The sequence below is a fragment of the Thunnus thynnus genome, chromosome 13, assembly GCF_963924715.1.
Source record: "Thunnus thynnus chromosome 13, fThuThy2.1, whole genome shotgun sequence".
NCBI classification, from domain to species: domain Eukaryota; kingdom Metazoa; phylum Chordata; class Actinopteri; order Scombriformes; family Scombridae; genus Thunnus; species Thunnus thynnus.
This window is the reverse complement of record NC_089529.1, coordinates 27,870,780-27,942,868: the sequence shown is the minus strand read 5'-3', so window position 1 is coordinate 27,942,868 and position 72,089 is coordinate 27,870,780. Positions and strand designations below refer to the sequence as shown.

General features: G+C 39.0%; 1 protein-coding gene across 1 annotated transcript; it reads left to right on the top strand.

The window, feature by feature from the left end:
- Positions 1-40,890: 40,890 nt before the first annotated feature.
- On the top strand, positions 40,891-71,751 carry LOC137196303 (polypeptide N-acetylgalactosaminyltransferase 10-like). The gene is made up of 5 exons (XM_067609172.1): positions 40,891-41,151; positions 61,159-61,261; positions 65,920-66,058; positions 68,627-68,793; positions 71,576-71,751. The coding sequence occupies exons 1-5, from the start codon at positions 40,993-40,995 to the stop codon at positions 71,749-71,751; spliced, it is 744 nt and encodes a 247-aa protein (XP_067465273.1). The 5' UTR covers positions 40,891-40,992.
- The last annotated feature ends 338 nt before the right edge of the window (positions 71,752-72,089 follow it).

Sequence of the window (72,089 nt, the reverse complement as noted above, 5' to 3'; positions counted from 1 at the left end):
TAATGAAAGGCTGGCACCTGTCTCATCCCATCATAGGTTTCAATGTTATTGAGCACATCCTGACAAAGACTGAAAAGACTAAACGGTATCACACAGTGAGGAAAGCTTTCCCAAGCCTCAAAAGAAACAAAGTGAGAGCTTTCATACAGGCTGTTAGCGCAGAGCAAGAAGATGAGTATGCAGTAAAAACGAAGAAAGAGGAGGTTGCAGTTTCAAAACACAGCAGCATCCAAATCAACTGTCGTGTAGCTACACAGCCTTTCAAAGAGGACATGACCATGCTGTTTCAGCCAGACCTGAACCCACAATGGCCAGATGGTCTTGAGTTTTATGACACACTAGTCAGAGTCAGGAAAGGTGTATTCCCAGTCATCACAATTGATGTTTCTAACCCAACTGACCATGACATTGTTTTGCCAGGGCGCACATTAATTGGCACAGTACAAACCATTATGACAGTCCTGCCCGCCCAGGTATTTGAGAAAGTTGCAACACCAGCCACAGTGAGTCACACCAGCATGAAGCCCACAAGTAGTGCCAGTGAACAGTGGGATCCACCAGTGGATCTTAGTCACCTTAGTGAGGATCAGAGACAGGTAGTGAAACAGATGCTCAGAGAAGAGTGTCATTCCTTCTCAAAGTCAGACAGTGATATCGGCTGTATTGAAAAGTTGCATATGACCATTTCCCTCAAAGACACTGAACCTGTCAAACGCACATATATATCAGTGCCTAGCCCCCTGTACCAGGAAATGAAGGGTTACCTCCACGACCTAATAGCACAAGGCTGGGTCAGGAAGTCAAACTCCTCATACTCCTCACCCGTTGTGTGTGTGCGAAAAAAAGATGGCACCCTTCGGCTGTGCATAGATTACAGAGACCTGAACAGGAAGACCCATCCTGATCGTCAGCCTATCCCTCGGGTCCAAGACATCATGAACAGTTTAGGTGGTAAATCCTGGTTTTCTCTCTTAGACCAGGGGAAAGCTTACCACCAGGGGTTTATGTCGGAAGAAAGCAGACCACTGACAGCTTTTGTTACCCCATGGGGACTTTATGAGTGGATTCGCATCCCCTTCGGCCTCATGAACGCCCCAGCGGCCTTCCAACGTTGTATGGAGGAGTGTTTGGAAGGACTTCGGGATAACATCTGCATTCCTTATCTGGACGACACACTGGTTTTCAGTAAAACCTTTGACAACCATGTGAATGATGTACAAAAAGTGCTGCAACGCCTCAGAGAGCACGGCATCAAACTCAAGCCAAGCAAGTGTGATCTATTCAAGCCTGAGGTCCGCTACCTGGGCAGAATAGTATCTGCAGAGGGCAGTAAAGTTGATCCAGCCGACTTCGAAGCTGTTAGAGCACTAAAAGATATCAGACCTCAGACTGTGGGCCAACTCAGGAAAATGCTTGGTTTACTCACCTACTACAGGCAGTACATCAAAGACTTTTCACGAAAAGCCAGCTGTCTATATGAGCTCCTAAAAGCAGACACAGATGAAGTCTCTGTCAACAGCAGAGAAATAAAAACAAGACTAAAGAAAGTGAGTCATGTTGTGCCCTCAAATAAACTGATCAAGTGGACAGATCAGCACCAACAGGTACTTGAACATTTGATTGACTGCCTGCTCCATCCACCAGTGTTGGGTTTCCCTGATTTCACTCAGCCATTCATTGTACACACTGATGCATCACACCAAGGTTTGGGAGCGGTACTGTATCAACACCAAGATGGCAAGCTTAGAGTCATTGCTTATGGCTCTCGTTCGTTAACGGCAGCTGAAAAGAACTATCACCTCCATGCAGGCAAGCTAGAATTCCTGGCTTTAAAATGGGCAATCACTGACAAGTTCCGCGACTATCTGTACTATGCTCCAACTTTCACTGTGTACAGTGATAACAACCCGCTCACCTACATCCTGTCGACTGCAAAGTTGAACGCAACCACTTCCAGGTGGGTTGCAGAGTTGGCTGATTTCCACTTTACAATCAAGTACAGACCAGGGAAGGAGAACAGTGATGCTGATGCTTTGTCGAGAATGCCGCTGGATGTAGAGTCACTAATGAGAGAATATTGTGAGGAACTGCTACCTAACACCATCACTGCTGCCATCCAAGCTGTTGAGGTACAGAAAGAGTCCCCTGCAACTTGGTCACTCACGGCTGTATCCATGTCAGTTTCAGCTGAAAGTGAGCCAGCCACTGCATCTATCAGCCCCATACCAAAAGAACAGCTACGAGAAGCACAAGAGTCTGATCCAGTTATCTGTCCTGTGCTAGAGTGCAAACTGTCAGGTTCCAAGCCACCAGTTAAGGAGCTGAGAGAGCTCAGTCCAAAGACGAAATGCTTGTTCAGGGAATGGGACAAATTGACAATAGATGATGATGGCGTTCTGTACAGAACTACCACTGCCCGTGAGCAACTAGTCTTGCCAGAAAGATACAAAGGAAAGGTGTTGGAAGAGTTGCACAATAACATGGGTCACCAAGGCGCTGATCGCACAGTATCCCTAGTACGTGACCGTTTCTTCTGGCCATACATGCAATCAGACATCGAGCACTATGTGACTAAAGCCTGCTCTTGTCTAAAACAGAAAAAACCCTGCCATGACACAAGAGCTCCCTTGACAAATATTGTGACAACACAGCCATTTGAGTTGATATGCATTGACTTCCTCCATCTTGACCGATGCAAAGGCGGATATGAGTACATCCTTGTCCTTGTTGATCATTTCACGCGTTTTGCTCAAGCATACGCCACCACATCAAAGTCAGGGAAAACTGCTGCCAACCTAATCTTCAATGATTTCGCCCTGAAGTTTGGCTTCCCCTCTCGCATCCACCACGACCAAGGGGGAGAATTCGAGAATCAGTTGTTCAGTCAGTTACAGAAACTCAGCGGAGTGGCTGGGTCCAGGACAACGCCCTATCACCCGATGGGGAACGGTCAAGTGGAACGTATGAACAGGACATTGTTACAGATGCTCAAGACACTGACTGATGCACAGAAATCAAACTGGAAGGAGTCCTTGAACAAACTGGTGAATGCTTATAACTGTACACGTTGTGAAGTGACAGGCTACTCGCCATACTATCTTCTGTACGGGAGATCACCCAGGCTTCCAGTTGATATGCTCTTTGGACTGCACACAGAATCAGGCTCCAGTGACCAGCGAGACTATGTGGAGAAATGGAAACAAGGTATGGAGGAAGCCTACGCCATTGCTAACAGAAATGCTCAAAAGGCTGCTGAAAGGAGTAAAAGGTACTATGACACAAAAGTAAGGAGTTCAGCACTACAACCCGGTGAGCGCGTCCTGATCAAAAACTTGACACCCAGGGGAGGACCAGGCAAACTCCGGAACTATTGGGAGGACACAGTTCACACAGTAGTGAGACGAATGGGGTCTAACCTGCCAATTTATGAAGTGAGACCAGAAAGGGGTAAGGGATGCTCCAGAGTTCTGCACAGAAACTTGCTAATGCCCTGTGATCACTTACCTTTCGAGACATCACCAGAGTTTACAAAAAATGGAAAAGGGACACAGAAAAAGAAATACCAGCCTGCATCTCAAACTCAGGAATCTGATGAGGACAGCGGGGATGAGTATGAACTCCATCATGAGCCACTCCGAGCCCCCACAGTGCCTGCAGAAAGAAAGGAAACCTTGGGTGAATCGAGGATGGCGCTTGAACATAGGCACCCACCAGTGGAAGAGAGAATTGAAATGCCAGCTCCTGTTGCACCACAAGCACAGTCTCCTGGGGAAGATCAGCTGGAGGAGTCTAGCACACCTGCTGAAAACCTGCCTGGTGAGGAAATAGACTTACCTGTTGGAAATTTGCCTGATGAACACTCACCACATGCCTCTCCCTCGTCAAGTGCTGCTGAACCTGAGGAGCCATCCTACCAGCTGCCACAAAGAGAGAGACACCCACCGAGACGTATGACCTACGATCAGCTTGGCATCCCCTCTTGCTACAGTATCCAGCCAGCAACTCAGATGTTACCTGTCTACCATGCATCAGGACTGGTCCCATGGCTACCACCCCTTCAGCCATACTACTTCCAGCCCCCCTTCATGTATGGACTCCAGCAAACCATGAGCCTACAGACTTGACTAAGTTTGACGAACACCATGGACAATACATAGACTGTTCACACAGACCGTTGCCATGGACTATTCAAGGACTGTTTCAAAACTATTGTTATGGACAATTTGCAGACTGTGTATCATTGCCATGCAAAACTAATGGACTGTTGAAAAACTGCTGATAGACAGTTTATGCATTGGCCAGTCACCGAATATGGACTGTAGCCCTGTGATTATGGACTGTTGAGTCATCAGACTGTGACCTTTGTTTGTGTACCAACTCACAGGAGCCCTTCATTGCCAAGCTCATGAGAAAATTGTTTAATTAATTGGTTTAATGTCGGGACGACATTTATTTTGTAGGGGAGTATGTGATAAGTTAAAAGAATGATGCACTAAAAGGGCCATACAAGCTTAAAAAGGACAGTACACTTAAAATGCTGTGATAAGGTTAAAAAGATCATAGTCATGAGAAACAATTTATAAGATGTGTTTAAAATGGGTTAAAAAGAAGTAGGAATTCATTATGTCAAAAGAGGTTAAAATTTTAAAAGGTCTTTAATTAATTCATTGTTCATTTCATCCTTTATTGTCAGAGGTTCAGCTATAATGGTATTATCAGTGATCAGCAAAGTAGTCTTAATCTACCAGCGTGAGATCGATTGCTTTTGTCTCCACCCACGTATCCAGGGGAACTCGCGGTGTTTTCTTCATTCGAGTAAACGCTCTCACTGAAGAAACCACTCGTATCACTCTTGTGATTATTTCTCCCCGTTTCAGGTATGTTGTCGGCATTTGACACTATTAAGGTGGTTGTAATAAATTTTCTAATATGTTTGAGTGTCAAGTGAATGTATGTGTAACATTTCAAGTGAGTTAAAGTAAAGTTTGCCGAGTATGGTAAAGTGTCTGGCGAGCTAGCTCCCGCTTGTTAGCAGAGTTCAACCCGTAACTACGCCAATTGCTTCCGCCATTTTGTGAATCCAATTGTCTACATATGCAGATGTATTTTACACAGTTTTTCTATATTGTCTATTTAGTAACTTTTATAAGGTTATGAGAGGTTACTGAGTTACAGCAGTATATTATTTACCAGTAACAGTAGAGAGAATGGGAATTATGTCTCAAAGAAATACTGTATATTTGTGTAACTTGAATAGGGTATGTATGCTACTATAACCAGCCTGTTAAGCAGGGTATCCTATGTTTATTTGTAGATTGTGTATATGTTCAATAATTCTTTCGAGTAAACGCTCTCACTGAAGAAACCACTCGTATCACTCTTGTGATTATTTCTCCCCGTTTCAGGGGCGTAACATTTCAACCCTTGGTCCCCTTCTGTTGGTTGTGGTTTCTCTAATTTTCTCAGTGTTTTCTCCGGTTCATCATATTTTGTCCTCTTCAACTTTTTTAGAAAAGCTGTCTGTGAAATGAGTTTTCCTCTCATAATTGCTTTAACTGTGTCCCATACAATAGTTGGGTCCACTTGACCAGTCATATTATCTTTTATGCATTGTTTAATTTCTTCTTTATCTCCTTAACCGCTGTGTCCTTGTTTAGAACACTGATATTTAGTCTCCATAATGTACACTTCGGTCTGTCATTCAGATGTATAGTTAAATAGATTACATTGTGGTCTGATAAATCTGCTGTTCCTATGGAGCATTCCCTCATCCTGTGTCTATCTGTAACGTTCATCAAAAAGAAATCTATTCTGGAGTGAACACGGTGGGTAGCTGAGTAATGGGTGTAGTCTTTTTCAGATGCATGAAGGTTCCTCCAGACATCAAACATACACGTTTCTCGAATCAGAAGGTTTAGATCTCTTGATTTAAGACATTTTGATCTTTTTATACTTGTTGTGTCTATAGAGTGGTTTAGGACTGTTCCAGTCCCCTGCACAGACTAATACTCCTTCACCTTCAGAGGTTAATATGTGAAATAGAGACTTAATAAATTTTCTGTCACTCTCTGGAGGGGCATATATATTGGCAAATCAGCTGTGACCCCATTGGTGGGTCACGGGAAAAGCCTCTCACTCCGAGAGGGCCCAATATTAGGGGTGGATAATGAGTCAAAAACCAATGTCTCTACCATCGTATTAGTCCAACTTTTACTTTGTGGAAAAATGGCCGCCTCTCCCAGGTGTCTGATGCTCTGTGAGCTTAGAAAGAAAAGAACCACCCACATGAGAGTCTTGAATTCAAAGTTATCATACCGGGTAGTGCAATGTAAGCCCGTGTTCATGATTCCTCGGTGTGTCCTCTCTGGAACTCCCGAAGTTTATCCCTCACTCTCCGCGCCGCAGCCGTCCGATTCTCCTGACGCCCCGCTGCCTGCTGCCATCCCATCCGTTCCAGAAGCCGTGTCTCGGGGAGACTCTCTCCTTCAGTTGACTCCGGTTCTTCCATGGAGAGGCCGCGCTTCTTCAGTTCTCTCTGTGCCTCCTGTGCGGTGCTGTATATGCGGACTCCCGTTGGCCAGTGGATCCGCATGCTTGTATATGGTGTTTGGAAGCGGATACCTTTTTTTTAAAGGGCTTTTTTGATCGCATTGTATTCCTTGCGCTTTTTAATTATCTCTGATGCATAATCGTGGTCAAAGTAGATTAATCTTTCACCCACTTGTATTTTCTTCTTTCTCCAAGCTTCTCTCAGTACCAGCTCCTTAGTGGTAAACTCCAAAAAGTTGATGGCAATGGATCTCTGGGGCGCATCGGGTCAGGATCTGAGCGCCAAAGTCCGGTGAGCTTGCTGTATTTTCAGGTCCACGTCTTGAGATGCTGGCAACTGACTTTTGATGAATTTCTTTACATACTGTAGTACCGAGTCTCCCTCTTCCCCCTCTGCCACCCCGAAGATGCGTATGTTGTTTCTTCTTGATCGAGATTCTAAGTCCGTTAATTTTTGCTGCAGGGATCTTTGTTGTTTGAGGTACGTACAGAGCATCTCCGTTGCCTCCTCAGTCCACCCCTCCACCTGCTCCACCCGGGACTCTGCCTCATCAATGTGGTCTGACAGGTTCTGCACTGCCATTGCCAGGTTGTCGAGTTTCCCATTGACTTCTTGCCTCAGTCTGGAAATGTCCGGTTTCAGGCCATCATTGTGCCCCTTTTGCTACGCCATCAGCCTGGAAGTCCGAGATATTTTTATATTTATTGTAAAACAAAATGAAGCACACACCAGCACAATCTTTCAGTATGTCATCATGCTGATATTGGGTTGATAATAAGTGACCATGAAATTAAAATGTATATCGGAGACAGGCAACTCAGCAAGCTAGATTCAGACATTCTCGGTATAAAAGTTCAGTTTGTTGGCAGTGAAAGGCAGAATTAGCTCTGCAGGCAGAAAAATAATAACAACAACTCCAGAAAACTGGTAGCTGTGTACCTGCATATGAATAATTGGCTGATTGCATCTGTAAAAAGATTCGACACCCATCAGAAGAATAACACCATACTTGCAAACACAGCCCTGGAAGCATTTCATTGTGAAAAGTCAAGAGTTGAAATCATCAAAAACGGCATCAGAGCTAAAAATGGAACATGATTGACGCAAATGCGCATATAGTAAGACAAGATGTAACCTTCACAATGAAGTAAACAGGAATATAAATGATCAAAATGAAATGTTCACTGTTGTAGCTGAGCAAATGTTCTAACAGGCTCTATCTCCCTTTCTTCTTTTACAACCCTTCTCTTCGTCTCAGCTTTTTGTTTTTGTTTTCTAACTTCCCGTCTGCTCTCTTCAATTCTACCCCTTTCCTTCCTTCGCTCATTGTCATCCTTTCCATCTTCTTCTCTCTCCCTTTTCCTCCTCCTCCTCGTCTTCTTGTCATCTCTCTTCCTCACTCACGACTTTTGCTTTTTCTCATCAGTGCATCCCATGCAAATTGAACCTTTCACACTTTTATACAGTATTTCTTCAAATGACATAGAATGTTTTACTTTATTATTATTTTTTTGTATATATGCAAATGTACAGTATGTGTGCTGTTTACAGCCATCAGCAGGACAGGCCATTGCTTTATAAGCCGAAACACCCCAGAAAGACTCATTGAATAAGTACTAAGTAGGTAAGTAAAGATCTATGCATTTATATAGCACACAAAAGTTACAAAGTGCTTAAAAGCATCAAACAAGAATGATAATAGGATAGATTTATTGTATCCACAATGTCTGCTACAGTATATTTAGATATTTATTATATACAACTGAATACTATACACATTTCAGAGAAATCTGGCCATTTAATTATTGCAATATCCTTCTGTGGAAAAAAGTCTTGGATGAATCAGTCAACTCACTGACTGACCAGCTGATCCTGTCATGTGTTGAATGTGGGTAACCCTTTTAGTAGCAGAGTAGTATACATGACTTTCTATTGAGTGCAGGCAGCCCCTGCAGATATGTTTCATAACATATATAAATACTTTGAATAATCATTTGTGTTGAACATATTTTTTCCTAAAAAATATTCAATGGTCAAATTTATTTAAATGACATCTACTCCTTCAGCCTCTGACAAATCTGGAATCTAAAATATTTGTCATTTCAAAGGTTTAGCTGCTGGAGACAAGATGTCTTCTACTTAATTGCTAAATCCATTCTTAATGTATATGCACTGGAGGTTTCAAGTTTGGATTTGGACAACGTTTGGTTTCCAATCAAGTTGTGATGTCACAAATCATTTAAGGGGAACACAGACAAAGTTTCCCTCTTCAGCAAATAAATGTTTGTGCACATACATCATTCTGCACAGTGAAGCTCAAAAATCCAAGTAAAGTGACATTAATCAAAAGCAATTTCTGAGTGGAGGAGAAACTTTAAAGATAAAATGAAATTTGAATTGTCTGTTTTTGTGCAAGGAAATATGAACTATAATAACACTGCAAATCAGTTTTCTGAAGAGGGTGGGCTCTTGACATTTCAGAGATGGCGTTACTAAGAGACACATTGTCAATGTGGTGCATTACTGACTGGAGCACATCACAGCCCTGAAGCCTACAAACACTGAAGCAAGACTTTAATGCTCCCTTCAATTGGTTTAATACTTGAAACAACAAAAAAGCTGTGCCATCAGACTTCTACATTTTTAAAATCAACGTTGTCAACAGTATCTGACTTTTCCTAAATGTTTGGCTTTGAAAACAGTGTAAGAACTGAAACGGTCAACTAACTGAGTCAACAAGTTTCTGCTCAACTCTGGTAAAACTACTTTGACACATGATGATGAGGACTTTAAAGATCCCCTCCAGACATGTTTTAAGATGTGATTAAAATACTCTACTTCACATAATAATCTGTGTCTAATACAATACTGTTAAAACCCTGAAATGGCATTTCCTCCTTCTCTGTATCACTTAAGTAATAAGTTGAATATTGGACCACATTTGGCTCCAAAATAGTTGTGATGTCACAAATTATGCTTGTGACCTAAACTCAGATTTTGAGAGAGAAACTTTCCCCCTTCAGCAGATGAATATGAAACCAAACTCTGCACATACATCGTTCTGCACAAAGAAGCTCAAACACTCAACTGGAGGAACAGGGAGAAATAAAAGATTTTTTGACTGGAGTGGGACTTTAAGAATGTTTTTTCTTGTCAGGACTCTCTGTCATGCTACAGCCTTTGAAAACAACTCAGTTATTTCTATATTTTTCTATATAAGTGTACATAGACTTGAGGGTGACTGTGAATGTCACACTGTATTACCACCATAGAGATGGCTTGCTTTTCTTGCCTTATTCTACTTTTAAAATAAATATATTCTCACAGCAGGAAAGAGGAAGGGACACATCAAGGATGTTCCACAAACTGGCTCCGTCGCTTGTCGACCCTGCTGATTGTATTTTCCTGTCAGTGAACGTACATCCACACTGTGCTGAGCAGAGACGCTCATATTGGTGAACCCAAAGCCCCCTTCCTTCCCAATCTGTAACTCCAGCCCGTTGCTGTTGAGTATGATGCATGCTGGATGAGCTCCAGTGCCCTCTATTTCTCTTCTTTCCACCCCCAATCCTCCTCTTTCTCTATCCTTCTCTCTTCCCCCACATCCCCCATCTCCATCTGTTAGTCAGATGAAAAATTGGAGAAACATTGTTCTCACCATTTACCATAACCCAGAATAGACCTGGCCTACTAAAATGGCCCCTTCTTCACCTTCCCATCGGAATCGAGCCAAGAATACCTCCTTGGAAAAAAGAAATCTTTTTTTTTTGTGTGTCATGTCATAATTAACTTACTGTTACTTAGAGCTTGTAGAACACAAATCTGAACTTGTATGTTGAAATTTTCACTCATAGAAAATATTCATACACCCGTCATCCCCCCCCCCCCCAGTCAATCAGTCAACCCATCCCACCACCTCTGAAGCCACAAGTTCAAGTTTTGCAACACAGTTATCACAGGAAGTGTTGCAAAAGGCAAGGCACAGATTTGTCACTTTGTGATACGAGAGAACACATTTGTGAAGTTGCAGTGACCGATTGGAGAGGTTGTATTCACCGAGTTGTGGTTGTACTGGAAAATGGACACGGTAAAACAAACAAACAAAAACAAAGAGTAAATGTCGGATTACAAGTTTGCAGCTGTCATTGTATTCATGTAAATATCAATCTACACATTTGTGAATATTTCAGTGACTTCACATTCAGAACATGGGTGTGTGAATTATTATATTATATATATATATATTATATATTATTATATTTTGTGAAAATTTCAACATGAGTTCACATTTTTCTACAATCTCTCATGTGTTTTGCTTTGTTCTCTGACTTCAAATTAAGCTCGTGTGTGAAAATTTTATACAGGTGAAAATTTAAACATGAGTTCAGATTGATTCTCACATCAAGTCTAAAAGCTCTAAACACAATTACTTTCATGTCAGCATGTTACAGTAGCATGCAAAAAATTACTAATTAGTGCAGCTGAGGCTGATGAAACATAATTAGTTTTGAGTATTGGACAACCTAAATTTTTGACCTGGTGATGGCATTAGATGAAAAGTTCAACAACACAGGAAAACAGGAGAAATAAATATGTCAACAATGCACTTGACTGTGACAGTCATGAACTTTGATGATAAGAGTATATTTTTAGATGCTAGATGCTCCAGATGTTAATGTGCTATAGAGACAGTGAATCTTATAGTTCCTCCCTCCATTTTTTAGCCTTCCTGTATGAGTATCCATTCAAGGCTTCATAGACAAAACCTACGCATAGCCAGAACGTCACAGCCGTCAAACTCAATTCATATTACATAGTACACTGTACTCTTGTAGTGTACATCTTGCATGCTGCAATACAGATCACAGGTTTTCTCTGGAAGCCCCGCATATGATTTTTTTGTGTGTCTCATTTGTATTGAGTGCAGCAGCTCTGAACCTGAAGCAGTAAAAGAAGGAGGAAAATAAATAAAACGCATTTCATTATGCATTATTGAAGACCGAACATAACATTTCATTTTCTGCTTGTTTTCATGCCAAAGCCATAAACAGGAAAATGCAGAGAATCAGGCAACCTCCAAACTTTTTCTGAGCATTAACCCTTTCATTCTGTTCAGGTCAAAACTCAAATGTACATTTGAGAGCAGTAAAAACACTCGTACATTTCTTTTAGCCTGAAATTTTAAAATATTTGTGCAGCTTCCATATATTGTTGTACATACTGTAGAGGGTGTTTTGGGTTAAATTTGATCCAGATTTATTGAAAAATTCAAAAATCACAATTAAAAAATGTTATTGCATTCCTGAGTTTATTTATTTATTTCATTTTATTTGTTTGCACAGGTTAAAATCAAACAAATACATACAAACAACAAGAAAAAAATAAATGTGCAGGGAGAGAAAAAAAAAAATCTATTGGGCTTATTGATTACCTCTATAATATAACATGCTACTTATCCTTACTAGACCTTGTAGATGTATTTGTCCTTGCATTTATTATCTATATATTTTTTTCTATTTACTCTTCAAAGGACTCAAACTATTTAATGGGCTCATATAGCTCTTAATTTAATTAGATTTGCCCTTTCTACATTTGGATTGCCCTTTGGCTCGTGACACCGGTTATCGTTTCCATTGATTACTGAGGTCACACCTCCGTCATTCAAAGAGGCTGCATTGTGATTGTTCATTTGCAGATGGATCCTATTATATAATTATGTGTTCTCTTCGCTGATTGGCATTTGAAACTCACCTGTTTATACTGATTGCAATTTCTTCTGTTTTTTATTACGCTGATGATGGCCTCTTTCTGAAATGCGTCAGTTGCTGTCCACAATGAAAAACAATAAAAAGATAGATCCGTGAGTGCAAATAAGAAAAACAAAACCAGACTATCAAAAACAACAACAACAACAACAACAAAACAAATAAGATTGAAAAAAATCTAAATTACAGCCTTTTTAAAAATCTGCTGTAAAGGACTTTAGGATGGAGAAATTTTAACCCTCTGAGAAAAGTAGTTCCATAAATTTGGAGCCTTTTATCTGATTGAAAATTGACCTGTGGTTGTCAGATGTTTGGGAAGATGAAGATTAGATGATTGCCCAGTTGAGTGAATCTGAGTTAGTTTAAAAACATCACCTGAAATGATCTGGAATATTTCCCTCCTTGAATAGTATCCTAAAAGTACTTACTTGGAAAATACGAATATCATTGATTGTGAGAAGTTAAGTTTCTTGAAATACAGGAGCTAATGGGGAGCAAAGATTTGAGCGGGTTGCAATTATGACAAAGCTTTTTTGTAAGAGAAAGATTCTGTAATTCATAATTATACCGATAGATTTGGTTACTTTTTACTGACATATTCAACATGTTCTCTCCAGCTCAAGCTCTCGTCAATTATTATTCCAAGGAATTTAGCTCTCTGAAAGCTTAATTAGGGATTAATCACCTATTTAGTAATGACTGAGGTATTTATGAATGAATGAACAGTATGTAATGATTTGTGACACATTCATGTGATGAGGAATTTTACTACTTTGTAGAAAATGCTGACACCATTATACCAGCAGCAGAAAGCAAAATCAGTGTGAAGGACATGTTGGATATAAATCTAACCCTAGTTTGTTAGCAAATGTTCAATAAAATGTATCATTTATTCAACAAATACTTCTTAAAGTCAGAGCAAGTAGGAAAAAAGTCTCTTAAAATACTTAATTCCTTATGCTGACAAAACACACACATACAGTACATGTTCACTTTAGCACACACTCATACATATCCACCACCTGCAGTCCTTATATAGAAGGAGCAGACCTAATCTCTGCCACATACTGTTGGGTGTAACACGGCATGAAAGATGCATGCATAACATTTTCAAGAGAAGCTACACACTACAAAGGGATGACTTTCATTCTGTGTTGTTCTGATTGGTTCGTTGTCTTTCATTCTTAAGTAGTGGATTTTTTCCGCAAGCCAGCAGAGTTTGAATGTGGAGTGAAGGTCGTGCTGTTGGTCCAGAACTGATCCTTGGACTGTATTAAGAGGACGGAGTTCTATTAGCGGAGCTCAGATGGCTTTGACTGTACGGGAAAAAGGTTATTTAGTGGTTTCTAAATAGGTTTGCTGAGTAATGAAGGTCGTTCTGTATCTTCTCTGTGAAAAGGCATGGAGTTTTATCTGAATTGCAAATGGGAATGACTGTGGAATTAAGGTCACTCTGTGGGTCCATAATAATGTGCTGTAATATTAAAATAGATTGAGCAGTTTTCCCAAGGATCTGAATCTGTTTGACGCTCAAATTGAATTGGATTGATTAACTTAAACTGAAAATTTATAATTCAGTCCAAATATATTTCTGTGCTAATGTAAACAGCTGACGGGAAGTAAACTTGGGTCAAAGCTGTTTTTAACTGTATTTTTTCATCAGAATTCAGATGAATAGGTCTCTATAGGCTGTAAAAACGCATAATGGGAATCACATATAATTTGTGTCATATGGTTAAGTGAAACTAGTTATTATGTTAAATCATTAGAGGATATAAGTGGACATGTTGCAACATAAAGCTTTGGTGTGTTTCAATGATGTCTTCCTCCTGCAGATTTTGATCATTTAAGAAATTATAAAACTGTTAGAATAACAGCTGAAGCAGGGCTGGATTAAATAGAGAATCTATTTGATTACTATTATTTTGGCACAAAGCAGGATTTGTGTAATTGCAATATGTTGTAATGTAAGTTGTTATAGGTATGTATTATTCCATCATTTCATCTAGTCAGATTCCATCCAATTTTTATAGTTCAAAAAGTGATTCTGAACCTCCCTCGATTCTATTATTGATCAGCTAATGTGTATTACTCTTACTTACAAAGCTCTGCACGGTCAGGCTCCTGTCTATGTTGCTGATCTACTACACCCATACACATCAGCTCGGTCTCTTAGGTCAAACATGCAAAATTCCTCACACTCGCCTTAAGGCCCGTCGCGACCGAGCTTTTGAGGCCGTGGCACCTCAGCTTTGGAATGCTCTGCAAGCAACCTTAAGGTCTGCTGATTCTGTTAATTAATTTAAAAAGCAGCTAAAAACACACCTTTTTAGACAGGTGTTTGCGTAATCCTTTTTTACTGTGTACTTTTATTACAGATTGTGTATTTCTTTGTGGCATCATGGTCATGTAAAGCACTTTGTGACTGATGTCTGTGAAAAGCGCTCTATAAATAAATTTTACTTACTTAATTTTACTATTATAGGAGAGCTTTGGATTTTTTTATTCAAACCGATCTTAAACCTGAGTGTGGAACTTCTGTCTCCCTCTTCTGGCAGTGAGAGTAAACAGCAGTTACCTAGATGTAACTCCAGTTCTTCATCTGCCACACCATTCATGTTGCATCACAGCTGAAAAAGAAAAGTGATAGAATCAAAACCATTGTGAAGACAGCAGGAAGATTGCTTGATATGAGAGATTTAAAAGCAGACCAGATGCATGCACTGCTGACAGCAAATGAATTTGGAGAAATTGTACAGGTTAAGGGTTAAGACTTTTATTATGGTACCTCACATACTACAGTGGAATGTGTGAAGCCTCATAGTGAATGGCGAAGAATCCAAAAAGTATACATATGAATTAGTTCCAGATGTGGTATGTATGCAAGAAACTTTCAGTTTTGTAAGACACAACAGAGCTAACAACTAAAAATGTTGGAGGGTGTGCTACTTTTCTCAAAGATGGGTTGGCCTATAGGGAGCTTTCCTACCCTGAAGATATGGAAAGTATCATAGTTGAGATTTGCAGCCCAAGGAAAGCAGTTAATATTAAGTTAATCATTTTGTTTAATCCATGTAGAAATCTAACTGTGGACAAGGAAATGGCAGGGACAGTATAGAAAGGAAATATGGTTTGCACACAGCAGCTTATGGGTAGCAGTCACACAGACAGGTCTTTTTTGTTACTGCTGGAGTTCACTGATCCGCTCTGCTAACGTTGGTCTTTGAGTGACAGTGTAGAAAGTTCACAATATACTTCACGTTCATCTCGCAAAGGTAATTATTTAATCATTAAATAATAATTAAGCCTTTTTTTTGCTTATTCAACAGAATTTCAATCCTTTTGTTGGAAAAAATGTACCTTTTAAACATAAAAGGTTGACATTTGAAACCAACTGCAAGACCCATAAGACGTGCCTCCTAGTAGCTGCATGAACTCAACAGAACTTATTTTACAATTCGACAAACAGAAATTCAAACTGAAGTTGATCAGAAACTCAATCATGGAAAACCCACTGAAACAGGCTCATACTGGCAGCTTACTGTGTACTCTACTAATCAGAGGTGAAGTACAGGAGGAAATGAGGACACTGACTGCTCAGCAGTACATTACTTTTGTGTACATCAGTTAAATGAACCTTTTTACATGTCAGTGAACATCAGCCAGAAAATTGCAGCCACTTAAATACTGCAGTCTGGTGACTCTGAAAAGATATGTCCGTTCCATTATAGCAATGACCAACAGACACACGCCCACTCATACATCTCACTATGATGGGCCAATTAAAGTAATGCTTGCTGGTGAAATGCGCTGCCCCTGCTATTTTGCAAAACGAAACAATACAACAAGAATAATGTTTGGTTTTTTTTGGTCTCAGACAAACAAATCTTTTGTTTGGCTCTAAACTGCAGCAGCTCAGCCAAGTACTTGTTGACTGCCAGTGAATCTGTAGCTTGAAGGCCAATGTAAACATAAAACCTGAATAATAGGACCCACTGGCTTGTAACATTTACAGACCAGTACCCTGGCTCCAAAAAATTTAATGAATAATAAATTTGTGGACAGATGTAGCCTTTTCCCTGCCAAAGTCTCACGTTTTCACTGCAAGCCTGTAGAGATGTCAGCTGAACTTTTGCCTCACCTCCAAAGGGGATTGGAAAAGTCAAGACTTCAAGACAAGCCATAAAGTTGGTTTGGTAACTACTGAGCTGAGAGACATTAGTTTTTTCTTTGGTTTTTTTTATACAGTATGCTTGATTTATTGAACTTCATAAACTTTTTTTTTATTGAAACTCTGCTGCTAAGACAACATGGCTCCAGGTTTATTTCCTGTAGCAAACTTTGATTGTAGAGAGGGATGTGTAAGTGTTATACATATACATACAAGTGTTTTGCTGGAAGACAATGAGAGACAAAATAGAAGAAGGACCTTCAAACTCAAGAGTTTCTTTCTTTTCCATAAACAGTACAATAATGGGAAGAATTACACTTTGCTCCATTCATTTCAAAACCATTGAGTCTCCCGTTGCTCATATCTGAGCTATCATCTCTTAACCATCTACAAATGGTCTTAAATGCTGCTGCAAGGCTGATTACCGGGTCCAGCATGATGACTCACATTACACTAATCTCTACACTGGCTTCCCGTGTGTTTTAGGATTCATTTTAAGGTTCTTGTTATCACATATAGAGCCCTGCATGGACAGGCACCTGAGTACATCAGTGATCTTATCCATCCCTATATCGTTAGTAGGTCTCTTAGGTCCTCTGACCAAGACCTACTGGCTGTTCCTCGCTCTCAGCTGAAAACTAAAGGTGATCGTGCCTTTGCAATTGTGGCTCCAACACTATGGAACTCGTTTCCTTTACACGTACGGTCTGCAATCTCTATAGATGCTTCTAAAAAACAATTGAAGACCCATCTTTTTAAATTGGCTTTTGTGTCTCCTTGAGTTGTGTGTGATGTCAAGTGATTGTTCGTTTGTTTGTTTCTTCTTGAAGTACCCTGTTGCCTGTGTTTTGTTTTCATTTTAACTTTAACTTGTGGCGTATGCTTTTATTTTATGTATGTTTTTATGGTCTTAATTTTAACTTTTATTCCTGTGAAGCACTTAATGAATTTCATTTCTGTGAAAGGTGCTGTACTAAATAAACATATTATTATATGTCTAGGACCTCTTCTTATGATTACAACAGAAAACAAGCTTGAACCCATTTAGGATGATGAATGTCATGAAAATTGGCTGAAACTTTCATTTAAAAAAGTGCTCTGAAGTACTTATATAAGTTAAATCACTGAAATAAAAATGGGCAGAATGGAAATTATAATTCACACGACTCTTCTTTCATAACAGTCATAAAAGAGGAAGAAATCAATACCCAGAGACCTTGTGATGAATATTTCTGTGCATCATGTTTGTCCCTGTACCTCCTGATGAAACACACAACACAAAAGGGAGATATTAAAGTGGCTAACCAAGTATAAACCATGGATGTAAATTAATACCACTGTGGTTGGCTGTTTGGCTGCTCCTCATTTTTACAGTACAGTGAATGTAAATGCCACAGAGAGCTGGAAATATGTGAATATAAGCAGTGAGCAGTATCCATAGCAACAAGAGTCCTCATGTCCCACATCAGCAGGGCACTAATGACCTATCTATACCAGTTTATATCTGTTGGGAAAATGCAGGATGAAATGATGAAGGAAGAAGGGCTGCTGCATTTGCTAACAACATTAAACAAAATTTTGAAAGCTAAAACTAAGTAAAAAAAAACACTATAATTAAACGCAGGGGCAAAAATATTTAAAGCTCCTCTTGTAGAATTTGAAATTTGATGACTTTGTTGACCTCTCAAATCCTGTAGTGTGTGTCCTACTGAAGTAAATATATAGTGAAGTGGATAAGGCAGTTATTAGCATTCACAGCAATAATATTATTCTGTGTAAAACACAGAGGAGGAAATAATCAAACAAACTGCTGTCATTGCTGTCAAATGTCAAAGTTCATCTTTACCTAATGTTATTTGACCTACACTGTATGTGTAGTAGTGCCTTATATCAACAGCTTCTGACTGATCTTAAAACCTACAAGGAACTCTTCAGGAGTTCTTTTTGTTATTTGCCTGCAGACCCATCTCCTTACTACTATCCGTAATGAACTGGAGTCATTTAACATAAGGATACATGAAATTTTCTCCCCTAAAGCTGCATTCAGACCAAAATCAGCCCTGTGTTAAAACAATGCAAGGGGCTGCGTTGGTCGAGATATATCGTTTAGGGTGCTGGTGAGACATTGAAATACGATCCAGGAAGTCGAGTTGGAGCTACAGATTAATTCAAAACACCGCAGAGAGGTTTTTAATACTCACAGACAGGATTTTACAACTCTGGCAACTACTTTATCTGTTTGCGTTGCAGAAAAAGTTGAACCAGGTTCAACTTTTTTGCTGAATGAACCTGTGGTGTTTTACAGGAGCTCTCTGCAGTGGCACCCCCGCTGCGTCAACATATTGCCCCCATTCAGATGAATGAGAGGGCTGCATTTTTTCACAAAGAACTATTTTCTCTAAGAATTCTACATCCCACCTTCAAACTAATTCTGTTTCCACTTCAGCTGATGGCTAAAATGGTGCGTATGTGGGTGCATGTGCACAGGAACATGTTAGCTAAGCCAGTGAACACTTGTTACAGTATAGCAAATTATTTGTGACAGTCTTGAATGAGGCAATGTTGGACATTCACCCTGCACAGTCTGCACAAAGCGACTCATAAAACACACAGAATTAACCCTTTTTCCAACGTTTTCTTTTCTTTTTACAGCTGGTGTACTACGCTATCAAAATTGATTAGATAGTGTTGCTTTGACTATGGTACATGTTGCAGGTTTAAATATATCAAATGAACAGTTGCATAAATGCAGGACTGGAGAGAAGCTTGTTATTCACAGCCTCCATATCAATGCATAATTATATACTCACAATGTAGTTTTGCTGATGCAACACTGATGCAACGCCGGCCCAACCGCTGTCTGTCTTATACCTCTTCACTTTTACTTATTTCTGTCTTGAATGGTTGTAGGTTGAGATTCGTCTCTTCGCTCTCAGAGCCCCTCTGGCTCCCAGTTATCAGATATTTATTCTCTAATCTCTCTGTCCAGGAGCAGGCTTGGTCTGAGTCCATATGGCAGAGAGCTGAGGTGGCAGCTGGCCCTTTATCAAAGCACAGAACTCGGCCAGGTTACACACTAACACACACCAGGAAAAAAAAAAGCACACACATGCAGTACTAGATACACAGATACAGTGTGCAGACAGCACTCCTGCAAGCCCTGGCCATATTACACACAGCATGACAAACACACAGGCAGTAGACAATGCATATGCACTGGAACAATAACACAGATTGTACAGGGCAAACACAAACATTTGTGCAGAGAGAATGTCAGAGAACTGGCACAAACACCCATGGGAGAAGGTGGACACATGTAAAAAACACACAGAGAAAAAGGAATTATAAAACTGAACTACAAAACAAGCCCAACTGCAATCACGATGTAAGTCAGTATAAGATAGCACACGGGGACAGAGTCGAACATTTTGACCACAAAATCCTGATTTCTAGCACAGTCAATTTCAAATCTGCCAACACATTTTTCTGCCGCTCTGCCAGTCTCTTCCTCCATCAAAGGTTTCCTTTTGCGTTTTATTGAAGAGGGTACAGTTGTTGGAAGTCGAGTGCCTTCTCCGGTCGGCCCATCTGTCATTTTGAGCAGCTCCACAGAAAGTGATGCTGTGCTCTTCATGTCTCGGTCAGAAGTCACTTGTCTCATATCACAAATCATATGTTACACATATGTCGACCATGGAGTCATATTTATCATTTGTCATATTTAACAAATATTCTTCCCAGTGCAGCTTTAACAGCCCTTCAAGGTAGTGGAAGCTGATGCTGATGTAAATTAAGAATTGCAAAAAGTTCCCCTAATGGACATCACAGAAAATAAATCATATGGAATGAAAATGAACGTATAACCCCCAACGTCCTGACATGATATGACAAAAGAAAAGGGTATCACTTCCTGCTCTATATGAGGCTTCTAAACCCTTCGTACCTTTTATTAACCTTTATAAGGTTAATAAATAATCTGCAAGAATGGTGGATGCTGCAAAGTAAAGGAAAACATTTTTATTGAGACTGTGATGGAAAATGACATATCGTGGTGTTTAATTTCTGTCTTTGTGTAATTGTTAACTGAATTATGTGAAACAAATGCTGATCTATGGTATTGAGGAAAAGCCATATTTAGTGCCAAATTTAGCAGCATTCTCTCTTCAGTGAAAGCACCTTGTCTTTCCAGTTTAAACCTTGTGTCTTTGCTTTGCCAGATGACTAGACTTACAAACTCTTTTTTGGGCTTGAAAAAAAAAAATCTCTAAAACTGACTCATAAAATATTTTCACAAACCCAGTGAATTGTGAACTTTTTTTTAAAAGTTGATATTCTGCCAATACGTTATTTTCATCTGATATTGTCACATCCTGCCTGGACTTTGTTTGTTTTTTGGACTTTTTGTGTACTTTTTAGTTTCCTGTATCTGAGGGTATTGTGTTTTTGGTTTTCTGGTTTCCCTGTGTTTTCTCCATGTGTTCATGTACTCCTCCTCTCACCTGTCCTGCATTGCCCTCGTTGGCCCTGCTCTGTGTCTTCCCCGCACCTGCCCTGTATCAGCCTCATCAGCCCTGCTCCTTGTGTCTTCCCCAGCCAATCGGCCCCCTGTCTGTTCACTCCCTGAGTTCTCCACCCATCTTCCCACCTGCACCTCATCTCCTCGTTAGTTTGGTTGGTATTTAAGGTCTGGTTGTGAGCTCAGTCTCTCTTGAGTCATCTGTGTTTGTTCCTGTGTTCCTGAGGGGGTGCACTATGAAGCGAGATTAGTGGGTTAGGGAGGTATGTTGAGCCTAAAGCCAGAGTTGTCAATGTCATGAAGGTGGCTCTCTTTTAACCTGGCTAGATCACCATGGTAACTGATGCTGCAAACCTAACTTGGTCCGGAGCAGGTTATGTTCCAAGTTTCGGCTTAAATCAGCAATAAAAAGTACCGCCATTTCACCAACTACCTGATTTTTTTTTTTTTTTTTTTTTTTTTAATTAACAAATTTACACGATCAGCAATCTTCTGCCAGCATTCCTCTCACTGTTTCTTGCCTTATGTGCAGAAACAGTGTTGCTTTTTGCTGTGATAATGCATGTATTCTTCATTGCTCTCCGCTATAATGACCTTTCCCTCCTGACTGAGGTAGACGACACGTGATCAGTCTATTTTGTGCGGGAAAAAGAGTCAAATGACGCGCCAAACGCTCCCTTTCATGGGGGTGCACAGAGAGCCTGGGTTAACAAAGAAAGTTCATATCCACCATCATGATACCACTTATCTCTGATCATGAGTTTAGGGTTTGTCGAGCCAGCTCATGCAAAGAAAGCCAGGGTGTGTTGACCTTGCTTCGTAGTACACCCCTCTGGTCTGCGTCTCAGTGTCTCCTGTGATTTGAATTAATTCATTAAATATTCTGCATTGTATCCTGCCTACCTGCTGTCTCTTGCGTTTGGGTCCACCTGCTCCACTCACAATCCTGACAGATATAAGATTAAGATTGTGTATAAACAGCTAATTTCATAAAAAACACATAAAATAAATGTTTAATAAATTTATTAAAACTCTGAGCTATTAATGACACATTTGTATGTTATTTTAAACCGTTAAGTTGCAATAATACACCACTGAATACTACTGTGACTTGGCATGACATCTTTCAACCTCTGCTCTCAAGTCACTTATATGTGAGATAATATTCATGTTTTTTATTGGTTGTGTTACCTAATATATTTCTGAATGTAACTACTGTATAATTTTGTCTTGTTGACACATGCTGACACACCACCTGCTGATTCATGACAACAGGTAAAAAAACATCCAGGAGATTGACATGAATATTTTCTCCAAGGCCTTAGGCTGTATTTACAATCAGTCCAGTCTTGTCACACTGACTGCTCTGTGTAATGAATGGGACAGAGGATGAATCATCCAGCAGTAATGCATTATCAATTACTTGATTTCTGCCCGGTCTTGGTCAAATGGATGGACACAGTGTAGGTTGACAGTGAAACCATTGTCCAGACTGTCAATATGGCACAGCTAGAGGCATCACTAATCTTTTTAATGTATGTGGTGAGTTAGGACTCTGTATAAGGGCAGCTCATTAATCAGGTCCAATACTGTATTATCAATAAGTTGATCAATGGCAGATCTGAGCCAAATCTGGTACAGCAGTGAGTTCTTTAATGTGTAATGAATGGGGAGTGTTTGTGCGTGTGTGAGTGAGAGAGAGAGAGAGGGAGAGAGAGAGAGAGAGGGGGAAGTACAGTATAACATATAGTCCATAATGGCTAACTGTCTGTTTGTCGTTTGGTGTTGGGCAGGTAGTGTCCAGTGGGTTTTCATGGCTTTTTCTCTGAAAACAGCTGCCTACTGCAGCTGAAAACAATACTATGAGAATGCTGAGACGCTGCAGCAAAACAGTAAAGTTGCAGCCGGACAGCTTGAATCTTTTGGCCACTTGGGGACAGTGAATAAAGTTGTAAACATAACATTCAACATATTATAGCTTTCTTCACCAGCTAGTCGTTAACTTTTGTGCTTTGCAAGTGGTGTGCAGTGGGTTAATCAGCTTTTAAACTGAAAAAAGCTGCTTCTGCAGAGTTGAATGATAATTGTCTATATGGGTTCATCATTATGAGCAATTCTCACACAAGTACTGTAGTCAAATGATCAGTTGTTAACATAAAAGTGAAAACGATTAGTGCAGCTTTAAAGAAGAAAAAAAAATGTTCTAGGGAGCAGAAAGCAATTCAGAAGCTGCTCATCACTATGAGATTAAAAGTCAGCCCGATCTTGTTTCCATCTGAATGCACGTGGAGCAAAATGGATTTTTCTCCGGTACCACAGAACCTTACTTTTTTTGTCACAATAGTGATGAAGATGTAAGAATAGCAAAGTTGTCTCATTTTTCATTCATTAAACAATTTTTTGGCCTTTGGTGTGCGATGAGCCTTACAGCCTAAGGTGGTCTTGGGTCTTCTTTTGCAGCTGCTCTTACTTTAAGAAAGTAGCTTGTTCATTTTTGTATATCATTCTTTGATACAGTTCAGTCCATTAACTGCATATCTGAGTCTGAATGCTGGTATTTTATAACTGTAGTTCATTTTGTCAAAGCCAAAATCACTAACTACTGTACTAGATCATGGGTTTCAGTTTAAATTATTCCTTAAGATGGAATTTGATAAAAAAATGATGCTGCTGCTGCTTTTGATAATTAGATCATTATATAATTATTCCCTTTTCATTCATTACATAGACAGTAATGTTTTATCAGCTAAGTAAAGACTCATACTAGAAACAAGATGTTTGTCTTTTCTCCTCAACACTTGAACGCACTTAAACAAAAGAGAATTATTGTTGGGAGTGCTGCTGTCCTTCAAATGTCACCACACAATTGGCAGCGCTGAAGCGAGTAACTCACTTCAGTATGCACACACAAATGTAAGTATGTGCACATGGAAAACGCCATGACAGACACACATGCATTCACATTTATATTTACATCAGAGGTAAATAAGTGGATTATAAATCTAGAGGGCACTGAAAAGTGAAACTATTTCACTGGCGATATCTCTTGAAGCCGTGAGGATTCTTGTATCTCTGGAATGACATGAATAAACTACCATTTCAGCCCGTTCTCCACATTTAAGCCACTGGAATAAGTAGTTAAAGCAGCGATCTGTGTATCATTCTCTGTCAATCAATGTGGAAACGATCACTTTGCTCAGCTTTGATGGAAGAAAAATCACAAGGGAAATAAATGCATAAAGGAGAAAAAAAAAGGATGTAATGGGGAAAAAAAAACCTCATTCATGAATTCACTCTCACCATATCTCCCTGTGGCTGAGTAGCTCATATCTCTGCTTAATGTGGTTTCATGCAGACGAGGATCTGAAGCTGTTAAATGCAAAAGAAGCTGCAGAACGGCAGATACCATGAGAGTCATTCCCAGCCTCAGTCAGAAATAAAAAAGGACTTAGGGAAATCTATGAAGACAGTATTTGGAAGAAAAAAGACAGAACTGGTAAAGTAAAATTCTGGGTAACTGATTGTTTAGCCAACCAACCACAATTGCCATCCTTGACATTAGTGCCATTAATATTTCTGTATAACACTGAAATCATTCTGAAAATCCATTTCTGTCAAGGCATAAGAAAAGCGACTGAAATGCATTAGCCAAATGTCAAAGTACAAGTATTCAAAGGCACCAGTTTTTATGTGAGATGGCTGCATTGAGTCAAACAGCTTGTCTGAAGCTTGGAGAAAATCACAGCTGAATCTCATATTTATTTTACTTTCTTAGTAATTGTCATTTAATCTGTTTGTCTCTTTCTGAGCCCGCGAGCTCGTCTCTGTCAGTTTCATCCGCCCAGTGAGGGTTCACATCATGTTTACAACCGCTTGTCAGTTTTTTGTTTTTTTTTTTAAAAAGAAAGCTCTGTTGCCTAATGTCCCAGTCGTTTTGTCAAAAATGTTGACAGCTGGAGAGCAAACATAGCCACGCTCCAAACACCTGTGATGTAAATCAAAATCACTTTGGGATTTAAAATGAAGTTGGAACTCTTCAAAGTGTGACAATGTGAAAAACTTTCTGAGCAGCGCTAGAAGTGAGTCTGCCATATCTATTATATATCATACATTAGATATGGCAGACTCACTGTGGGAGAAATACTCTATTTGACCTTTTTTTTTTTTTCCCATCAGCAGTGGGTTTCTCTGCTTCCCCTCCTCACCTGCAAACAGAGTGATTAAATGTTTAAAAATACTCTTCCATTCACCAACTCCAACTCTGAACCTGCATGATCTATCACTGACACAACCATATAAACTGAATAACAAGGTGTTATTCACAAATGAAAAAGATTATTTTGAGTTAAGTGACGAATTGATTAACATTGAATTGCACTGTCAAAAGTCCAACCCCTCATTCTCCTCATTTGTAGATGGAAAGAGGCAAAGTACACATATTACTCCAGCCAATTAAAGGGGCAATCCATCTATTTTACACATGACGATCACACGGAGTGCCACTCAGCCTGTGAAAACAGTTGTACTGCATGATGTCTTCTGTTGCTCTGGAGGGAGCTTTTTAAAATCTGAGAAAGTAACCCTGATGATGTCATTAGGGTTGTCTCAGACTAGACTTGAAACTTGTTACATATTAGGGGCATAGGGTTTGAAAGATCTGGGCGTTTACCAGGTTGTATATGAAGATGGATGTAGCAAGATGTGATGTCACCCATTGGTTTGCATTGGAGCCGGTTTGAGTTGCAGCTTATGGTTGGTGCCATCTTTTCTGCTTGAAAGCAGGACGACCAAAGCGAAGACCAGCTTACTCTTTGTGTTTCCTTGGACAGTGTTTCCCTGATGACCTGCCTTGGAAGTATAGTAACATAAAGATGGACTTTGACACTAAAAAGACTGTAATGTTGAAAGATATGATTTGACTCATGTGGACTGTTAAATCCTATCAGTTGAATGGAAACAGAGCTGTTGTCCCAGCATTTGGCCCCCACGGGTGTTCTGGGTCTTGGATGAGATCATGCATTATTTGACTTTAATGAATAATAGATGGAAGGTCAGCTGAAAACCCTCCGTTCTCTTTGACTTGACATTTCTAGTATGTCTGTTCGATTAAAAAGACGAGGCACTTATAGCACTGTAGCAAGAAGGCACTGAAGTAGCTGTATGATCTTAATCCTCATCTTTTTATTCCCTCAGTCAACTCTCTCTTACATTCACACTTTATAAATCTGCACACTCGTTTTCTCCCTGTGCCCCTTGGTCAGGAATAACAAGGCCACCAGATGGGTGTTAACATATTTTAATAATGGAATGAATGGATATGTCTCAGGTTATAACTCGTATTCACAGCCTTGATCAGCACAAGAAAAAACATTTAACAGGCTTTTGAAATATTTCTGCATTCTGTAGCTGACATGCTCGACCAAGGTGATTACTAGATGTATGATAATTGTAAGAATTTCAAGTTTATCTTCAGTTTCAGTGGCTTGGCTGGCTGGATGGTAAGAAATTGACTGTTCGCTGAACCTTTCCTCTAAACAAAGATTGTTCAGTCTTAGCAATCGTATGCTGAGGCAGTGTGGATGAGGAGCTAGTGAGAGAGATACTTGGCATTTAAAGAATTTGGAGAATTTGTATTTGACATTTTTACCCTTTCCAAAGCCAAAAACACAAGAAAATAAGTCTAGGGAATGTCTTACAAACGTTAGCATGTCCGGCTATCTAGCCTACTACAGCTTACTACAGTTATAACCCAACGCAGTGTTGATTCCAAGGCCAAAGAGTGATTTATTAGCTAACTACATTTCTTTTTTTTTTTGTGATTAATTATTCACTGTTTTAATTCTTAAAACAGAATGAGACATGGGTCAATAGCATTTCCTCTTTATGTCAGCTACAGTACATAGTCACACCAATGATGCATCTTCCAGTACAAAATGTCCACTTGCAATGTTTGTTCACAACTTATTAAAGGGAGTAGCAAGAGTGCAAATCAATACATGCGACCATAAGGTAACATACTGTACAGTATGTGGCAATTAGGGGAAATGCTACTACATCTACCCTGCTCTTTAATGGATAAGTTTACACTCCAGCTACTAGGAAGGTGCAGAGGGCCGAGTATTTGTATCTGTATTTGTTGAGGCAGCAAAATTATTTGTATTTGTATTCGTATTCGAATAAAAGTGAAAAGAGGCTTAAAAATCCTGTTTTTGTTTTTATTACGCTTTTAATTTTAGAAAATTAAGGTGTTACAATAAGTGTTCATGAATAAACTGCCTTATGAAGGAGTTCCCCACACCAGGTCTCAAACTGGAGTCTCCCAGATCATAGACGACTGCGCTGACTACTGAGCTAAAACTTTACTCATCGTTTCATTACAGACAAACCTCTACCTATTTATACACCCATAACAAAGAGACAGCACAGCATGTAATGTGTAGGGAATAACTTCAAAGGTGATTTTTGCTTTGCACTTTTCATTAATTGCCTATTTTTTACAACCTAACTTTGTGGAAAAGAGAAGGGGAACAACAGGTTATAGAGAGTCCCTCTGGAGCATTTCGCATGTGTCAGTAGCTCAGCTACAGGAACGGCCCCAACTCCGGGAGTGATGTCCAAATTAGGAAATGTGAGTCATGTAGCAGGTGGATGTGACTCCCCTCATTGAGACCTGCTGATAGATGTAACAGCAGAGCAGAGGAGAGAGACAGAGATGGCGATGTAACCGACCTGCACGCTGGTATTTGACATGTTTTTTTTTTTCTTCCTGAAAACAAATAATTTTTTAAATATTTGTATGAAACAAAAATTCATAAAAAAAACCACTATTTGTGCTTTGCTGAATGATGTATTTGTAATCCAGCACATCCCTACCAGCAACCCCAGAAAAACTATCTGTGATTATGTTATGTTTGCCAGAGTCTTGTTAACTTTAAAAAGTGAAACATTGTGGTTGAAAACACCAACAACATAGCATAAATCTAACCTCTGTCTTGCTTATCCAAGGAAGCAAAGCAGTCAAAGAGGGTTATGTTAGAATGCAATAAAAATCTAATCTTACATTTTTTATTGTTATCATACATAATATAAACTAGGATTAATACACAGGTCATCAACTAGTGAAGATGCTGACTTTTTGCCTTGGGCATTCAGCTTAACCTTGTCTTTTAGCATGACGTCATGTATGTATGTATGTATGTATGTATGTAGAAAAGCTTGACAGGCGTAACATCAGTAAATAAAGGAAACGAGACAAAGATGCTATATTCTAGAAAATGGTAATAGAAAAAGGTACAATTTCTTGTTAATGGGATAAAATGTGCAAAACCACCTGTATAGTCCTTTAACTCTGGCATTCAAGGTCAGCTCGCTATAAACTATTATTACTGCTTTCATCTCAGAGAAATTCACTATCCTTGAGTAGATGCATTTGCAGCACCATCTGCCAAACTCATTAAGGCTGTTGTTTGTTTAGAGGCTGATGAAGGTATTAAGGCAGCAGTGGGGAGAAAATAAGTCAGAAAATGAGTGGAGAATGGAATGGGCTGGCTATGTTTATGGTAGAGAGGGAAGCTTTATGAAGGTGTTTGGATTCCAATGCAATGAATAGATTTGGAAGAGTGATGGATGGAGCAACAGAGGGAGACAGACAGAGGAGACAGGGATGGACAAACAGTGGCGGAGAGAGATACTGACAAACAGAGAGAGATGAATGGGTTGCAGGGTGGAAATACTGTCATTTTTTTGTATGGTTCTAATTTTGAAAATGGGAATGGATGGCAGGCGGTGGATCAGCATTTAGATGAGAAACAGAACAGCAAAGTGACTTGAGGAACCATGTTGTTGGCAGCAGGATCCAGATACTATCGCTTTTGTTCCTTATGAAAGCAGATGAAATCATTCACATCAAACTCGTGGTCCACCATTGTTTAAGGTGACACTCACATCCTCATATTGCCAACAATGCTCACATGGCGGTGCCTGTTAGTGACTTGAAAGCAGGCAAGGCTCTCAGTGTTACTGAAAACATGCAATTGCAGAATTTCACTGAAAATCTCACCATGTCCTCATAATTAAACGACCACATTGTGTCGATTGTACCATGCCCTCCAGAACGACCCATAGGGTCTAATATGCTGCTTTCCAAAACTGTTACAAATCACTGTTAAAAAATAATTATGCTGATGTGATATGATGTGACAACACTGTGGTTAAAGTCTGCTTAGGTTTAGGCACAAAAACCGCTTGGTTAGAGATTGGGAAAGATCATGGTTTGGGTTAAAATGATCAACTGAAACGTGATGTGGGTTAAAGTAACTACTTCCTTAAAATTAGGCAAATTTCGTCATCATGGCAACAGTAAAGACCACAACAGTCGTAGTTCACGGTTGGAAATGTGACAGCCGCGGTCAGAAATTGGAAGTGAACAGCAGGTCTCCTGCAGCTAAGTCCACTTGCCATCTATCTAGCCATCCATCCAACCCGCTTCCTCTTTAAATGGACATTTGTCACCTTATATATACCTCATATGAACCACTTCACCCAGATGGTGTCTGTCACTCAAATGTAACTATAGGTCGTTTTTGGTGACTGCATTTTCAACCTATACTGGCGTTTTTCTTGGGAGGATTTGGCGAGAAAATCTCCATGACACCACTGAGAGAAAAACACAGTTTGATGGTCGGTGCATTGATGCTCTTATCTTCGTTCTCATACTGTGAGGCGTGGAGCAGATCTTAGACATAATTTAAGAATGATGGTTTTTGAAGATGAGTGTGTTTTAAGCCTACCTTATCTTGAAATCACAAATTAATTGTCTAATTATTGCTTATGTTTAGATTTTATTATAATACCTTAACATATCAAACATTGTTTTCGCGTGTTAAATGTTTTATTATCTTATGATAATTTTGATCTTTTGAAGTTTGTTTCATCATGGAACTTTCTTTTTTCCTCGAGAGAGAGAAAGTGTCCCAGAAGCAAGAAAATAAATAAATAAATAAATACAAGTACCCCAGAAACATGATTCCTTATCTAATGAAACTAATGAATATTAGGATTATAACATGAAGTTATGCTGATTAGGAAACCGTTTATATCACCATACTGTGAAGAGAAAATTATATTAGCAACAGCCTCTACAACAAACACTGGCTTCTACAGTCAGTTCAGTTAAGACAGCTAAATATCTGCTTGTATTGTGTTCAAATGTTTATACTGTGTACATACATATTATGCACAGTACTACATAAAACTCGTCTGTACTTTTCAGCAAGTAGAATGCTGTATACATTGTATACATTGCCTACTCAGTGTGAATCGCAGCCACATCTAAATTAAGCAGAAGTGATATTTATACTGTCTGATTTAACTCTTTGACTAAACAATAACTCCCAAATTTTCCAATACAAACTGTAGGTCTGTACATATATGCTGAGATGAAAAGGAGAGTAACTAATGACGCTTATATAGATACCTTAGTTACCTTTAGTTATTGTGGTTTTGGAAGTTTTTTTGAATATTTTTATTTTCTTTTTGTTTCTATCTTGACAACTTGTAGTTTTTATTGTAAGTTTGTACTGTCTCCCTTGAATTGTTTTATTCATTTACTGATCTTTCTATTTGACTTCTTTTGCTTTTTCTTGTTTTATTGATCAATGTGATTTTAAATTTAAATAAGTTTGGTTTATTGTTGCTGTTGTTGTTTGGCCCCAAGGAAGACTAGCAACTAGAAACTGATGAGGATCCAAATAAAGAATAAAGACCTTCACTGCCTGCAGTCCAAAAACCTTTAGAGGCATAGTCACTCATTCTTGAATACATGGGGTCTATGAAAACACTGAGAAGGTCATGAAAAAAAACACCCTGCAGTGAAATAGATCAAACCCGTTCATCCTAAGGGCAAACTAGACAATCAGAAGACATTATTTAGAATACTTCTGTGCATCTTGTGCATAAAACATGCTAGCCTTTGGTGCACAGAAAAGAGAACATAAAGGAGAGCAAAAGGTGACTTCAGAAACACAAAGATATGCAAGCAAACAAAAAGTCTGCCAAGAAATCCAGAAGTTGGCAATTTGTCATCACTCCAAGAGAGAGATGCACATTATGAACTGCTTAGGGGGCAGAATTGACACATAAGAGAGCAATAAAAACCAACAAGATGCAACAGAAATCAACAGATATGGGCACAGTGGACAATAAACTGGGATGATGGGGCCTATCTATTGTCTCACAGATGGGATTTTTTTTTTATCCCAGACAAAATTCGAGGCAACAATAGAAGTCGCCTCAGGAAAGATAGGTGTATGACCACCTGGCGGCACCTGTGATATTTCTTTTAATAGGAAAGGAGCAGAACTACAGCCAAAGCTGTCAGAGAAAAACAAACGCAGAGACAGTTAATGTGATGTAAGGGATGTAGAAAGTACTGTGGGACTAGAGGAGACAGAGGGCACTGGTCCGGGAACAGCTCTGGGAATGTAACAGCCTAATCTCTCTTTCTCTGCCAGTTACACCATGAATCTGAGGGAATACTGATGAAGCATAATTAATTTATACACAAAGACAGCAGACTCCATTATTGTCAGCACAGAAGGATTCTCGCTTGGAGCATGTTTGATTTGGCTGCTGGCACACATACCACCAAACTGATGGTGTGTCCATATTTAAGTCCAGCTGGAAGACCTTTTAGTGCATAAAATGAATAAATAAATGAAAGAATTCAAATTACAATTTCAGTCTGACTATCAGTGCATTCCACGAGTTATAACATGATGTAATGTTAACTGACTTGATTTTTCATTTCCTGCAATGCCTCCTGACAACTCTCAGAAGAAATTAACTTTCTATCATCTCAACCAGTAACACTGTATTTTAACTCCATATTTAGCGTTTCTAAGCAGTATATAAACACTTAATTAATTGTTTATAAAACACTACCACATACTATAATTTTGTAATAAGCTGATAGGAATTACTGTGTTTACAGTGTTTATTAATGTATTTGTCAACAAATAAATGACTCACGAAGCTTAAACAGCTAATTAATAGCTGGTTGATAATATAACAGTACTGTTGTAATCATATAAAATGTGTCTTCATATTTATATGAATATGTAATACCAGGTAGATATTAGTGTAATTTTTAGATAATATTGGTTATATTATTTGTTGTTTATTCATTGATTAAATATGTATTTAAATATAAATACTTCTTTGTTAAAAAAAATAAAAACAGAACATATCCTTTTTTAAATATTTGCTGTATCTTTTTGCAGACATATATAACAGTTTTAAACCCTACTGTGAATGATCTGTTATACATGCATATAACAGATAAAAATGTTAGAATTGTTTCATGTATTTATTCATATATTATTAAATACGATTGCAGCTATGTTATACTGGGTTTTCAACTATTCAGTAACAGTTTAAACACCAGTCATATAACTTCCCCTATAGGATAAGTTACAATATATACAATAATTCACTTTTTATTTCTCAGAAATTTGTTTCACAAGACATACACTTTCACGGACATAACATGTTACAAGCAATGATAACAATTTAAAGCAGATATAATGTCTAAGTTTCATAACAATGTATAAAATAACAATGTGCAATGTTTTGGTCGTAGCTCATACTGATGAACCTACAGAGAATTATCAGCAACTCTGCAGCTCCTCTCAGCTTTACGGAGCTTTATAGTGAATTTCAGCTTGTTGTTTATGTGTCCGGCTGGTTCACTCTGAGCGCTCCCATAGTGTCGTTTTCAGCTGCAGCAGGCAGCTGTTTTCAGAGAAAAAGTTCTAAAAAGCCACTGTACACTACCTGCTTAGCACCAAACAGACACAGTTAGCTGTAGACTAGCTGGTGAACATAGTGGAGCATTTAGCAGCTAAGGAGCCAGATATTTCCCTCAGGAGTTGGTAGAGAGCAAAAACAGAGCTAAAAGAGAGTGAATATTGGACTTATATTCACCAAGTGGACAGAAGCATAACTCCAAATGAATGATAATGTTGCTCCACAATTGCTGGATGTGGAAATAAGCAACTGTTTGCTAACAACTTCAACATATATATCATTATATATATCATTTCTGCTGTCCACAAGTGGCCAAAAAAATCTGTTAATGCAAGTTTAAGGTGTTTAAATACTGCTTAGAAATGCTAAATTTATTTATTTATTTATTTATTTTTTACCAATATGACTGCATATTTTCCATTGTTTAGTTGATTCCAGACAAAGTAGCCCCATAATATGTGAGATATTTTTGACAGACCTTCACCTTTAGTTCAGAGTAGGTATGAACAGACAGCCAGTTTCACACAAAGTAGTTTATTTGAAAGGTGCAGAGGTTATCTGGCTTCCTCTGTGGGATGAATCTCTCTCCTAAACTCTCCTGTGCTTGCCCACATGATAGATTGCTGAGCTGCAGATTTAGCCAGAGAAGCTGAGCAATTATATAGAAAGCATAAGATGAGAATAGTGAAAGTGGAACCATAAAGTAAACTCTTCACCAGTTCCACACTTCAAAACAGCCTACCAGTCATGCCTGACATTATTTCACTCGGTCTTACCAAGTGCAACAGTAATTTCTCTGGTGAATTACCACTTCTTGACCTTTTATGGCATTAAGAAAGGGCACATTCTACATAAATGGTGTATGGAGTGTTCCTCCAGCTGCTTTATCATGAACAGAAAGAAAGCAAAGCCAGTGAGAGAGTTTAATTATGGGAGATTTTTTCTTTACTTTTTAACATCCAGGCTATATTAGTGGTTGAATGCAATTTCTCCTCTGTCTTGAATGTGCTTAGCACCAACAGTAATACAGCAGACATTTGAATAACGCTGTCAATGACATTTGAGTGTGCTGAAAGACATACAGTACACAAATCCCAGGCTTCAAGTAGTTGCATATCAGGTCTTTTTTTAAATCTAAAATCATGCATTTTCATTATTTTTTTCTTATGCTTTATTGACAACTCAAATACTGTATTTAACTTGAGTCCCACAAATTTGCCAACTTTGCCATAAGATTTAAAATGGGGTGTATTTTGGCCAGAAATGGCAAATGCTGTATTACACTTACAAGTCACACCTTTTCCAAAGAACTACATTGCTTGCTATAACTGCAGACATCTAACAAAAATGCCTAATTAATAGTACCACTGCTTATTATTTTCATTATTGATTAATTTGCAGACTTTTTTTTTTTTTTTTTTAAATTTATGAATCTTTTGGTCTATTAAGTGTAAAAAAAATTGTGAAAAATGCCAATTTCCTTAATCCCAAGGTGAAGTTGATTTGTCAGACAAACAAAACCCAAATATACTCGGTTTTCTACAGCAGCGTATTGCTGTCATCAAGATGAATCAATATAACTGTTATGGAATTTTCCATCTTTAGAGGTTACAAATTTGGTTACATTGGGTCAAGCTTGGCTTTGAGGTCACACTGTAATTCTTAATCAGAGATTAAGATATCTTCTCCTTGAGAATTCAGCTGTCTGTGATGTTTTGGAGAAGGCAAAGATAGGTGGATGACACAGTCAGATGCTCGAACCAAAACTGCTGAAATTACATGCAATGTGACTTAAACTCATGGGTAAAGTGCAGTCCCTTGTTTAGAAACTAGTGAACCAATCAGACTAATTTTTCATATTGTAGGCTGATAAAGACTAGGACTCGGACCCTCAAAGGGCAGAACGGAATGAGACGGCATCGGAGCAGAACACTCTGGTGTTTACTTGTTTTTGGTTCTCTACTTGGCCAAGTGCTTTCAATAAACATTTTCAGCATTAAGACATCAAAAGTCTTGTGTGCGCCTTTCTCCACTGCTGACCATCGCTCAAAATATCCACAACAATAACAAGAAAACTTTCTCTTTATAGTGAGAAAGTATCATGTTTCTCATTACAATGAGAAAATGTATGAAGATAATTTCACATTATAATGAGAAAACCAACTCATTACAATGAGATGCTTATATATATGCTATAATTAGAAAGCTGTGTGAAATATTAGACTGTATACAATACGCATGGCATACGAACAGCATTGTTGCTTCTGAAATGGATTTGTGTGAATGTTTGAATGAATTCATCAAGTCTTAATTTCTTTTAAGGCAAAAACAAAATTAAATTCTAGATATCGTTATCAGCATGTGGACATTCTGAAGGATATTTACCACTCTGCATCTCATGTTGGTAAACAACCAAACTGACATTTTAGATCAAGGTAAAGGTAAACTTTATTATCCCAGATAGGTGAATTTGGGTGGTCAAGGTGCAGAAGTACACAAAGTAGTCATAAAAACAGATAAATAAATAAATACAGGTACAATATGAGTCACCGGTATCAAATCCCCACACACCATGTATATTATGGTCATTTATGCTACAAGGCAGAAAGAATCTTCCATAATTCTCCTTTGGGAGAATTCCAGTTTCTCATTTACAGAAGTGTGAGATGGTAGTTTGTCAAAGCTGCAGGAGCAGAAATAATTGCCCATAGCTCTGTTTTGTCTTCAGGGGAACAGTGCCAGCAGTAATACTCCTGTAATCACAATTCAGCTCAATTTTAAAACAGCATTGTTACATTAATCAGACACAGAAATAGTATACACATGCTGCAGATTATGGGGTAATATTTTATTGGACATTGGTTCAACAGGTGCTGTGTATGCACCTGTTCTGATGATGATAGGCATCAAGTATCTTTACATACTGTAGATATTTCTGTGTTTTCTATTTTTGATGTTTCCTTAACCCAACAGGAGACAGCGGTTTGTTTCCCTTTCCAACGTGATCATTTTAACCCAAACCATGATCTTTCTTTAAACCTAACCAAGTGGTTTTTGTGCTTAAACGTAACCAGACTTTAACCACAGTGTTGTCCCATAAAACATCATTATTTTTTAACAGTGATTTGTAACCGCTTTGGACAAATGATGTTGCCCTGGTGATTACTGCCGATAGAGGCACTAGATTAGAAAACGTGTCTACGTGTTGTTCTGGAGTCACATGGTCAAATGACGTAATTGGTCGTTTCATTTAAAGGACTTGCTGCATGTCAGGGATAAACAGAAGTTTTCATTGGGGCAAATTACTGTAATTTCTACATACAGAGTTCTTTCACGCTGTTTTCCCTGTTTGCTCAGTGTGCAGAAGCATATTTTTTGTATTTACATGTGATTATCCTTCCAGCACCGAGCAGAACTTCTCTGCCATTTGGAGGTGGGCAGTGTTAGCTCTGCGGTTAACAGACATTAAGCATCAGTCCGTTTGGCCCGCTATTTGAGCCCAAAATTGAACGTTTATGCATTAATTTTTGGTATTCAATTAACATAAACAAAGTTTTGCAAAAGTAGTTTCTACTCACTTTCGTGACTGTGATTTATACAGAAAGATTCTTGACCTCAAACTGCCCCTGTGATCTATTACTGTGTTAAGTGGCAGCTGATTTGCCTCTTCCCTGTAACCTCTGACACACACACTATGAACAAATCCTCATTTCTAAACCAGTCAAGCGTCCCCCTAAGTCTCCCCTAACACTTGCATTTGACAGGCATGTATATACAGAGCAGAGAGAACGAGTGCGGGTTAACTGGAGATTAGTCACATTGTTTAACAGAGTGGACTTGAAACCAGGATGTGTTGGAGTCTCTGCTCCTGCTAATCCTGCTCTTTCTATTCCTGCTCTGGACACTCGGAGAGAGAGCAAAAGAGAGATTGAGAGAGAGAGAGAGAGAGAAGGAAAGCTCATTCCTCTCTCATTCTCTCCATCTGTACCAGCCCGAGTTGTGACAATTCAATCTGTTCAGTGTCTTCCAGCATGAATTATGGATGAACCCTGCAACCTCTGAATGTGCTGGGGATTTACGTTTTTTATAACTCCTCCCGCTCATGTCACAGGCTCAGTCTGGATTTGAAAGAGGTTTGGGGAAAAAAAAAAATCAAGGTAATTTGCAGCTCATTTAAGCAGAAGAAATACTTGTATTATTATCCTCTGATGGCAGACCACTGAATTTACTTTTGTGCTAAAAGCCATTTGCAGAGCTCACTCAGAAAGGGCTGGGCCATGACTTCCCTGATAAGCCATTACTAAAGTATCCATCCTGTCCCAATGAACTGAGCTGTAAAATCTGCTTCAAAACGAAAGTATAAAATCATCACTCAACACAACAGTGAAGATGATTGTGCAACTATTCATTTGGCGAACGACGTGTAAGCTATGAACTGAGTAAATATTATAACCAATAGAAAAGACGACTTAATTAGACCCAAATTGTAAGAAAAAGAGATTTGTTCTGACTGCTAAATGGACTGCATTTGTATTCTCGTCTTCCGATTACTCAGCATTGACGCATTCACACACACATTCATACGCTGATGGCAGAGGCTTCCTTGGAAGGTGCCAACCTGCTCATCAGGATCTAATCTAATTTACATTTACACACCCACTCACACACCGCTGACACAGCCATCAGGAGCAATTTGGGGTTCAGTATCTTGCCCAAGGACACTTTGACATGCAGCTGGGGATTGAACCGCTGATCTTCCAATTAGTGGATGACCCGCTCTAATACCTGGACCACAGCTGCCCCTGATAATGTCCCTGATGAGACAATAAAGTTCTATTCTATTCTATATTAATGACCTTATAATGTACCGTCTACACAGTGAAGCTTTAGGCACATGGGTGTCATAGGGGGGGAATAGTGGAACAAACTTCCCAAGGCCCCAACATGGGGAAATCAAGAGACCTGGAAGTTAGTATTATATGCAAATTTAAAATAAAAATGCTGTTAGGAGGTGACTGTTGTTGGATGAACTAATAGTTTGAATATGTTATATGTCAAAAACGATACTGTAGCCTTTTGAGGGCCCCTCCCCTCTCTGAAAGGTGCACTTTTTTTTTACACAAGATCAAAGGGATGCATTCAAAAATGTATAAAGGAAAATACAATGAAAACATATTGCACATGTTTTTGTTTTGCTCCCTGTAAATTGATAGGACAAAAACTGTTCATCTCCAAATGTGGTGATTATACAATATTTTGAGAAAAGAGTGCTGCTGAGATTTCAGACTATGCAGACCAAAGTGCTACAATAATACATTTTTGAGTAGCATTTGCTCATAAACTGTCATTACTGGTGGCCCTAATAACCATTACATATGCATATGTTTGATTCAATTATTTGTGCATGTGGTAGAATGGATGTAGTGAGAAGGGAAGAGGGCCAGATTTTTAATGCCACAACCCTGCATACGTAATTAGGGACCACTATAGGTTATAGAACATTCCCCTTTTTTCAGCAGTCATCTACTCTTCCTGCAACCTTGTGTTTGCCTTGAATAATATTTAGCAAAAACTCTCATTCAGATTCTGGAGTCAAGCATCAGTGGTGTTAATTGAGTTGGATGTGGAGAGCACAGTGACAATGGACAGCAGTAATTATATCCAGTCTGCAAGTGTAGTCTTGAGAAAAAGAGCATCAGGGAGGGAGGCAGTGGAGGAGGGTTGAGGGGGGATGTAACAGAACTTTCCACACGGAGGCACAAACGTTTATCTGAGGAAGTTTACAGCCGTGTTTGGCTTTCTATTAAGACAAAAAAGGAAGAAGCGAATACAAAAAGACTGGGATGAGGACAATGGCACATGGTATAAAACAGCAGTAACAAAATGAGACAAAAGAACAGGCACTACTGGTCTCTCTTAGTTTCTTTTTAAAGAGTCATTTAACATCAGGGTGAAAAGCAATGTTTTCTCACCCTTTGTGGTTGGAAGTTTCAGTCTGCGCTGTTGCATCTGTGTGATTACAGGTACAACAGTGATGTCACTGTACTGACACACCTTGTAGTACACCTATAGATCACTGCAGCAAGGCAGTATGTCTTTGTTAAACCACTGGAGATCAGCAAATACAAGATTTTCAGCTGCTGTTAAGTTGTTCTTTAAATATTTGACTATTTTTTGCATGGTTACCCAAACAAATTATGAATCATTTACATAAAGCAACATGTTTTAGACTTTTCATTGTGATTTGCAGCTTTGATTAGTTTAAAACCCCGAAACTTGTTTGTGTTTAGTTATCTATGGCTAGTTTTACTGTTGGAGGGTTTACCTTATTGTTAAATGTAGAGTTGTGAGTGTGGATTGATTGAAACGTCTGCACTGCATTACCGAACGACAACAATGTAACTTAAAAGCAGACGGGATGTTCGTTAACGTGTCTTCAAATGGATTTCCATACAGAAATGAATAGAAACCAATGGATACATGGATGGTATGAAAAATGACATCATGTTTTGGAAAATGGTCATCAGCCTGAAGACTCAAAGTGGACATGTGATTGAGCTTGATGCCTCTAATTTGTCCTGTTGTTTCAGTCTCATCTACTGCACTGACGATGAATAGATTGAATGATGATGATGATGATTATAATTATGATGATTATGATTATTATACATTTATTACTTGTTGCATACTTTTACCTTAATGTGTATCTCAACATGTTTTGTATTTCTGCTTTTGCTCACATGGCAGATTTCTCATTTTAAGCGAGCACTAAATTCAGAAAACAAAGTTTGTCAAATGTGTGATCCACTGGATTACCTTCATCAGGCTTCTTTTAAAACGATCTCTGAACTGCATCACGTTTGTTAGAGAGAATGAGAAAGCCTCCAGGATGATAGCTGATTTATCCTGCAAAACAAAAGTGTCAATTAAGACATTTTCAGAGGAGGGGGAGAGGAAGTGAGAGTGCAGAACAAAATAAATCAAAAGACTCAGTGCAATCATTACATTAACTTCGGAGTGACACTGAAGCAGTGAAATGCTAATTCGTTACAATACAAATAATTTCCTGGTGTCAGAGTTTCTTGTGGCCTGTAAAACGTAACATTTGATAACTTAATGAAGCAAACAGAAAAGAACATCTCAGTTTCATTGCAGAGCCATAAATAATTCAGAAGTTTCTACAGCTTTGCAGAACCTGAACACAGTGTGGATCCTTCCAAATTGTAAGGTGGAAATTTTCTTAGTGACTTTCCGCAGCATTTGGGAACAATTATGTTACAACCTTGGATTTAAATAAATCTTTTACAGGCAGTAGACTTCCTCTCAGGCTGCTAGCTTTATTTTTTCATTGTGTAGCTGTGTACATGTTTGAAATCTATCTAGATGAGTTTAAATAATTTCCTTCATGTACTAAATAATGCCTTTGTTTTGTTTAACACTTAAGATTAAATTTGCATTAGTGGTTGTGGTGAGTAGAGTTAAAGATTACATTCATTAATGCATATTGAGGCGATTAACAAAGACAGCCAGTCACATACTGCTGGAAAGACTTATTTTGGCCTTCTCAATCTGATATTTAGGGACATTTTAGTTTGTTTCAGATATTTTATATGTATTTTATTGTTTTTATTTAATGATGATGTGTGAATTTGGAATGTCTAGGATTCTTTATACCTTTATACCTTTTAACCCCCTCCCCCTCCCACACACACTTTATTAAGCCAGACAATGAATTCCTGTCTTGATTCTGAATAATGTTGACTGTGAAATAAGTCTGGATCATTAGCTTTGCGTACAGACAATAAAAACTCAATTACTGAGATCTATTTGACTTTACTCTTGTGTTTTGTGACACTGACTTTAATTTTCATCTGCACTTCAGTAGAACGGAATGTTTTGCCATTCTTCAGGCGCATCATCTAACACAAACAGTCTTTCGTGACTTTCGACTTTGAATTGTCCCATAAGCGCATGCAGTTGAGAACAGTCAAAACGACTTGTAAGTCTAAGGTATCTTATTTTGAAAGTCACGACCGGACGTCGCGTATGTTAGTATATTCCAAGTAGCTTGAAAGCAGTCCGTCCCGCCAGTCAGAGTGAAAGTTGTCTCCACTTGGTAGAGCGGGGATTCGGGACTCGCTAGTTTCCACCGCCGCTGCTGCTTCACACGTTTTCTCCCGGAGAGATGAGGCGGAAAGAGAAGAGGCTCCTGCAGTTCGCCGGGTTGCTCATAGTGGCTCTTCTTCTCCTCCCCAACGTCGGGCTGTGGTCTTTGTACAGGGACCGAGTGTTCGACAACTCGCCCGACACAGTGGACGGTCCGGGCGGCATCCGCCCGATACAGGTAAGGGAAGCTCGGTTACTACTACTGGTGGTCCTCTCATATAATTCTTCTCAAAGTGGAGTCCCGGGACCTTCAGGGAGGATTGAGAACATGCAGGTGCAGCATATTTTTCACAGTGTTCTCCTCGTTTTCTTCTCAATTCAAGCGACTCCTGAGGTGGAGTTGCTTTAGGCTCTGCTCAGGACTCGATTATCTGAAACAAAGAGCACGCTCATAGGCGACCTCATACGTGTGAAAATAGTCCCAACATAAATGTTTTCAGGCATGTTGAGAATGTCTAATAAGGCAGAATGTTCCACCCACCGAATGTACAGTATGTTTGGGGTAGAGAGTCAGGACCATGGAGAGCGACTTGGTACTTTTAGCGCAGCCCAGGTTCAGCACCATGGAGAGCGCCCAGGCTGTTAGATACCCAACTGACGGCAAACGAGGTTTCTCGGTTTTGTATAACTGTAGAGATAAAACATGAAAGTCTAGTTTGTGCAGGGTGCAAGACTGCAAAGAACTGAACAATTGAATTAGTAATTGTGAGATTTCCAGAAGCCCCTGAAGACGGCTATAGAGGCATGAAATTGCAGGCGGTTAGGCGTTCAGATCATTGTTCCGCTGCTCTAAAGTAATTTGTACTGTTAGTTTTGTTTGCCTGTTGCTATTATTCATCTCTGTTACAAACTTGGTGAACTGCTGCCGTTGCGTGTACTGTATTTAGCAAAATCATGTCTGATTTTTATTTTATAAAACCAACCATAAACCGTTTCATGTGTGCTCTTAGTGATGTTACAGTCCTTCATTGTCTGCTTTGTAGCAGTTGCCATGGGGAACAACTAAAGCTGCCACTGTTTTTTTTTTTTTGGGGGGGGGGGGGGGGGGGGGGGTTGCGTTATTGGGTAATGTAAGGATTAATTGATCGTGTAGGAGATGAAATGTCAAGAAAGATTTTCAGATCGTTTTAGTGTTTGGAATGTCAAGAATAATGAAGGATACACTCGCCAAAGGTTGCCAGAACCTAAATTGATGCCTTCAAACTGTTATTAGAATAAGAATAACAATAAGTATAATAGAGTAAAGCAGCAAATCTTAATATATGGAAAGATGCAATTATCATGTTTTTCATACCAGATAATGTTTTCTATTATTTTTGCAATTGATATATTTTCTGTTTATCACTGATCCTTCAATCAATGAGAAATGACAAATTATTATACAAAAGCGTTTTACATCTTATTACCCATAGCTCATCTACAAATCACTGCTGATGTACTTTTTGTCTTTGTCTCTGGTATTTGCAGCCCATTCGATGTGTCCAGCATCTCCCTACAGTAATAAAATGCTTTGATGAAACCACTGATGATAATTATTAGTCTCAGCTGGTCACAACTACAGGATCATTGACATCATACCAAGCTGTTGTCACGTTTCTACTTGTATATATTCACGTTTCTACTGTATGTGTGAGAAGAAAGCCACCCTGAGCTCCAAATCAGATTCACAATCAAAGCATGAAACAACAGTTTCCACTCAAAATTACCTCAAAATCATACAGAGGTGTGCCGTTTCAGTTTGTTTGAGGGATTAAATGCAGAATCAATAGCCTAAAATAAAATGCCAGCTATTATAAGTGGGTAAATTAACATGATTTAGTGCCAGTATGTGATATTACTCCATTTAGTTGCTGATCAACGTAAATGTGACAAACAGCAGCATGTTCAGACATGAGCTGCAATGAAGATTTCCCTCCATGAATTTCTTCTTATTGACGCCTGCACAGATTCCTCACTTTCCTTCCCACTGTTTCAGCAGAACAGATGAGACAAGATGAGTGCAGTGATTATAATTTATTATATGGTCTACAGACTGACTAACTTACTGTCTGGCTAATTTACTGAATGCAAGAGTGGATGACTGGCCCGGAGGACTTTTTGTATTTGAATTTGCATCACTGCATAAGGACTCATGGCTCAATTTTACTGCAACAACTCCTGAAATCCATACTTGGAAAAACCAGAATATCTGAGCAGAGTTGGAATTTCCAACTGAATGTGTATACAGTTAGATTAATCTATTGACATGTTAAGTTCTCCTTTAAAAGAAAAACGCAGATAAGATTTTTGAAGAGGGTTTGTGGAGGACATCCCCTGCTGTCACTGTCAAAATCAGAAATACTTTGGATTTGTTTTGGCTTTTTATTCCATTTTCCAATATGAGGATCCTCAGACGGTTATCACTAACAGCCCCTTTATAGCATAATGTCAAATTTTGTAAACACTGAAATCCATTGCAGTTGGAAAATAGCTCTTAGATGCTTTGTGATGTGGCACAAATTTCATCAACTTCTTGAGAGAACGCTTTGCACAGATTGCCTTTAATATCCCTCATGAGTTCAAAAATATAAAGGCTAATTATGTTACATAATTACAGTATATCTTTATTACTGAGCTGGATTTATTCAGTGCTCATTTGGCAAAACCAGCAGTGTTTCATGCTAAATATTCTGAGTGAGCCGCATTCTCCTGTGTCAAAGTCTGTGGTTTTGTTGACCCATTCAACCACCCAAACTCCTCTCTCTGCAGACTTTGAGGTATAAAACCTGATAAGTTTGATGGCTGGAACTGTAAGAGCAAGACCCAAGTGGCAAAAATGAATCATCCCTTAACTTAATTTAGAGTGACAATTTAATTTGATATTTTTGATGCATGCATTTTCTGTTATGTTTCAAGGGATGAAATAAAACATTTACATTTCAAAATGTGAAATCAACACCAAATTTCTTAATTTACCCACTCATCTTTTCATCCCACCATTGTTGCTTACTTACTTATTCACGTCATGTGGGATGGAAGACAGTAATGGAAAAGATTTATATTTATGACCTGCAAGTTTTTATATCATAAGATGTATGATTGCAGGTTGGCTGAGGTTGTGGTCAGGACAGAATTATATCTATTGATTTAGCATTTAATTACCCTGAACAGCGTGTTTTGGCTGATGTTAGGCATCTAGGATTGTTTGCATTTTCAGGCAGTTCCGTATTAATTTGTGCTGAGTTGCAAAGCTGGATATATTGACATGAAGTAGAAAACTGGTCGTTAAGTTGTAGTGGTAGTTAGTTCCACATGATGTTAATGGCATTGTTTCAGTGTCATGTGAGTACTGAACCCTATCCCAGCATACACTGGGTGAAAAGCAGGGAAACACCCTGGACTGACTGCCAGGTTATTGCAGCACCAACATTTCTCATTTTAACATCTAATATAACACAGAACCTGTTTTACACTGCAGGACTCCTGCTCAAAGCATATATCTCTTCTATTGTTTCTTTCTTGTAAACTTTTAATAGCGAAAGATGAATGGAACACAGGACAAACGAGGAGAAAGGAACAATATGTGTGTCTGTGATCTGTGTTTGAGTGCTCCCAGTGGGCTGTTATGGCTTCACTGAAGTAGATAAAAATCAATACCCTAATCCCATTGAGCCTTTTCCCACATAAGTCTTGTTAGAGACATTTGTAGTGGATATTTTCTTACCCTTGTTGGTTCTGTCTGTGTTGTGGTTCACTTGAAGACGACACAGTGCTTAAACCGTCAGAATAAAATCGCAGAGGATTAAATACAAACAGAATGAGCTGCAGCCTCATTCATATACAATCTACTCTTCCACTGATGTATTAGATAAAATGGAATATAAATGAGCAACATTCATTCATATTGTTTTTTTAAAGATTTGTTTACTCGAGGAGGAGGCCAAGGAGGCTTTTCTTCAGCAGCATCCTTATTTACATGTATTTAATTTCACTTTTTCACAAACAGTTTATCCTGCAGGATTTTAGCTGGAGGAAAATGTGTTTTATGTACAGTAAATGCCTTGCTAAAGGGCAACCTACCTGCATAAAGCTGTCAATGGTTTTTATAGGGACTATTTCTTTAGTAATGCTGAAGATACTGTTGATGCAAGAAAAAAAAGCTGTTCTTGAGTTTTTCAAATGCAGTTTATCAATGATTTGAGCACCAAAAATAAAACTGAATCCAGGTTCATTAAATTGGGATGGCAGAACAAATTCCAGACACAGATTCTGTATTTCAGGGAAAAAAAAAAAAAAAAAAAAAAAAAAAGACAAGGCAATAAATGAGGCAATAAAACTAAATCTACACCATGTGCATGGCTAGATACCACTAGGGGTGAGTGGAAAAATTTCCATTTATCTCTCTGATAGATTGACCCTTTAAAGGGTAATTCTGAATGGTTAGTGATGTCAAAACCAAGTGTTTTCATATATTATTTTGAATTCCCAATTTAATATTAGATTATAAATGTTGGACTTTTACATGTTTTTCCAAAGTGTGAAAAGTTATTTGAAAATACCAGAGTACCATACAGTGTAGACCACCAGTGTGGCTAAATGCCTCCCAGCAGCAGGGTGAAAACTCTTTGCGTTAACTCAGTTGATCTGCTCCTCGTAACCATACTGAGCATTGATTCTTGCAGTAGAAGGAAGGAGCAACCTGTCCCCCCGCCTCAGCAAAACACAGCACGACTTGGGCCCCACAAAGCAGGATAAGTCCGCTTTAGATCAGGAGGTGTACAGTATGTAAGGATGCTGGGAGGAGGATTATGTGAGCCAGTGAGATGATGATGTAAGTCACATCTGTCCTTTTGTAGCCTCATGTTGAACGGAGCCAAGCTCAGAGGCTACAAGGAGAGACAAGTCACTCATCTGTAGTCTGAATTCTGCTGACAGAGACTTTCATTCACACAGAGGGAGAGAGAGGACTGCAGGGCTGCCACTGCTGCTACCGGTCATGTGACTGAGAGTTTCATTTGTAGTTCTAAAACCACAGCTGTGACAGAGAGATACAGTTTGGCCACTGGTGGCAGTGGAACAAGTTGTAAACACAACTCTGAAACATTATCACCTTATAAAGTTGATATGACAAATGTATTAGAAATGTATTTCAATGGTTTATTTACACATCAAGCAGACACAGAATAACACTAGCATTCATGTAGAGTCATGATGTTGTCCACCTGAGGGATATAAGTCAAATTTTCACTCTTTTTTTAGCTCTATTTTGCTCTCCACCAGGGAGGGATATATCTGGCTCTTTAGCTGCTAGCTGATAATCATCTCTGTCTGTTTTGTGCTGGGCAGGTTGTACCAATATCAAACAATCTTACCATTTTAACTTCACATAGTATTAATGGAACAATCTATGCAGAGTTGCCAGGTTTGTGTGTTTTCTTTCATCATAAAGTTTATTTATTAGCCTCATCTCAATATCACTGGCACTTCACTTAAAGGTTAACTTTGGTATTTTTCAACTTGGACCTTATTTTCCCATCTTTTTGCGTCTAAGTGACTAACGGGGACAATAATTTTTGAAATTGGTCCAGTATTCAGTGAGAGTGCTGTAGCATAGTTCCTTTTAATACACATGGAGGTAAAAATGTCAATTTTTCTAACATGGAGGTAAAAATGGTCCCTATTTCTCAGCTTCATCTAAAAGTTTAGTGTATTACTGAAGCTTTGGAGCTGGTTTTGCCGAGCAGTCAGGGGCTGATAGCTGCGCCTGTCTGTCAGCTTCACCTCTAGCTGGGATGGGACAAGAAGCTTCTCTTTGAGCTGGCAGCACCCTGGCTCAGCACTTAATGGCCACCATACAGTATTTCTGTGTTGTTATTCCCTTGCCTTCCTCTCCCTCAGACATGATAATAAGGAGCTTATTTGAACAGCTCAGATGGGTTTGGACTGGAGCCAGCAGAGGCTGTGATTCCAGCAGTGCCAACACAGCTGTAAATTACCACTGAACCTCCTAGCCGGTCTATCACACTATGCTTGTAGCTAGAAATGTGCTGTTGTCTGTTACTTTATTTACAAAATCTTGTGCAAGCGTCCTTAAAACTTTTTCTCTCTTTAAGATTTTAAGTGTTGGGTTCCAAAATTCTCAACAAACAACAACAACAAAAGATGTATTTTGTCACTTACCCCTTACACCACTTACTACCCCTGGTTATGCAGATATTTTTGGTTGTATGTGCTGAAGTTTTGAGATATATATCTCTCAAATGTCTGTTGTTACATTACACTCACGTGGCACTTCCATCCAAAGTGACTAACAATAAATGTATTCAAACGATGTAGGAGAGAGTTAGACATCACCCAAAATTGTTCAGTGCTACAGTACTAGTTGTTTTACCTTTCTTTCAAGAAGTGAGACATAAGTAAGTGCTAGCAAGCTTGAGATGTAATCTGAAATAGTGTTTTTTAGCCTGCGGCGGAAGATGGGCAATGACTCTGCTATCCTGACTTCAGTGGGCAGTTCATTCCACCACTGTGGAGCCTTCACCAAGATGAGCAACCACAGGGTTGTCTGAGTGATTGGACAGCTAAATGTCCAGAGGCAGAGGAGTATAGGGTTTGACCATCGCTTGGAGCAAGGGAAGAGCAGTTCCCTCCACTGCCCTGTGGGCCAACACTACAGTTTTACTGGATGCGAGCAGCAACAGGGAGCCAGTGTAGTGAACAGAGAAGAGCATTGGTGCTTTATATGGTGCCTTGGCATCCACTCAGAGATGTCATCCAGGCGAGCATTGATGGGCGTCAGGGAAAGGGAAATAGTGAATCTTGTTTGTCATCTTCAAAATAGTGGGAAAATCAACAGCAAAGTATAATCCACACTGACCTCACCATAAGCAGTTTTCATATAGGGACTATTTCTCTGGAGGAAAGTAGTCCTAATGAAAACTTCATCATGACAAGAAGCAGACAGGAAAGCAAATAAAGGATGTGGACAGGATTGTCAGAATCAGCAGCTGCAGTATCCTTCATAGTCTAAAATAGAGTCGCATATTGTTCAATAAATTTGAACTCTTTAGTGGGATCTGTGCATGACAGCAGTAGCAGGAGTGCAACACATGAAGCACTGAGTTTAATCATTGAGTTTTATGGTTATTAATTATGGCAAGAAAGGAATCTTCAAAGCAGTCAGGTCCTTATTATAAGTCCTCATTGTATGTACTTAACAGGCTTTTAAAAACAAAACAAGCAGTTAGCAGTAGTGTATGAATATATATCAAAGTTTTCAGTAGCAGTAATATGAGCAAAATTCAGGTATCTGCATGTTTCCAAGCTGTATCCACCAACAATAACCTTTAAGCTGTTTGGGAGACTCTGCTGTTTGCAAAAGATAGCAGGACTGCTTAAAGCTGGAGGTGTGTGTGTGCGTGTATAGATATGCAAAGTTTGCCCTCCTTAGTGTTAGTGAAGTCCTCTCTCTATGTTTGTGCACTATGTATTTGCCCTCTATACTTTCTTGTCAGGTTTGTTTGCTTACCATGTGTGTATGTGCATGCAGACCTGATCAGCTACACAGTCTGGAAGCTGAAAAGAGTAGAGTAGAGTGTGGCAGAGCAAGAGAGAGAGTCTGGAAATAGAAAAAAGTATGTTGACACCCTAAAATTACACCCATATGTGATTTTTGAACGTGTGATTCCAAAACAATGGGCATTAATCTGCTGTTGTAACAGTCTTTGCTCTTCTGGGAAGGCTCTCAACAAGAGTTTGAAACCTGGCTGCAGGGATTGGCTCTCAATCAGCCACAATAGCATTAATGAGGTTGTATGCTGATGATGGGTGATAAGGTTTGCACTTAGTGTCCCAGTTCATCCAGTTCAGTATGGGGTTGAGACCGGGGCTCTGTGCAGGCCACTCAAGTTCTTCCACCCAAAACTGAGAAAACCATTTCTTTATGGACATGGCTTTGTGCATGGGAGCATTGTCATGTTGAAACGGGAAATGGTCTTTCCCAAACTGTTGACACAAAGTTGGAAGAACACTATTGTCTAAAATATCATTGGATGTTGTAGCATGAAAAGTTTGGAACTAATCGGTCTGGGCCAAACCAAGAAAAAACAGCCTCAAAACCAAACGCATGTGCACAGTGTGTCCAGTTGATCATTATTGAAAATATTGGCCCATTTTTCTGTTGTGCTTACAGACACGACTGAAGTAAGTAAAACCTTTAACACCATCAACTAACATGAATAACTTGAGAGTGTTCACCTCTGTATTGTAAGACAATGTCAAGTTATTTGAGAGTGACAGCAGGTTTTTATCCTGTGGTTTAGTGGTTGGATGACCCTTTTGTTGAAGTTTGGATTAACATTTAAAGGAAAAAAAGAAACTAAACTATCATTAACAGGTTAAATCACAATGGGCCCCTCGCTGAATTATCTTATTAGACCAATATTAAACCACTGACACATAAAATAGTCTCTTATAAATAATTATCCCTGCAGTTTTGTGGCTTTTCATCTTTATTTTCAACTTTTGCTAAACATTTTGTATCAGCCAATGCAAACGTACAAATTGTACAAACAACATAAGTCGACTATTTATCCATCCATTAGTTCAACCCGAAGAACAACCAAACAGAACTTTCTTTCTTTGTCCCTCACCTTCTCTTCTACCTGGCTGTTTCACAGTTAGTTCACTTCTGTTGATATCAAGTAGTGTTTGAATAGAAAAATGGTCTTGATGTTGAAGTGAGATGTTTTATTTTATTTTTATATTCATTTTTGTAAAAGAAATTAAACCAAGCTTCTCCCTTGTCATGATTGACAGGCTGAGATGTGACTTGACATTTTCTGGAAAGTTAAACCTTTCTCTGGAAGTGCTGCACTTCAAAAAAAAAAGCTGCTTTCCATTACTCTCTGTGCATATAAGAAAAAGTTAAAAAACAACAACAACCCCCCCCCCAAAAAAAAACCAGAACATAATTGCATGTAAACACATCCATTTGCAAAATCCAGTCCTCAACACAGTGCTCTCATGTCCCTAACTTCATCCTTCATCTTTAGTTTGATTTAATAGCTGATATCAAAAAAAGGAGCGAAACCCTTCATCTGGATTCATGTTATCTGGTCATTTCATGGAAACAGCAGGTGGTTCAAACACTTTGTAAGGCCAGTGTTTGTATCACAATCCATCAATATCTAAGGATAAACCACAGGAGGCGGAGAGTGCTGGCCTCTCTCTCGTCCTCTTGCCTGCTCTCTCTTTCTCAGTGAGACTCTCGATAATGACTTCTTCTGGGAGATGGACTGTGCTGTGGTCTCACTGAGTTCCTCTTTGAGGGGGGTTTGGAGTGCCTCGCTGCAGGGTTCTCTGCCTTGAGGTCCTCTGCTTTAAGCTCAAGTCTGGCTCAGACAAGATAGTGAATGGGAGCTTAAAGAGATTTGCATGTGAATCGCAACAGGACTACTCAACCCAAAAGAATGTTTCTACGTGCTGTTTCAGTGCTTCATCGAAAGTACTCTGAGTGGTAAGTGAAAACAGATACACCTTATGTTATTTTTAATTTTATTTACTACACAACAGCAAAGCATTTTTAGCCAGTGTTGTAACCTGTGAATAGATAGTCAGGACTTTCATATCTCTCTGCCCCACTGAACTGAAGTAGGAATAGGTCAGTTACTCTCACAGAAGCTGGTTGTTCTTAGAAGAGGGAAGGGTTGTGAGTTGTGAGTGTCCAGTGCAGATTTACTAGTCTGTGAAGTGGCTCAAGCTGGAGGAGGAGGTGCAGAGGGGTGAGGTGGAACAGGAAAGACAGGTAATTGTACCTCTGGGGGTCAAGGTGGATCTGTCTGTGATCTGACAGAAGAGGAATGGGGAATAAACAGAACAGAAAGCTTCCTCTTCTCATTCAGAGCTACTGTCGGCTCTCAGCAGGAGGAAAGGAAACAGAAAAGATAGGTATTGACCCAAGGTGGTCTGATTCATCCTCCTCAGAGAATGAATGGGCCATTCTGTTCTTATCAGAATTACTGTTCTGCTGGTAATACAAGCTTTTCCTCCGTACCAAACAAAGGCAGTCCAATAGAAGTTTTCTGTCTATCTGTTCAGAACAACAGATTTGAAAGCAGCTAAAAATGAACAAAGCACCACCAGCTCACAAGTTGGTGCTAGAAACGAGAAAGAAATGACGCCTCGCAAAACAGCAACACCATTTGATGGTATTGATTTTGAGCCATTCAGCTGCTATCGGAAGATACCATAAAGCTCAGTAATGTTCAAATTTCCCACTGTCTAACTTGTTTTTATCTAGTAATTGTCGTTCCACCGTGTCACAACTTCATTCAAATTTGCATCAGTGTATAGGGTTGCAACTAATGATTATTTTCATCATCAATTAATTGTTTCATCCATAAAAAATTCACATCACATTTTTTCCACAGTCTGACATCTTCAAATGTTTTCTCCAACCAACAGTCCAAAACCCAAAAATATTCTGTTTACAATGATATAAAAAAGCAGCAAATTCTCACAAAGGAGAAGCTGCAACCGCTTTGAAAATGACTGAAGTGACTATTTAATTATCAAAATAGTTGCCAGTTAATTTTCTCAGTAGTCACTCGACTAATCGCTGAACGTGCAATAAATTGCTGAAATGTGCAATAAATTGCTGAAATGTGCAATACTGGTGCAATAATATTTTCCTGGTTTTATAAGCTGTAGTGATTTTTATTGATGTCATTGGTCTCATTGTGTTCTTTTTTTCTGTTTGTTTGTTTTTGTATGAATGATGTAAGGTATCTATGTGAGTATATTTGGGAGATAAATTTTGTGATGCAGCAACACTAAGCCTAAGAAAAATTTCCGTAAGGAGACAGTTAAGTATATCTTATCTTATCTTGCAATGAGCAACAACTTGAAGTTGCTGAACCATGATGTAAAATTGATGGCAGAGCTAAACACAATTAACTGATAAACAAGAGACAACTTTGCTAATATTAGATCCTTACCTCTAGTGCGACAAGAAATTTTAAGTTTTCCCTTGGTGGCACCAGAGGAGAAAACATGCTGTTCCCTGATTCCAAAGTGTTTATCCTCCAAGGAGCACAAATGTCCTCGGAATATTGCACATTTCCTTATAGTAGTACAACAGAAAGGATCTTGAACTAAAAAACTAATAAATTTGTAACGCTGGTAATCACAGGATAAACAAGGATATGATACTATCTAAATACATTACATGATACCAATACTGTATCACATCAAAGATTATTCTATGATACATAATATATTGGAAGACATTCAGCTTACATATATCTGTGTAACTGCTGAGAAAAAAAAATACAGTATCTCTGAAATGGCAAAATGTTATTTAAACTGTAATTTGGCTATTCAATGTCCATTCGGTGTGTTTTTTCTGTCCCACCCAGGACTTTGAGCAAATAGAAATGATGGATGGGAGTGTGGTTGGTGCTGGTGGGATGGTCTGGGTGACACCAAAATTTAAACTGAATCCATGTCATGGTATTCCTCTGTTCAGATTGTGAAGCATGTTATGTACAATCGCCCTAAAAACAAATTTCCAAAATTAAAATATCTGCAATTTGTCATGAACTAGAGGCTCAGACAAATGGATATTTAATCTGTTGGTGGCACGAGATGAAACTTCAAGGGATCAACAAAGTCTTTTGGATTTATTTCTGGAGACAATGAATGGCTGTAGAAAATTCAATGGAAATCCATCCAAAAATTGCCAAGATGTTTCACTCTGACCAAAATGTTGGACCAATACACCAACTTTTCCATCTCACAAGTGTAGATAAAAAAAATATATTCTATATATTCATAAGAAATCCACAGTGGATGCCTACATTTAGCATGCATTCATCCTGAGGATTAAATGTAACTCAGGCATTATTATTGTCACACCTGACCCATACAAGAAAACTGTGTGTAAAGTCAAGCAGCTCAGATGAAAGCAACACTCACATTTTCTAGTCAAATCTCTGGAGGCAGGGACAGCAGTAGCTTATACTGTCAACACCAGTGAATACTGTGCTGCTGTTTCACAAATGAGAATACAAATTTTGCACAGTGTAATATATGAATGCTTTCTGCCAAAAAAAAAAAAAAAAAAAAAAAACTCTAATCATTAGTTTAAATATTTATTGTAAATTGTTGACACGGCACTTAGGTTCTACTCTTGGGGCTCCTCAATGCAGTAATACAGCATACTTGAATACATAGAGATAGGCAAATAACAAACAAAGAGCAATACAAATAGGGGATGGGATTTATTTAGAAAAGACCTACATGGTGCTTTCAAACTGAGAAGACACAAAGCATTTGGAGGCTGGGATGCAACCACAACCACCATGAGTGATAAAAGATCAGCATTCCAGCCTCTTGTGTTTAACTTGATCTCTTTAAAGTTTCCTGTTGTGCTCTGATGGAAAGTTTTGGAGGTACAAGTTAGACCTCAGAGGTCACTGGCATTTTGTTCTGATTTTTCTGTCATTTATTTCTCAGGAGAAATGTTTCTCCCTTGTGTCATAATACAGCCGCTGAAGAATGAAGCCACTGCCACAAAGCATGATGAGGTAACTCTTTGCTGAAAAGGTGACGCCTCAGAGGTTAGCGTGGCATTTCCAGTCATTGTGGTGTGGTTTTCATTGCTTTGGCACTGCTGAGGACCTTTTCAAGTTTGGTCAGGTGCGACGTGTAAGACATTTTCAGAAACCAGGGAGATTGCACAAAATGGTTAGCAGATATGTCAAGAATATAAAGTAATGTAGAACAATAAAGGGTAAAATAGAATCAAGAGGTACAATGTGAATCTTCCATGTCCCTGTAGTGCAACTAACCATTCGAGAAGGGTCCAACTTTCTTACAGTTACTGTTGCTATGCCTGTCAAGCTTTCTGTTGTAGAATGACACATATGGAGTTTACATTGATAAACTGTCAGAATTACCACTAAAACAATTAGTAATCTTTGAAGTAATGGGTTACTGATTTTACTCAGAAATACACAACAAAAGCAGGGTTCTGAATTGTAGTTGATGTCAATTTTGTCAGCTGAAATGGTAACTGTCAGTGGCTGATTTGATCAGCTCTAGAAATCTAATAAAGCTAGTTTGTTGAAAAAGCTTTCTCTGGGTAGCTTTAATGTTTCAAGTTTAAAAGGAGATATGTCCTTGATGGTTGTGTACATCGTATGCTAAAAGACTGAGGCTAAAGCTGTAACCTCAGCGGTTGATGATCCATGTAAAAGACATAGTAAGAAGCATTGTTGTTCTGTTATTTCAGGGTAGGAAGTCAGTCCCAGTATGATAGTACAATTAAAATATTATTTCATTCTAACATAACCCTTTTTAGGAATTTGCTATAGAAAAACATACTTGGACAGCAGCAGAGGTTAGATTTTTGCTTTATTGTTTGTTTTTCAAAAAATATGTTTCACTGATATAAGAGAAAAGGCTTTCAGGGTGAGAACTAACCAGTGTGTTTGGGGAAAAAAAACAAAAAACATTATCTCAGGTAACAGGTTTTTGCTATGGCTGCTGGTGTGTGGACATCTGCAAATCCAAGCAGGACAGAGTCACCAATGTTAGCCCTGTGACTGGGCTTTTTGTAACATAACCTGTATCCTCACATAACAATTTGGTTAGGTCATGATATGCCCCTTGTCTGAAGGCATAATGTGGGTTACTACTGTAGGTAGAATGTAGGAAGCAAGTTAGCAAGTCATGCTAATGTTTGCTACGCATGTTACAGCAAATAGATACACTGTATTATCCATTTCTTGGACTTTTGGATTTTTGGTCTTGGAAAACAAAAACCCTTTTTGACAGACCTGCCGTGCCTGGTTATGTTTTTTCTGTCTGTGTCCATGGTGCTTAAAGAATCAAGTTTTTATTGGGTTTTGGCATTCTGTCACTTTCTTTCTAATGTGCACACACACACACACATACACACACACACACACACACACACACACACACACACACACACAAATCCGTACTGAAACTTCAAAGTGGAACTCATTCATATTGTTTATCCTCACCTAGGGACAGAGCAAACATTAGATGAATAGATGAATAGACCATTAAAAGACTACATGAAAGTTAATTAGTGATCACTCATGCAGGTGAAATTGGCCGCTACCCCCCCCCTCTCTCCCTCTCTTACTCTCTCACTCTGCTGTACACTGAATGTTTTGCTCAATAAAAATAAGAATTTCCATTCCAGCCTGTCACTTATCAGACACAATGTTTTGTAATTAATGGTTGAACAGCTGATGGAGATAAAACATGGGCTGCATGGCTTGTGGTGTAGCTCATATGATGCCCTATTAGCTTGTTTATGCTGAACCAAGAGTATTGTTGGAGCAGAAAAGGGCCCTGAGCAGACATTTGTTTGTGGCAGCATGAAGCCTCGTCCCCATGATGCTGGCCATTAGAAAGGTAGCAGCAGAGCACACAGCAGGGATGCAAAAAGAGCAACACAGAGTAGAATAAAGAAGGCTGTGTTTACTGTTTTTTAAGTACAATGTGAAAGCCACTTACACCAGCTTTTATGAGGTGGGTATTGGTGATGTGGTTGATAATACACAATACACCCCAAAGCAGTGTAGATTCACTCCCTTATTGAAAACCTTCTCCCCCGCCTTGCCAGTTGAATTATCTCTTTTTCAAGTGTTGGAGTGAATGAAAAAGGGTCAGGTAACCCTGGGGGTTTTGTTTAGTGAGGTAGCAGCAGGTGAGGAGCTGTGAGACGAAGATAAATGTTGGTTAGGTTTGCTGAAAGGTTTTCTTGTATCTTTTGAACAATAGATTGACTCCCTGATTTCAGGATTTCAGTATGTTTGGAATTAACTTCTAGATGTTATGTTGTGATTAATACCTTTGCAATCTTCATCCCAGCCTGGGTTGAATGGAGGTCAGATGCTGCTTGGCTTTGGTGAGGCAGTGATTCTGTTATTGAAGGGAATTTATTTTAATGTAATTGATGTTTAAAGCTGCATTCAATGTGCAGTGGGTTTATTGGAGCTCGTTTGCAGAAAAAAGTGGTGTTTCATTTGTTGAATTGGACATTGCATAATTAATTGCATTAATTATGTAATGCAATTGTGGTGTTTAGCGGTAAAGAGAACAGAATATATTTGCAAACTGGAGTGATTGGTAATGGGATGGGATCAATTTATAACATCTGTCTAGTATGAATTGGTCCAATGGAGACATCTTTTTTTTCCACAGAGTTTTTAATGTTGACATAATGTGTTGTTATTGCACAGATAGAATCTATCCTGACCTACTCAGTGATTTCTTTGTATGTGAACTAATAATGTGCAACAAAGGAAGAAAATAAGCAACACCGTCAAGGTAGCAAGTAAATCATGGTGAGCAGCAGCTTTTCTTTTCAAATGTCTTTAGCCAACAAATCACACTGACAACCTCTGCTTGATGAGGTTTGACATTGTCTTGATTTTTCTTTATTTAATGTGCAATGAATGTACTCATTTCAAAGATAGCATAGTTTGCCTCTTGGTTCCCAGCACAGCCTAGCACTTTATCTCATCCCTATTCCTATCTGTGGCGTTTTTATGGATTTTATTCATGTATTCAGATTGGAGCGAGTCATTTATCCTCTTTTATTGTTTAATATTGTCTTTTTTAAGCTGCTTTGCTGTGATAATAAAGAGAAGAACTGATGAACAGTATTTTCCCACTTGACCCACAGTAAGAACCACTGTTTACTTACAATAAGTTGCTGTATTGCATTCATGTCTGTTGACCTCACTGTGGGTGTAGAAATTCATCTCTGGCTCTTGTGCGATGGATTTTTCCTTGTATGACTGTTGAACTTGGGTGCAAAAAGGCAACTCAAGAAAGAACCTCTAGCTTTTTACAGCAGAAAGTATCACAACTGCACTAATTTCATCTCTGATGGTTAAATGTCTCTGTGTGGCTTTTTATCTCCTTAACAAGAATGCAGCAGGGATCATATAATGTGTTGTGGGTAGTTTGCTTGTTGAAGTTACATTGAGCTGTCTTTTTAATTGAGTGGTTGTTCACTCACCTGTTGATGTTGATGTGTGATTAGTGAATGAGTGCACGAGGTCTGGCTGCTTGCTTCTGACAGTTTCTTTAGTTCGTTTTTAAACTGAGCCGTATATTGAGTAATAAGCTTAAAGTAACTAGAATAACAAGTGTTAACTAGTGGTGTAACTGATTGTAGTTGATCCGTGATCCATACAGATCGCCCCCCACGGTTCGGCAGGCATATGAACTGTGGATTATTTGCAAAATTTAATGTCTCATTTAAGACAAAGTAAACAAACTGCTGTAAGTACAAGTCATGGACAGACAGCGTGTCGCTAACAGGGATTTTGAAGAGCAACGAACAAACCAGCATCTAACGGGTCGATGTGACATTTGAGTTATGTTTACCTGCTGTTTAATGTGCTGCAGCTGAGCAGCTTATTAGCATCTAGCTGCTAACTGACGTTAGCGGTGAATGTTTGTTATCATCAAGTTTTGATGATGTGGACAGAGGCTGTTTCATTCACTGTTTAAAAGAGGAAGGTATCATGCCTCATATTTCCGTGACTCAAATCCATGATACGATCCGAACCGTGAGTTTTGTGTTCATGTTAACATGTGTGTTAACATGTCACCTTTGTAGACTATATTTTGTATGTCGTGCACATAGATCAGAGTGCGTAAGTCATGTATTTGATACATGCATTAATACTTTCTGATGTGAACCTGCACTTTTAGATCTGTGAATGTTTTTAGTGTTCAATCTTTCTAGTATTCAGCACTGATCTGTTCCTGTATCACATTATAAGCTTTGTGCTACTTTATATATTTCTGTATACTAAGAAAATATATAGGAAACACGTGTAAATCATGTGATATGTTGTCAGTTTTTGATGAGAACATAAATTTGTTGTCACAATAGAACAATACTATAAATTTGAATTTCACTTTGTTGGTAAAATGACACATTTGAACCACTCCATGGCTAAAATGAGCACTTCTTTGTTAAGAGACAATATGTATATGCTAAATGTCTTTAAAGAAGCAGCCTTTTCACCATTCAGGGGTTTTTGTTTTTGAAAGCAAATTGTTTTATTGGCATATAAAATTACCCCCCACCCCTCCGATTTCATCAGGTGGGACGATGACATAGTTTGATGCGGTTTGTTGTAAGATTCCATGTTGGTTTTCCTCCTGTCCTCCCTAATTTTTTGAGTCACCAGCCGCCACTGATACACACACATACAAAGCTTAATCTAACCTCAATTCACACCTTTCCATTAACCTTAACCAGGACCTCAGAAATGACATTTTGCTTCATTAGGACCGGGCTTTGGTCCCCATGAGGACTACTGGTCCTGACAAGGTTGGTGTTTATTCTGGAAAAGGTCCCATTGAAGTAACAAAAACATGCACACACACACACACACACATAAATGCACACAAAATAGCACCTAAATAAGTGACAAAAAAAATACTCAGAGAGATTATGAAAGATTTGAAGTTCTCCTTGTTTGTTTTTCAAGGTCTTGTTAGAGCAGAAAAGCACCAGTGGAATTATCATGGTGATGTGTGCTGAAATTTGAATCAAAAGGAAATGGGGTGGAACATTGTTGCTTCCTTTTAGTTGGAAACACACAGATGGACTCTTGCCGCATGTCAGGCTCTAATGTGACTTGGAGGAGAGAGGAGGCAACATGAAGCAATCAGAAAAGAGAGGGATGAAGTTGTAAGATGAAGATAATACTGGCAAAAACTGTAAAAGAAAACTTCAACTAAATTTCAGCAACAGCAAGGATCAAATTGAACAGAAGTAGAAAACAATGACAACCTTAGATTTCCATGTGTAGTCCGAATCTTGTGAAGTTTTCTGTGGATCCAAATCAATGCTGAATACATTTGTGTGATGCTTGCGTGATGTTATCAATGGCTGCACCGGTTCAATGACTTCATCATACAAATAATTCTTAATTGACCTCATTACTAACACATCGTCAATCAGAATAATTAGCCACTAATTATTTCAAAAAGAGGTGGCACTGAACAATCAGGATGCTGATTTTCCACTATTAATGAAACTTAAATACTGTACCTGTGGTATGGAGGCTTTGTGTTTGAAATACCTGCACTGGTGCATCAAATCCATTCTGTCAGTCAGAACTGTCAGTCTCACTAACAAAGCATTCTCATGACATTCATGACCAATTTTTTGTACATGTCAGTACATTTTCATCACACTTGCTGTTTGTACAGACGGGTGAAAAATTAAAAGAAAAACCATCATACAGTGTCTTAGTAAGGTGTTGGGCCACCAAATGCCACCAGAACAGCTTCAGTGCACCTCGGCATTGATTCAACAAGTCTCTTGAGCTCTACTGGAGGGATGAACACTGTTCTTCAAAAAGATATTCCCTCATTTGGTGTTTTAATGATGGTGATGGAGAGCGCTGTTTAACGTGTCGGCCCAAAATCTCCTATAGGTGTTCAACTGGGTTGAGATCTGGTGACTGTGAAGGTCATCATACTCATCAAACCATTCAGTGACCCCTTGTGCCCTATGGACAGGGGCATTGTCATCCTGGAAGAGACCACTCCCATCAGGATAGAAATGTTTCATCATAGGATAAAGGTGATCACTCAGAACATTATATTGATTTGCAGTGACCCTTCCCTCTAAGGGGACAAGTGGACCCAAACCATGCCAGCAAAATGGCCCCCACAGCATAACAGAACCACTAGATCCCCTCACTGTCAAGCATTCAGACCTGTACCAGTTTTTCCTTTAATTTGTCACCCGTCTGTATATGAATAAATCATCTTTACTTCTAGTGGAATTTTCATTCTTATTGGATCTAGTTTTATTTATTGAGGAGACACTGATTTCATGCTACTCAGTTTGTACATCTGAGTTAAGTTTTATTCATGAAGTTACATTAAACAATTACATAAAATATTAAAATGATAAAATAATTGTGTGCAGTATATACTTGTTTATAAGTCTTGTTTAATCTGCTCATTATTTCCTCACTTGGTCTATAAAACATCAGAAGACAGTGAAAAATGCCCATCACTATTTCCCAAAGTATAATGTAACAACTTGAAAAGTCTTGTTTTATTCGTTTATCATGTTTACTACAACTAAAGGCTAAAATAGCTACATTGCAGATATGTCTACCTTTTGTTGGTACAAAGTTTTAGTGGCAGCCTACTGTAGTTGATATTTTTGCTGTTGCTGAATTAATTAATTAGATGATCTAATCTGCCAGCATTTTTTTTCTTTTTACCAGTGACATTCGGTTAAAAATTAAAAGCCTGCTAATATATGTTTTCCATTGCTCTTAATTAAAAAGAATGAGGACAGATAAAAGGTTTAATCTGTTAGCGCAGGAGTTTAAGAAATCAGATTATTTTGCAGACCGGAAACTGGATCCAAAATGGAACCAGATGTAGGAACCCGTCACTAGTATGCACCACCTTGGCAGATCGGCTTGGCCGTCTCTGAAATGTCAAACAGTCATATGGAAACAGAGAGAACACCTACTGTAGGTGCTTTACACTCACATTTACACACACTCTCATTACTCGCCATAGCGGTTTGTTTGACAATACTGTGATATCTGCTAACAGCCTGGTTAATGATATTCCATGCAGTCAGACGTGACATTTGTATTTACAACGTTTCACTAATTGCATCCTCCCATGGAGCTAATTAATTTACCGTTGTGCTGTGCTCCCATAATATCTTGAGTCACTGGAAGTCATTTCTAAAGTGGGGAGAATTTCATAAATTGCTGCTTTTGCATTTTAATGCTGAGTAGAGAATAATAGCTTATGGTGATGAGGGTATGTGTGTGTGTGTGTGTGTGTGTGTAAAGTCAGTAAAATTGAATGTCATTTTCTTGGTGTCATACAAATAAACAGATTTCATTTTTGCTTTGTGTGAACCCCCAGCTGTCAGCAGCGCATGTATTTTTTTTTTGTTTTTTGTTTTTTTTGTTTTTGTTTTATTTTCTTTATCTTTCTCTCTCTCTTCTCTCCTTTATATAAGAGAAAGAGGTTTTTGTTTGAAACGACTAAACTTGGTGGTCAAGATATTTCCCGAAACTGAGTGCAAGCAGCTAAAAACAGCTGTGACTAAAGTCTTAATAGTTTGTGTGTTTTCTGTGTACTCTTGCAGGGCTTGAACCAGATGAGGAGGGTCGCTCAGGTGGGACTTGATGGTGTGCGGAGGGTAGACTGGCATGACTATGAAGCAATGAGGAAAGATGCTGCTCGCATGGGTAGGTCCAGACTCTTTGTTGATGCTGCTCTTTTGTTTGGGCGTGTTTGCTGAGAACATCTGCTCTGTTTCAGCACAAGGTCACATACACAGACCGCAGCACTGCAGTTTTTGTCTTTTCTTAATTTCCTCCAAGTGGATTTCTCTCCCTCAGAAGTAGTGTGAATCAATGCAGTGAGTACAGTTCTGAGTTCATTATTAAACACTGTTAATCTTCTATAATAAGCATCGATTGAGCTTCAAGGCAAGGCAAGGCTAGTTTATTTATAAAGCACAATTCAGACATATTTGCAATCGAAAGTCCAAATGAGCAGCTAAAAACATAGAAAAAAATAAGAGATTAAAAAGGAAGAGTACATTCGAGCATCTGAGAACACTTGGGTTTTAAGTCTAGATTTGAAACTGGCTACAGTTGGAGCACCTTTGATACCATCAGGAAGTTGATTCCAGAGCTGAGCAGCATAGCAGCTAAAAGCTGCTTCACCATGTTTAGTTCTGACAGTAGGTATTACCAACAGATTTCTAGCAGGTATGTACTGCTGAAACATATCTGAAAGGTATTTTGGTCCCGTCCCATTTAGTGATTTATAAAAAAGCAGCAGTGCTTTAAAGTCAGAAGCAAGTGTAATGGTGTGTTCACATAAAACATGAAGTTTTTTTAGTTGTTTATTTGCCCCAAACAGCCAGTGAGCAACGGCAGGCACCGACTAGTCCCCACCTGGACAATGGCAGGCAGTGCAGTGATGTTGTGAAGCTCAGCCTTCCTGCCATCATGACGGCTCAGTCCTCCTGCTAACAACAGTCATACCAATACTTATCTGTAAACATTGAAACATACATTATCAACTCTTCTCTGTTCATTTTGCTGTGATAAACTGCACTAACCCATCACACAAAACTCCCTCCAAAATCTGTTGCTTCACTGCACTTCCCAGACAACAACTACAGGCCTTAAAATTGGTATGAACCCAAAATAAACTAGATTTTGCTGTGATTTAATTGCAATAAGTGGATCAAATGATGCTGATTTGTCTGAAATCATGCTTTGTCAGTTCTGTCTGCAAGACAACAAGTAAACAACTTTTAAAATGCTTGTTTTTTGAATGGAGTTCAGATCGATCAGGGCTATGCTTCGCAAACATTGTAGCTGCTCCTCATGACGTCATCTAAAGATATGTATAAACTCACTACTAAACTATATAAACGGCTCTGGATTAGAGCAGAATCGGGTGTGACTGGTGTGGTGGTCTGGTGTGTGTTCATCAGCAGCAGCACTGATGTCCCTCCTAATGCTCTCAACAGCTGTCTGGAGGGAAGCCACATCTGAATCCCCTGGTTCAGCCCTGCAGTACACGCAAATTTTTTGCTCAAGCTGAATATTTTCAACTCGCGCAAATATGTGAGTGACTCAAATTTTGGGTATTCACATTGTGAATTTCACATATTTGCGTCAATATTAGCTGCTTAACCGAATCAAGACATGAAAGACATGAAATCCACCTTCAGGTTCTCTGATTGCTGCTGATGTTCTATCAGCAACTGTGTGGCAGAGCTGTTTATATCCTTAACACATGCTCCTGGGTAGCAGAACGTCTGGGTGTGTTTGATCACTACGTGACCATAGATGATCCAATCGCAAGCACGGCTGGTGTGCCAGTATGCCGGCTGTTCTGCTGAGTATGTCCACTGGACTTTCTGTGGGACCTACTGGCCGGTTGATGTGGTTGTGTGTTCAGCAGCTGTAGCAAATTGCGAATTGCTGGGATCCCAGGACATGTATGTGCCACAGCATCAGCGGAAAGCCCAGCAAAGCTACTGCAGCCTCTGGCTGCACAAGAGATCTTTGGTCTGTAGGCAGCAGGTAAAGTAACTCCTGTACAAATTTGGCCCAGAAGGCTGGGGTCATTGTTTGATGGCAGCCATTGAGACATCCACTGGATTGGAAAGGCTGAGCGGTGGTGGTGACACAACCTGGTCTTTTCCCTTTTGCTTCTCATAACCACCTCTGACCAAGTAGTCTGAGGGTTGGGGGTTGAGCAGGAGGACGGCCGCAGACACGACACAGGATCACACAGGATAATGTCTGAGACAGCCAAATTCATGTCTGTGATCTTTCTATCCTGTATACCTGTAATGTCAATAAAGCCAAACAACAGAGAGTCTTTCTTTTACAGTTCTTTGGAGAATTGATGGATGTCTTTCTTGATGTTGGTGACATCTATGTTGTCTCCCTGGAGCAGCTGGCAATCCTCACACAGCACATTGATAGCGTTGATCCAAATATATTTGTGCAAATGGTGATCGATCAGTCTCTCCAGTGGAAATAGTATAGGATCAGAGCAGCAGGATTTGTCCTGGGAACCACTATAATAAACAACTCTTCTGGCCTTTTCTGGGAAACATACCTTTTTCTTTTTACTCCAAATCTAACAGATTTAACTGGCTTTTATATGGTATTAGGATATACTTAGGTGGCCAATGAGCTGGAAATTCAGGAGAGTACCAAGTAGTTTGAGACTCTAAAATGATCAAAGCAGTAGGATTTCTGGACAAAACAATGGTTTTGGGTGCCCAGGGTTCATGCCTCTATTGGCACTCACCCCAAAATTGAATGATTTAAAATAAAGCAGTAGCCCATAATTCACTTGATTTTACTACCTTTTTTTCCTCAACATCATAGTAAAAATTTGCTGATTTAGCTGTGTGGACATGGTATGACATTTTACCTGCTTTGTGTTAGTCCCATTCATTTTCTCAAGCATTAGGTGACTGACAGTTTGAGCACTTCCACAACTTTGAAACTCTCCTGCTTAAATCAGTACAAAACATCAGCAACAGTGTTAGAAAATATCTTGTTCATAAAAATGTGAAGTGAGAAGTTAACTATGACTCCTGAGGTAACAAACAGGATGTGGGTAACAAACATCCAATAACTGAACTTTAAATTCTGCTAATGATGGGCAGAAAAAGATTATGCCATTGAGAAAACTTGTGATACAATCAGCAGCTTCAGTTAATTTATTTTTGGAGTCAGGATCAATTTTAGATGAATTCAGCATCTGTGGTGCCTCTAATTGGCTTTTTCTCCATAACAACAACCAACAGGAGCCTCACAATTATTGTAGTATTTGGAGCAATCCACCATAGCAAACTGATTTATAAACTGAACTGATAACATAAACCGGATTGTTACATTATCAAGGAAACTCATATGTGTCTATGTTGTGTAACTTTGATGATATCATTAAAAGACAGATTTGCTTAAAACACAATTGAAGTGATCCATGTAACAAGTTTATTATGCAGGGAAAAGTGCAATGTTAAGTAGAAGAGTTTATCTCTAAAATGAGCCATTAAAGTGAGGAGTTATTTTCCAGTTATTACCTTCAGGAATATAGACAGATCATTTCTGCCTAATGGAACAAGGCAGCTCATTTTAATTTGATGCTCTCCTCTGACTATAGATCAGCTACCATGCATGTGTCGGTGTGTGTTTTGTGCAGTGCATTGATGAGTGGCTAATGCAGTGCAGTGTAATTTGATGTGCTCCTGAAATGAGCTCAGATTTCATAATGTCTGTGTGTGAAAAAGGGTCGTTACGGAGTGATTAGGTACATGCTTGTGTGTATATAGTATACACTGAATGTCATTATATACAGTCTACACCTGTTCTCAAACTCTGTGCTCGAATGCTGTGATCTCTTGCTAGGTAGGTGTAATGAGTTTTGGCCGTGCGTCTTTTGTAAAAGAGACATTGTTTTCACAGGAGACTTTCTGTTTAAATAAAATGAGGGAGACCTTGTAAATATCTTGTAAAACAGAAAGCAGATTTTTATGTTACGAGAACAGATTCGTCTGATCAGACCTTTCATCCAAGTTTCAATCCAAGTTTTGTCGTACATTTGCCTCTGTTGACATCTTGCAAGCCACATATTACATATTACTAAGAAAACTACAAAATTTCATTAAAATTAGGTCAGGTCAAAATCAGGTTCTCTGTAGACTTTAGGTGTGTTTCCATCCACTGGTTTTTATTCACATTTTCAATGTGTGCATGAAAAAAATGTATAAATCCTGAAAATCTGAAGAAATCACAAAATATCGCAAGAAGGTTTTTAAGCTTGGTAGAGGCAGAAAAGTACAATTAAAACAGACTTAGCAAATAAATCATGATGTACATGAAACATGTTAAGTTTTTTTGTGATTATTGTGGCCAAAAATTCTTGATTTTGCAGCGGCTTTTCTCAAGAATTGCTATACAATTTGCAATATTTTATGTGCTCTTTTTGCGGTAAAATTGCGGGAATTGTGAAAAATAGCAGGTGATGGAAAATAGTGCGATTTTAAAAAATTACTACCAATGAAGAGTCTTATGTAATCACTTCCTGCGCGCTGCGATGATGCCAAGTTACCACATCACAAAATGTGACAGTTGGTCCAAATCACAAGCGGTCTGTTGATTTGGCCATTACATGAGGAAAAGTTGTAGTAATTTAGCAAAATTTCAAGCTCTTGCAAATACGGCAGAGATTTCTTGAATTTGCGTTAATTATAGCAATTGCGAAATTACATTTTCCTGGAGGGATTGGTATGATGTGTACCGATGAAGAGTTTGTTTTTACACCGACCTGCATGTATGTGTGTGTTTGTGTTTGATAGGTAACGGTGAACAGGGGAAGCCATTTCCTCTAACAGATGCTGACCGGATGGACCAGGCCTACAGGGAGAACGGCTTCAACATTTACATCAGCAACCGGATCTCCCTCAACCGCTCCCTCCCGGATATCCGCCATCTAAAGTGAGTCCTGTGTATGTGTGTTTGTCCCTCCAGGTAAATGAATGAAAGCACTTATTACAGTAAATAAAGACACTATCGCTAACAGTAGTTTTCACCAGCCCTTTAGGTCAAAAAAGGGCCCTACAATGAATTCTGTAGTAATCACATGGTTAGGATCCTACCTGATCCTGATCTGGTGTGATAGTGATGTGTTGTGTTAAGATTGCTTGACCTGGTGCCTCAAAAGAAGTACTCTTTATTCACAATTAAATACTGTGACTTAATTAAGTCCCTGAAATCCACCTAAAGTATGTACTCATCTTCATAAGGAACAGCTGGTCATTGAGAGGATGCTTGGCGCAGTGTTTGCCAAGGATTACTGCTGGGGCTGTGCTACATCAGATAATAGTGAAAAGGTTTTGGAATTCCTCTCTAAGAACCAGAACCTGTCGAAATCCTGTGAACTGCATGCTCCCTTTCAATCCCAGAATGGCATTGTGAAAAGCCTTTAATCATAGTTTTTCTTTTGCCTGACAAGAACTTTCCTCTGACATTTGACCCTCCCTCCTCTTTCATGTGGAAAGCAGCCTTGAACGCTTCCTTGCTGCCAGTTTCCCCCCTGGAGGACTGAGTCTTTTTTATCTGTGTTTATAAAAGCAGACCTTCCTTGACCTTACACACCTCTTGCCATGACCTGTCGGTGCTGACAGGTACTCACAATAAATGCAACATCTTTAAACATTCACCCACAGATACCTAGTTTTCCACATGGGCCTCCAATTTGGTTCTAAAGCCTCCCGATCTAGATGCGTGGGAAAATGGGACTCTGTTTTTGGACAGCCATGGTCAAGGAATGGCTTGTTATTGAATGCATTCATATCCATTTTTAAGATGCTTACATGCAGATTAAATAGAGGTAAAGACTTTTGGGGTAAGTCCCAGTCAGTCCCAGTCAGACCCAGTCTCAAATCAAGTCTAAAGTCCGTCATGGCAAGTCCAAGACAAACGCTCATTTACATATCGCAAGTCACAAGATATTCTTTCAGGTGTCTGGATGCTGATCTTACAATGACACGGCATTTGAATGTGTTATTTTCAAAGCTGTTAATAGTGTTTTTTTATTACATAACTGAGACAGAGTTCTTTCAGTAAATATTCAAGGCATGTAGCAAGGCCTGTTTGTTCTTATTTGTTCTTTAATGTTCCAGGATTTTAGCAGCTCAAAACTAAAGATTTGGATGTTATTGCTGTTAAGTTAAATCAAGTCTCGACCCTATCCCTCGCTCACACTGGGTGAGAGGCAGGCTACACCCTGGACACATGGCTGGTCTGACAGGATAACACATTCACATATTCACCCCTAAGGGAAATTAAGTCTCCAAACCACCTAACCTGCATGTCTTTCGATATTAGGGAGAAACCAGTAAGTTGCTGGATACTTGACTTTTTAAATATCTAACCATGACCACGCTCTCTTTCTAATCTGCTACAATCAACCACAGCATATTGTATTGCTATGAGTGGATATGTTAGGGAAAACAAATGGAATTCATTTTCAACATTTAAGTCTTGCAGATATGTTCATTATCTACATTTTGCGACAGAAATGTAGTGAAAAACTTAATTTGGTCGAAATTATATGTCTCTCAAAATGTTTTTGCTGTTACACATGCAGCATACTAAGTGCTGCACCACTGTGCTGTGCTATAATTGAATTATTAGAGCTTAATGAGTGAATGCTGTTGATGTGTACCCCTAGCTGCCAGACGCTCGTGACTCTTCTGTGACCAGTCAGATGGACACACCTGCCACAAACCAGTGGCTGTCCACAACCCTCGCGCCCCCCGTTTGAGTCTGCCTTTTAGTGATTGCCATGTTGTCGGGGCCACGGAGGCAGCCAGTCCCAGACCTGCGACTGACACATTCGATTTCTGCACGCTGACAAGATTTAATTGAAGCACACACACACACGTACACACACACACCTCCATCCCCTGCGGAATTGGACAGGGTTCGTTAGGATTCACTTGCTGGCTGCCTGTCGATCACTCTGCCTGCCTGTCTACCCGGTGTTCATATTTGAATGAATAACACGCAGGCTGATGTTCAACACACACGTTGATCGCCTGACACAGTTCACTACGCACTTTCTCTCTCTCTCTCTCTCTCTCTCTCTCTCCATCAGTGAGGGAACATAACTCTCTTTCCATGATGAGCTCCTTTGCAGGGGTTTGGCCGCTTGCTGTGATGATCATGTACGAGGTGATCGCTGTAACCCGTCATGTTAGCGGCTGATAACAGCTGCATATGCTGCAAATAATGAAATTACAGCTCTTTTCCTCCCGCATCTCTGATCCAGAAGGAACACGTCAGTAGCATCACTGCAGAGCCTGCTGCACTGACCTCTTATGGACCTGTCTGACAGTCTAGTCAAACTGTTGTTATAGTTGAACCACTTCTTGACTCTTTACTCTTTTATACAGTATGTATATAGTTTTCTCATTTAAAAGAAAAAACAAGGAAAATGTTATAAAATGCACACCGTACAAGTATGAAATGCTTATTTATGTATATTGTGTGTGTGTGTAGCTGTAAACAGAAGCTGTATGTGGAGAAGCTGCCCAACACCAGCATCATTATCCCGTTCCATAATGAAGGCTGGTCGTCGTTGCTGAGGACCGTTCACAGCGTACTCAACCGCTCTCCTCCACAGCTCATCGCGGAGATCATCCTGGTCGACGACTTCAGTGACAAAGGCACAGAGAACACACACTCATCACTGATAAGAGCAAAATACACACACCTGCACAGATGACACACCTTTTTTTTGTGTGTTGTATTGCACTAAAAAGGCATTTAAGAATATGACAATATATCCAGTACATATACTATAAGCATTAACAGTCATTTAGTGATATTAGATTTGTTGATATTCAACTTTATTGTCATTGTGTATGGTACACAGGCACTGAAATGCAGTTAGCACCTAACCAGAAGTGCAAATATATATTATTTATGGATTAGTGCCGCAGGAAATATAATTTATACTACAGTGGTATTGCGGTAACCGGAGGCAATAGCATAACCACATACAGCGTGATGTGCAGAACAAAATGAGCAGTAACATGTACAGTACAGAAACCCCCCCCAGAAATGAGCAGTATATGCAGTATGTATGAACAAGATGTACAAGTATATACAGGGTGCAGAATTTACAGAAAGTACTCATATGTAAACCTGTTAGTCTTGAGGCAGGTGTGTGTTTCTCAATTCAGACCTCAAAACTCCAACACTGCTGTTACAACCAGGAAACATGAATGTAAAATACAAATTTCTCCCTTAATTTCTGCTGAGGTTGATCTGAGAAAGGTACTAAACTAAACTTATTTAATCTGCTTTAGCTAACAGTAGCATTTGCAACAGCTGCTAATGACTAGCAGGGTGGAAGTAAGTAAGAAGAGTGTACAGTGTCAGATTTTTCCAGAAAAATACAGGTTCAGGGGAAAAAAAAAAAAAGTTATTACCTGGATACTGAGACACATATGTATCACACAGAAGTCTGCAGTAATTTGTCATTTAATAATGGCTGCCCAATTTCCACCGTAAATGGAATCATAACTATATCGGACTGAACAAAAAGACATGTCTACTACGGCGCTTATCGCTCCGGTCCACTCTGTTCAGCGTACCTGGGTTTGCTTTTGTGTATGTGTCTCCAAATTTCCTTTCCATTTTTGCATGGTTTGCGTGTGTGTGTGTGTGCTTGCGGACATATTTTCTCCGTCCCTTCATGAGCCCTCTTAAGAAAGTGTTTAATTCCTTGTTAATTAGTGCTCTCTGTCACGGTCCCTCGTTGACGGATGTGTTTACTTCTTGTCTCCACGGTAATGAGATGTTCCGCTGCCTCACACTCATTTGGAGGTTAACACCCATCAGAGCTCCGAGACGAAACCCTCCCACTGCTGCTGCCGCGTGGAGAGGAAACAAAAACAGGCAAAAGTAACGCTATGATCATCAAGACTGTCAAACTCCAGGACACTTAATTAAAAGTCTTGTTATTTTCAAATATTTTCATCTGTAATATCTACATGTTATGTAGTGTATGTAAAGCATTTTGAAGGTAGAAAACATGTTGCAAAATCTTATCGCAAAACAAAATCAATGATGCAACACATGAGTGTGGTTGTGACAGTCTGATAAAGTCTGAGCCAGGAAGTCTAATAAAGTAAGTATCTCCATGTCCAAGTCAACAAATAACCTAATTGATTTGACTTTTTCATTAAATTATCATTTATTTTAGCAGAAAGTGCACATGAAAGCACAATAGAAATGAGGAATAACTTTCCGCAGATGAGATTTTGTAGAAATTTAGCAACATATAGTTCCAGTGCAGCAAGATGACATCCTTATAATGGAACAAAAAGTTGCAGGAAGGGATTTGGATGGATGGGTGACCAGGATTGACAATTTATGTTTTCATAATTAGATAAAAGCAATGATTTTTCTCTCAACTTAAGTGTTTTAATTGCTTAAGCTTAACCATTACCAGTGATCCCCTAATTGTAACAAAATTTCAGTTAAGCAAACACATTTTTTTTTAATACAGTATATGTTCAGTATAGTGAACCTTTTCCAACACTGTTCAATACAGTTTTATCAGTATATTGATATATATATATATATATATATATATATATATATATATATATAAATCACAATCTGGCAACATTATATTTTCTCCAAAAAGTATTTAGCTAGTGCAAAATAATCACATATTAACATGATTTGAGAAAAAAAATGTAAACAGTGAAATGTAAGAAATCTGTTTAATGTAGCGCTTTGTCTCATAAACAAGCCACTTATCCATTTGACTTCAGTTTGCACCCCACTCTTTGGGTGCCGTTAATCAGAATGAACCGACTTACGTTAGAGTTCTCACCAAGGAGAATTATTTTATTCCTCTGTTTCTTCTCCTCCAGCCTCACATGTCCCTGTGGGTGGGAAGTAAGAAACAGCTCAGCTGTGTGAAAATAGCCCAGAAGCTAGGATGGGTCTGGGCCCCTCTGTCATCAGGATCGATGGGAGAACATTACACAGCTGCAGGGGATGGATTTAACCTCTACAAGCTGTCTGCTCTAACGTTCTCTCTCTCATCGCTATTGTCCTTTGATAAGAAATTAGTTGAGCCGTAATTAAACCTTAAGAGCCCAGAGAACAAAGTGAACTTCAATCAGTTCTGGTTTCTGGTTGAGAGACTGGTTTAACAAAGACTATGTTTATATACACACTAATATTCTGCTATTATTCTGATTATGACAACATTCCGAATTTGATACGAGTCATGTAAACAGCATATTCCAGTTGGATATTCCAAATTAGGCCTTATTCCGAAAGAAGGATTTTCCGATTAAGACGTGGGATATATTATTTAGGTTTTAGAAGCATTCTTTGGACAGTGAATTTGGAATATGTCTCTCAATTGGAGTGTTTACTGCAGTTTACGACACATGGCCCTCTTGCCTGTTTACCCATGAGCAGGCAAAATGACATATGCTGGAGCAGGAAGGCAAACAGTGGAGAGGAAAGAGAGGAGAGTGGAGAGCTGTTCAGGGCAGGCTGGAAAAACAGAGCGCGGCTTCTCTACAACAGAGAAGGAGGGGATTGGTTATTATCCTGAGACACAGCCAATTAACAACGGCGATGACTTGGTGTGATGCACCAAAAACTCTCATCATCATGGGACAACCTCAGTACTGGATTTGCATGTAGCTATAAATTTATAATATCAGTCAAATCAATATCACTTAGAAATATCAAGCTAAAAAAGATTTAGTTAAAGGAGTTTTCGCACCAGGGTGGAAATACAGCTCATAGCACTCATCAAAATTCTGCTTAAAGGGGACGTATTATTTTCCTTTTATTCAGATGTATATATAATGTCACAATGTAGGATGTTCATGTTAAAAGTGGCTGACGGGTCAAATAACGAGGTAAACATATGTAGCAGTAATCCCTGTGAGCAAAAAGCAGCAGCTTGAGACTGCTCTGAACG

Coding starts and splice junctions, on each gene's coding strand:
- LOC137196303 (XM_067609172.1), top strand. CDS start 40,993: ATGAGGCGGAAAGAGAAGAGGCTCCTGCAGTTCGCCGGGTTGCTCATA. Junction 41,152..61,158: donor GCGGCATCCGCCCGATACAG/GTAAGGGAAGCT, acceptor GTACTCTTGCAG/GGCTTGAACCAGATGAGGAG. Junction 61,262..65,919: donor GAAAGATGCTGCTCGCATGG/GTAGGTCCAGAC, acceptor TGTGTTTGATAG/GTAACGGTGAACAGGGGAAG.